We start from the raw sequence: 69,131 nt of genomic DNA, 5'->3' as shown, positions 1-69,131 counted from the left end.
CAATTCCCCTCCACCATGCTGTTACCGTTCGTCTGACGAAGACCAACTATTTGATTTGGCGTGGCCAGCTGCTGCCCTATCTTCACAGCACACAATTGTTGGGATTTCTTGATGGCACGATCTCGGCACCCTCCAAGCAGATCGCTTCTTCATCTGCTGATGGCGCCGAACTGGTGTCCAATCCAGAGTATGTCAAGTGGTTCAATCAACATCAACAATTGCTGAGTGGGCTTCTCTCCTCCATGTCTGAGGAAATTCTCCCTGATGTCGTCGATTCTGGTACATCCAAAGATGCCTGGGACAAGCTGCAACGTATGTTCGGCTCCGCTACACGAGCTCACGTTGTCCAGATCCGTGCTGATCTGGCCACGGCCAAGAAGACGCATCAAGGGATTGGCATCTGAACTTGCTGTTGCCACCTCACCTCTCTCTGATGATGAAGTGATCGTGTATCTACTTGCCGGCCTAGGTCCGGACTATGATTCCTTTGTCACATCTATGACAACAAAGGAGTCTCTCACCTTGGATGACATATATGCCCATATAATGACGTTTGAAGCCCGTCAACTCAGGCATCATTCTAAACAGCAGCTAAATATGGCGTCATCAGCACACTTTGCTGGTCGCGGTGGTAATTTTCGTGGCCGCAATCGTGGTCGCGGCCGTTCCAGCAGGGGTCGGTTTCCCTCTTCGTGTGGCGATGCACCTTCTCGTCCTTCTGGTGACCGTCGTCCACGTCCCTCCTGCCAAATCTGTGGCAAGGAAGGTCATACTGTTGTTCGTTGCTGGCATCGGATGGATGAGTCTTTCCGTGAAGACCCCTCTGCGATGGTTGCTATGTCCTCCTACAAGATCGACCAAAATTGGTACTCAGATACAGGAGCCACTGACTACATTACAAGCAATCTCGATCGTCTAGCTATTCGTGAGCGGTACAATGGTGGCTACAAAGTTCATGTGAGCAACGGCACAGGTTTGAATATTTTGCATACTGGTCACGCTTCTCTTAGAACTGCTTCTCATTCACTTGCACTGCGTAATGTTTTGCATGTCCCTAAAATTTCTAAAAATTTACTTTCCGTTCATAAACTTGCTCGTGACAATGACGTCTATTTTGAATATCACCCTTGTCATTTTTCCATTAAGGATCGGCAGACGGGGACAAGCCTCCGGACGGGCGGTGTGAGGCTGATCTTTATCCAATCAAGGCTTGCGATGGTGCTGTACTCAATCAAGCCCTGTTAAGCAAGTCTACTGGTCGTGTTCAGTGGCATGCCAGACTAGCACATCCTTCTTTCAAATTGTTCAGTCAATTTTGCGTTTAAATAATATTTTGTTCCCTAGAGAGTCTTGTATTCCTGTCTGTAGTGCATGCCAAGTAGCAAAGAGTCATCAACTTCCTTATAGTACTTTGGTTCATCAATCTACAGCACCTTTGCAAATGATTTTTTCTGATGTTTGGGGACCTGCTCCACAATCTGTTGGTGGTTTCAAATACTATATTAGCTTTATTGATGATTTTAGCAAATTTTGTTGGGTTTACATGATGCATGATTGTACTCAAGCCCCACACATTTTTTGTGAATTTCAACTCCATGTTGAGCGCCTATTAGATACTAAGATCAAATGCGTGCAATCCGATTGGGGTGGCAAGTATCAGAAAATGCATAACACCTTCTTTAAATCCCTTGGTATTGATCATCGTGTCTCATGTCCCCATACATATAAGCAAAATGGATCTGCTGAACGAAAACACCACCATATAGTCAAAACTGGCCTGGCCATCCTCGCTCATGCTCACATGCCCCTGAAATTTTGGGATGAGGCTTTTCTTACTGCTGCATACCTTATTAACCGCATTCCCACTCGTGTCATAGATAATACTTGTCCCCTAAAACGGTTATTCCACAAACCACCAAATTACTCTATGCTCCGTGTGTTTGATTGTGTCTGCTGGCCCAACGTCCATCCTTACCAAAAACAAAAACTTTCCTTCCGGTCCAAACAATGTGTTTTTATCGGCTATAGTGCGCTCCACAAGGGATATAAATGCCTAGACCCTAATTCCGGCCGAGTTTACATCTCTCGCGACGTCATATTTGATGAGCATGTTTTTCCTTTTGACAAGTTATCTTCTCCTGGTCCCGTAACATCATCAGATTTATCTCCAAGTAATTTCATGCACAAATTGCATTTTAATGAGAGCAGTTCCAATGTGCAGCGTGATTTTGTGCAATTATCTCCTGTGTTTGCTAACCCCTTGGACGCAGAAAATTCGGCGAATACAAGTACCGCAGCATCTTCGGGGTTGCACTCCCGGTTGCGGAGCAAACTTTGCAGGAGCAGGTGCTATCTCCCGCTGACGTGCCCATCATTGCGCCTCGGGAATCTTCATCCCCCGTTCCTGCCTCGGCTGCACCCGACCAAAGCTGTCCACTGGTACTTGCTCCGTGTATGGATGACTCCTGCGATGCGACATCTTCGCCTGCTATACCTCCTGCTGACACTCTGGCGCATGATTCTGTGGAGCCCACATCCTCCGGAATGGCTGCTACTGGTGATATTCCTGCTGCGACTCCTGTTCATCAGTACGGCACCCGTCTTCAGAACAATATCAGGCGCCCCAAAATTCGTACCGACGGTACTGTCACTTATTCTACAGTCACCGTGCAAGCTGAACCAGTGTCTCATACAGTTGCTCTTGCTCATCCACTTTGGCGCCAAGCGAGGCAAGAAGAATTCCAAGCTCTCATTCAGAACAAGACATGGCATCTCGTTCCACCACGTGATGGCCTCAATATTATTTATTGCAAATGGGTCTTCAAATTAAAGCATAAGCCAGATGGTTCTATTGATCGCTATAAGGCTCATTTAGTGGCCAAAGGATTTAAACAAAAATATGGTGTAGATTATGCTGACACGTTCAGTCCGTGGTCAAACCTACTACCATCAGGTTATTACTCTCTCTTACAGTCTCTCGTGGCTGGAGCATTTGGCAAATTGACATCAAAAATGTGTTTCTTCATGGTGTGTTGAATGAGGAAGTCTACATGCATCAACCTCCAGGATTTGTTGATGATCAATATCCTAATCATATCTTCAAGTTGGATAAGTCGTTATATGGCCTTAAACAAGCGCCATGCGCCTTGTTCTCCCGTCTTAGTACCAAGCTCATACAGTTGGGTTTCATAGTGTCCAAGGCGGATGTATCTCTGTTTATTTTTAACAGGGACCATATCCATCTCTACATGTTGGTTTATGTTGATGACATCATTATCATTAGTTCATCCTCCTCAGCGACTGATAAATTGCTACAGCAGCTTCAAGAAGATTTTGCAGTCAAGGATTTAGGGTCCCTTCATTATTTTCTCGGTATTGAGGTGTCTCATCAATCTAACGGCTTGGTTTTAACACAACACAAATATACCCGAGACCTTCTGGCCCGAACCAACATGACCGCGTCAAAAGGAGTGCCGACGCCCATGCTACCTACTGAAAAACTGTCTCTAGATGGTGGCGAGTTACTTTCTTCTGAGGATGCAACAAGATATCGAAGCGTTATGGGTGCTGCCGGTGTTTCTACCGTCGGCCTACCTAGGGATATCCTAAGGTAGGTGATTATTTGATGAGGGATCGCCGGATCTAGAACTTGAAGGTGAACGCAAGGACACAAGACACAAATTTAGACACATTCGGGCCGCTAGAGTAGCGTAATACCCTACGTCCTATTTTGGGGTGTTGTATATTGCGCCCTGCGCTTGGGTGTTGAGTTGCCTATTGGCTGCTCTCTGTTGGTTCTTTGCCTATCTAAGTATCCCTGCCCTCTTTTATATATCCCAAGGGATGGGGTTCCTAGTAGGATTACAAGGTAGGAGTCCTAGTAGGATTATAAGGTATGAGTTCTAATAGGATTACAGTGGAATCCTAATAGGAATTAGACTTTTTTTTCCTCACGGGTAGCTTCTTTGCAGTATCCAAGGGATCTATCCCTGACAAGCCCCCGAGCACTTCATAGCCGAGTACTGCAGGCATTTCGAATACTTCTAAAGTAGTCTTCGACTTCTTCTGAAACTCCGTCTTGAAGGTCTTCTTCGAGTACTTCCTTGGTTGCATCGAGGCTATGAGGTGCTCATGCCCCGAATAGCTTCAAGTCTTCTTTTGTATGGGGTGCATTGGAAAATCGCACTCCATATGGAGTAGCTCCCAAGCCTTAGGTTGAATCGAAGAATCAGGCTGAGGGTCAAATTAGTCTTGAATCTTATTTTCTTATCTTTCGAGTACATTCGAAAAATAAGTAGTCGATGACACGTATCCTGCGCCCCCGAGCCTTGAATCCAAAACACTTAGGTTCGGAAAAAGGATCCAAGAATTGTGGCATTGGTGTTACTCTGAAATCCCGAGAAAAACTCTTCGCCTTCTGCACAGTGAAATTGAGCCTCCCGCTGGTTTATTTAACCGCGCGGTGACTTAGGGTTTCTTCTGCACTCTCAGTCTTCATATGAGTCATCTTCGAGTAGTTTTGCGACGTCCAGCCCTCGAGCTTACGAGCCAGGAGAGCCGAAGGAGCCATGTCGAGTAGTGTGCATCGCCCAGCCCCCGAGCCTGGGAACTAGCAGAATTGTGATGGCACACCGTGCTGCCTAGAGGGTTGTTACCGAAGCTTGATTTAAAAAAAGACAATGCATACATTATGTAGCATAATGCGAAGATACCGAGTAGTACTCAGTAATAATGTGAAGACACCAAAATTTATTTTGTGTAAAAATTGTTGTGTCCAGCTCATTTTTAGGCCATTTAAATCTCCCGAGTAGTCCACCCTTTACGTTCACCCGGTTCCAGTTTAGCCTTCGCCCATAGCATGTACAAGTCGCTTAGGTCTCTTGCCTTCGCTCATACAGGACGGGTCGCTTAGGTCATGACTGGAGACTTGAGGTTTTACGGATTAAGGCATTTGCTACTCGAGTAGATTAGCTACCGTTAAGAGGAGACAACGAGCAAAAAGTACTCGTCATGCGACAAAGAGGATGTGCAATGCGCAAAAGTAGTCGACGAAGTGTAGCTCTGGAGGGTTTCAATGCCCATCGAGAGATGTACATGGATAGGTAGTCGGCGAAGTGTAGCTCTGGAGGGTTTCAATGCCCGTCGAGAGTCGTACACAGATAGGTAGTCGATCATGGTGTGGCCCCCGAGGGTTTCATGCCCGTCGAGAGGCGTACCAAAAAAGGTAGCCGATCTTGTGAAGAACAAGTCGGAAAAGATATAAGTCACTTAGCTTGATTCATGGATGAATATCGATGAAGCCATGGACCTCGTTGATGGAGCTGCGACGGTTTGTTGATGAAGCTCGACTAGTCCGAGTCGATTCCGACTAGTTTTCAAGTTGAGATGAGTTGTTGATGTAGTCGTTGCTGTGAGGCTCGCCCTCGACTAGTTTCTAGTTGAGACGAGTAGTCAAAGTAGTCGTCGACGGGCTGCCGATCGTCCTCGCGAAGTCGAAGTGATCGCCGGCAGGCCGCCGAGCCTTCTCGCGAAGTCGAAGTAGTCGCTAGCGGGCAGCCGAGCCTCCTCACGAAGTTGAAGTAGTCGAACTCGTCGCTGCTGCGCGCGGACATTGCGGCACAAGCCGAAGTTGAACCGGGTCATCGAGGTCGGCGGCCGCGGTGCATCGACGTTGCAGCGTGAGGTGAAGTCGAGCCGAGTAGTCAAGGTCGATGTAGCCGTTCGCTGAAGGATCCGATCTCGAACTCGATGAATCGATCCGCCGATGCATATGTATGAAGTAGCAATCCGCCACCTTGAGTGGATTGATGTTGATGAAGAGGTCCTTCAAATTCGCCCAATGATCGCGACGATCGGCCCCATGGTGGGTGCCAGCTGTCGGTGTTTTTACCGTCAGCCTACCTAGAGATACCCTAAGGTAGGTGATTATTTGGTGAGGAATCGCCGGATCTGAAACTTGAAGGTGAACGTAAGGACAGAAGACACAAATTTAGACAGGTTTGGGCCGCTAGAGTAGCGTAATACCCTACGTCCTGTTTTGGGGTGTTGTATATTGCGCCCTGCGCTTGGATGTTAAGTTGCCTATTGGCTGCTCTCTGTTGGTTCTTTGCCTATCTAGGTATCCCTGCCCTCTTTTATATATCCCAAGGGATGGGATTCCTAGTAGGATTACAAGATACGAGTTCTAGTAGGATTATAAGGTATTAGTCCTAAAAGGATTACAGTGGAATTCTAGTAGGAATCAGACTTTTTTTTCCTCACGGGTAGCTTCTTTGCGGTACCTAGGGGATCTATCCCTGACAGGTGCCCTCCAGTATCTCTTGTTGATAAGGCCTGATTTGTCCTTCTATGTTAATCAGGTCTGTCAGTATATGGCGTCACCGACCACTATTCATTGTGCTGCAGTGAAGCGTATTCTACGATATCTACATGCAACCTATGATCTTGGTCTTCGGTTTGTGAAGGCTGGTTCTCATCTTCTTAGTGCTTTTACAGATGCTGACTGGGCTGGAAATCCTGATGATCGTCGATGTACTGGGGGCTATGCTATATTTCTTGGTGATAATCTTGTGTCTTGGAGCTCAAGAAAACAGTCCACTGTTTCACGGTCAAGTACTGAGTCAAAGTACAAGGCAATAGCAGATGCGACCGCTGAACTTATTTGGATACAGGTCTTGTTATGGGAGCTTGGAATACCTCAGCTGAGATCACCAACGCTCTGGTGTGACAATCTTGGAGGCACATACTTGTCGGCTAATCCTATCTTTCACAGGCGTTCCAAGCACATTGAGGTTGATTATCATTTTGTCCGTGAGCGGGTTGCAGCTAAACAACTTGACATTCGGCCAATCTCAACAAAAGATCAACTTGATGATGTTTTCACCAAACCCTTGTCAGGACCGGCGTTCACACAATTTTGGGACAATCTGAACTTAGTTTTCACACGTCCAGATTGAGGGGGGTGTTAAAAGATAGAAATCCTTATGTTATAAATAGAAGGGCCTTTCTTTCTTGGCGTGTACTCTTCTATCTTTAGGAGCTGCGTCTTCTATTCGGTTGCGTTTGATACGCGTATAATCCTAACCAATCTGTACTCGATCATTGCTATATAAGTTAAACGCCCTGGCTCTTAAGAGGCAGGCATTGCATCCCAATTAACACTTACCATATACACAGACCCCAGATGCAGACGACGTTATGGGCTGTAATTAGGCCCGTTTGTGAGGTGGATTGTTTCCTGTTTCTGCAAATCAACGCTGTAGGTGGAGAAAGATTATGTGCATGCAAGAAGGACAGCTATGTGATGTTACGCACATGCATGTAAATTTGGAATTTAAAAAAGCAATAATTATTAAACCGAGTATCAAAATTAAATTTAGGTTGCATCATTGTCTTTCTTATGACAAGATCTTAAAAACAAAACCACACTTGCCTATGTTTGCACGAATTCTAAAAATATTTTTTTAACACTAAATAAATCTTTCCGGCAACTAAGAACAAATATTTTAACAACATGAACAAATAATTATTTTCTATAAAAAAATTAAATATGATGAATAAATAATATGTACTACGAATAAAATATTAAACATCGCGAACATTTGATTGTATAGGATAAATAATGGAAAATAAATATCGCACACAAATGAGTCAGCATCATCGAACAACTTAGTCTACAATAGGAACAAATAATTTGGCATTACGAATAAATTAGTTACACGCAGATAAATAATTTTACATGAATAATTATAAGCATATACGCGTACCAAATGAGTCGGTATGGAAAATAAATCAGTCAGCTCTTTTCACCACGGCACACACGCGTAGAGCATATGCTTCAGGAGAAAAGTTTTTAAATCACACATGGGAAAACAATAAAATTAGAACGAAACAAAATATAATAGAAAAATTACAAAATATCTACATAGTCATGAAAAGGACAAAATCTATACCTATTTCTAAAGTGCATAACGTTTCCACCAAATTTTTGGTTTGATCTACCTTGTGCCATTGACAGGTGCACCTTAGTCCATCCCATATGCGAGTTGGACCAGAGTTGGACCAGCTCTCCGTCCACGATTTGATCACATGAACCTCTATAAATTAACGCACGAGCAACTATACGTATCCGATAATTATACCAAATTGGCAACTTTATTACCAACGCACGGATATATTTGCATAGTAATAATACAAATGAATATAGAGAAAAGAAGAAAGTTATGAGGGCTAAAAAGAAAAGGAAAAGCAAGGAGAAAAAAGTCTATCAGCGAACTCAGACAAAGAAAACTAAATAAAAAAAGATAAGAAACATTAACTAAATAAAAAAGTAAAATAAGAAATAAAGGAATTAATATCAGATGGGGAACAAGGGGCGAACCTTAAGAAAACATAAGAAAAGAAACATAAAGTATCACTATATTTATAGCATTCATAGACTTAGTCCATAGAAAAAAGAAATACAGAATAATGGAGGAAAATATTAGAAGAAATAAACAATAAGTAACATAGAAAATGAAATGAAAAATAAATATCTACCAAGTATTGGAAATAAAAAGTAAAAACTTGATAGGAAGGAAATCAATACAAAAGAAAAAAATAAAAAAAGAAAGAAAGGTGCCGCTTTGCATACCATGAGGTGCTTGCTCTAACAGCTTGCATGCAGCCATGTGCAACTAGTTCCGCATCCTAGTATGGTGTGTTCATTTCCCTTTAGAGAGCTCTAAAAAACAGTCCTATAAATTAGAGGTCTAAACATTTTAGACCTCTAACATTTAGAGGCTGTTCGTTACAGCCCTCTAATATGAGTAAATTTACAGTTTTACCCCCTATCCATGCAATGTGATATAAAGTGCAAAGTCCACTAAAAACGGTAAGCAATGTGACAAATCCAAATATGGTTCGCCAAGCAATGTGATATAAAGTGCAAATGCATTAAAAATGGTAAGACACAACAAGCTAAAATGAAATTGAAGTACATGTTCATATAGCTGTGTTACTAGCAAAAGGGACAAGCCATCGCAAAGTTTTCTCCATTTCAGCTTTGATCTGAGGAGCTGTAAGCTGCATTCATTAGCAGAATCATGTTCAGGTGCATAGCATGGCATAGTGATTCATACTGTGTGATCATAGTCATAGCAATTAGCCAATTTGAGACTCCAGCCTGGCATACCTCTTCCTTGAGTTCAAAAGATTGTAGCTTAGAACAAAGAGCAGATTTGACAGTCGGTGGCAAACCATGATATAAGGTTTCCCTTGCGTTTGGAGGCATTGCACATGATCGAGAAACCTATCAATTGATCAAGCCTTGTTCAGATATTGTAACGAAAATAAAGTTGAAGCAATCGTCCCATGAAGATGAGCTTTCATGGCAGGTTCTGATGCCAATTTATAACATAAACTACAATTGATTACAGTCCTCATAAAAATACTCCTCATTTTCTGATAGTCTTGAAACATGAAATGGGAATTAACTAAAGACTTCTTGCACTGATAGATCACGATATGGTTGATGTAGGAAAGTTGACCAAAGTATATTCTAATCACGAAATAGTTCAGCAAGTCTCTAGAAGAGTATGCACACTTACAAGATTATCAATCTGATTGATGATATTTGCATAATGCAATGCAAGGCCTGCTGTGTTAGTTTGATCTCCTAGCTTATTGGACCCTAACGGGCCGATGGGCCACCTCACCCATGCGCCTTGATCGGGGGCGCCCCAACTTATCCCTAGCTGGTGGGCCCTCGTCGCGCCGCGCTATAAAGAGATGTGGGGGCCAGCGGCTCGGATCACGAGGTTCACCGGTCGCCGCCACCCCACCGACAAGTCAAACCTAGCCGATCTAGTTTGTGCGCGGTCAGCGGCGGGAAGCTTCCTCCGGCCATCCTCGACCCCCTCTGCCTCGACCCCGAGTCCTAGACGCGACCACACCTTCGGCCACCGCGAGCACGAACGCCTTCGGCCGGATCACCCCGAGCTCCTGCACTACATCACCATGGTAGGCACATCTGCGTCAGCCGCCGCCCTAGGGCACGAAGGTATACCTGTGCCCTCCCCTGTCTCTCTCTATCGCTCTCTGTTACTCGATTAAGTCAATTGTACAGAGCATCTCTAGTCTAATCAATGCAGTAGCCGATCCATATTGATGACAATGGTATCAGTCGCCTTAGCAAATTGCGTTGATTAGCATTGGAAGATTAAGTGAAAAAGAACCCCAGAAAAGATCCCAGAAAGAATCCCAGAGCAAAACCCCGAAACCCTAACCCTAACCCTAGATCCCACACAGAAGAGGGGCGACGGTCAAAGAAGAACTTACCTGGTCCTTCTTGCGCCGCCCACCGTCGGCATGTTTGGGACGCCGGCGTGCCGACCAAATCCCGCGAGGCCTTGGGCCCCGCGCGGACAGAGACCGCGCGAGCCGCCTCAGGGCTGCTCGCTGCGCCATGGATCCGAGCACCACGACGATGCCGCTCTACGGCGGTGCGCTCGCCTTGCGGTGAACGCGCGCGCCGGCGAGGGGGCTCGCCGTGGCGCCGCTTGCTCGGTCGCCGCCGGTCGCCTCTTCCTCGCTCGCGTGGGTGGAAAACAGAAGGCGCCGGGGGATCGGGGGGGAAAGAATGGAGCTAGGGTTTCGGGGGAGAACGGCTCGAGGGGTTTTGTTCCGCCGAAATCAACGCGTGACCGTTGATCTCCATCCAATGGTCGAGATCGAGTCGCACGTAGATGGGCTTCTTTCAGCCCAGGCGGGATGGCGCTTGGCGGCCCAGGCCCAGGTTGCCTAGCGCACACGCGCGGGCGCTCGCGAGGGCGAGCGGGTCGGCCGGTAACGGGCCGTGTTCCACGGGTCGACGCTCGCGCACGGGCCTGTGCGGGTTGCTAAGAAAAAATGGGCCGCCATGAGAGAAGTAGGCCGGCTGGGCTGGTTTAGAAAGATGAGCAGTGCATTGTTTTCTTATTTTACAGAAGTAATTTTCCAATAGAATCTGAATGAATTTGATGTATTTCAAATTCAAACTTGATTGAACTTTGATGCGCTGCTTATAAAAGACTATATTATACATGTTTTGATAGAATTTACAGTTTTCCGCTGCACAGATTATAGATCCATTAATTTTAATGCATTCTTGCCTTGTCATTTAAATTTGAACCAACGGGATAATTTAATTTCACAAGGCACATAGAAATTTTTCTGAGTTGTAATATTGTTATCTTTTGACCAACGTTAACAAGTGACAATATTGCAAATTTTACCACATTAACTTTAATAGATTTTTTCATGTATTATTTCTATTTATGCCCAACGGTATTCTAGATTTAATACAAAAGAGATTATGCCTTAATTTTTCATAGATAATTGTCATGTATTAACTCTAACTCTGCCCAACGGTGTTTTAGATTTAATACACAAGGTTATTGCATATTTTATTTTATGACCAACGTCGTATTTATACATATGCAATAATTTATTTAACTTTATCTTAATGTTTTCACCACTCATGAATGTTTTTCAGGAGGATTATCAATGATGATTTCCATCAACGATATTCCTATATTAAAGGGAGACAATTACAATGAATGGTATAGAAAGCTGGACCTCTACTTTATCATGGGTGAATTGGATTGGGTTCTAGCTACACCAACTCCCACAGAGCCTGTGCCTCCTGAGAGACAGGACACAGACACAGATGCTTCATGGAAGCAAACAGAGCTTGCTTATAAGAAAGCAAGAGCAGACTATGAGAGGCTTTATGCAAAATGGTTCCCTGCCAACAAGAAGTGCCTGGCAGTGGTAAAGAACACGATTGAGCCTGCAATTATGGGCTCCATCCCAGATTGTGCCACTGTCATAGAGCATCTTGAAAAATTAAAGAACCAGTACACTGGTTCTTCAAAGACTTATGCAACCCAGTTAATTAAACAACTGGTTTCAGAAAGATACACTGGCGGTGGCATTAGAGAACATATTCATTGCATGGTCAACCAGAACAACAAGCTTAAGTCATTGGACCTTGCCTTCAAGGAGGATCACATTGTCCATCTGGTTTTTGCTTCGTTGCCAAAAGAATTTGACACTTTTGTTGTCAATTACAACACCCAACCACAAACTTGGGACATAGAAAAGACTATTGCGATGTGTGGTCAGGAGGAGGAAAGGATAAGGTCCACCACTGGCGGATCATATAACTATGTGAACAAGAAGAAGCATGCCAACTTTAAAGGCAATTTTTCATCATCTTCTTCATCCTCCTCTAAAGGCAAAAGCTCTCAACAACACAGACCTCAAGAAGGACAGGTTCTAGTTGATAAGGACCAATGCCTCTACTGCAAGGAAAAGGGACACTACAAGAAGAACTGTCACAAATATCTAAAGATGATCATGGAAAAGAGAGGTGAGAACATTATTTCTTTTGTAAATGAATCCTTGTATATAGAATATTCAAAAACCACTTGGTGGATTGATTCAGGAGCAACTGTTCATGTTGCAAATTCATTGCAGGGATTCCATTCGACGAGAACCACTCAAAGAAGCGAAAAGCAAGTTAGAGTGGCAAATGGAGCTCAGGCAGACGTTGAAGCAGTGGGAGACATTCATTTGGAACTCGACACTGGCTTCATTATAGTCCTTAAGGATGTTTTATATGTACCGTCTTTACACAAAAACTTAATTAGTGTGTCTCGCCTGGACAAAGATGGTTATTCCTGTCTATTTGGAGATGGCAGGTGTTTGATCGAATGTAATGATATAGTTATTTCCATTGCATTCAGAAAGAATGATCTTTATTTGATATCGTTACGTGACAGTGTAAATTCCGTATGCGATAACAATGCGAATGTATCCTCGTCTACACTCGTGAATAGAAAACGAAAGAGAACTCAAGATGCATCGTCGAAATTATGGCACTGTCGTTTAGGCCATATTTCAAGGGGGAGAATAGAGAGATTAATTAAAAACGAAATTCTTCCTCCATTAGAGTTCTCTAACTTAGAACAATGCATTGAATGCATAAAAGGCAAATTCGTTAAGAAAATAAAGAAAATGCTAAGAGGAGCACAGGTGTATTAGAAATAATTCACACAGACATGTGTGGTCCGTTCAATGTAAAGAGTGTGGATGGATATGACTCGTTCATAACATTCACAGACGATTATTCCTGTTATGGATACATATATCCAATTAAAGAAAGATCGGAGGCTTTGGATAAATTTAAAATATTCAAGTCCGAAGTAGAAAATCAACACGATTTAAAGATTAAAATCGTAAGATCCGATCGTGGAGGGGAATACTACGGTCGACATACCCAATATGGCCAAGTCCCAGGACCTTTTGCGAAGTTCCTGATGGAGCAAGGCATAGTAGCCCAGTACTCGATGCCGGGCGAACCTCAGCAGAACGGAGTGGCTGAAAGACGCAATCGTACCCTGATGGATATGGTGCGAAGCATGATCAGTTACTCTACATTACCAGTGAGCTTATGGATGGAGGCTCTGAAAACCGCCATTCATATTCTCAACAGAGTTCCAAGTAAATCGGTGCCGAAAACGCCGTATGAAATGTGGGCAGGGAGAGTACCCTCACTGAATCACCTGCGGGTGTGGGGGAGTCCTGTTGAGGCAAAAGTGTTTAACCCGACCATTGCAAAACTAGATTCCAAAACAGTATCTTGCCATTTTATTGGCTATCCAGAAAGGTCAAAGGGTTTTCATTTCTACTGCTCAGACAGATCTACAAAATTTGTAGAAACAAGACACGCAGTCTTCCTTGAAGATCAAATGATCCGGGGGAGCGGCACAGCAAGGAAGATTGATCTTGAGGAGAAGCGGGTATATACACCCAATCCCGTGATTCAGGAATCTTTCTTCCCGCTGCCCGCGGTGTCTGCGCCGCCAGCGCAAGTCGCTGCGATGCCAACACCTGTGGTGGCTCCTCCTGTGGTAACGATGAATGAGGAAGTGGAACCTATTCATCAGGCTCCTGACGAGCCCATTGCCGCACAAGAAGAGGAGCAACAGCAGCCTCAAATAGATGAGGCACCGCAGGCTCAGGCTCATGGGAGACCTCAAAGAATAAGGAAGCGTGCTATTTCTGACGACTATGAAGTCTATAATAGCGAAGAAATTCAAATGGAGGATGATCCCACTTCATTTGAAGAAGCCATGAGAAGTGAGCACTCGTCGAAATGGCTTGATGCCATGGAAGATGAAATAAAATCGATGAGCACCAACAAAGTATGGGACTTAGAGGAAATTCTTAAAGGAGCCAAAACAGTAGGCTACAAATGGGTCTACAAAACCAAATATGACTCCCAAGGGAATATAGATAAATTTAAAGCACGACTCGTGGCAAAAGGATACACATAAAGAGAAGGAATTGATTACAACGAGACTTTTTCCCCAGTCTCTTGTAAAGATTCTTTCAGAATCATAATGGCTCTTGTAGCTCATTATGATCTAGAATTACATCAGATGGATGTGAAGACAGCATTCCTGAACGGGGATCTAGATGAAACCGTCTACATGGCACAGCCGAAAGGTTTTGTCGTGGAAGGTAAAGAAAAATTGGGATGCCGTCTGAGGAAATCGATTTATGGGCTAAAGCAAGCTTCAAGACAGTAGTACTTGAAGTTCGATAAAACAATAAACGAGTTCAGGTTTAAAGAAAATGTCGAGGACAATTGCGTTTACGCAAAGTTCAAGAATGGGAAGTACGTCTTCCTAATCTTATATGTGGACGATATTGTACTGGCAAGTAGTGATGTCAGTCTGCTACTAGAAACAAAAGGGTTTTTATCCTCGCATTTCGAGATGAAAGATCTTGGTGAAGCAAGATTCGTTCTAGGAATCGAGATTCACCGAGACAGATTGAAAGGGGTATTAGGACTGTCTCAAAAGACATACATAGAAAAGGTCCTAAAGAAATTCAACATGCATAAATGCAGTGCCTCACCTGCACCTATAGTTAAGGGCGATAGATATGGGGAATTTCAATGCCCCAAGACTCAATATGAAATCGATCAAATGAAAATGGTACCATATGCTTCTGTTGTGGGAAGCTTACAGTATGCACAAGTGTGCACACGCCCTGATATAGCTTACGTTACCGGGTTGCTTGGCAGATTCCAGAGAACACTGGAAGTTAGTAAAGAAGGTTCTGCGCTATTTGCAAGGAACCAAAGGCCTCATGTTAACGTACAGGAAAACAGAATCTCTGCGTATCGTAGGATATTCAGATTCCGATTATGCAGGAGATGACAGAAAATCCACGTCAGGATATGTGTTCACCCTAGCCGGGGGAGCAATATCGTGGAAAAGTTGCAAACAAACTATCACTACATCGTCCACAATGTATGCCGAGTTAGTTGCATGTTATGAGGCTACAGGGCAGGTGAACTGGCTAAAGAAGTTCGTACCCGGTCTGAGAATGGTTGATGATATATCTAAACCATTACGGTTGTACTGCAATAATGAGCCCGCAGTAATGTATGCTCATAACAACAAGACAAGTGGTGCTGCCAAACATATAGATATAAAATATTATGTTGTGAAAGATAAAGTCCGAGATCATATAGATATAAAATATTATGTTGTGAAAGATAAAGTCCGAGATCAGATTATAAATCTCGAGCATATAAGCACAGTGAAAATGCTTGCGGATCCGCTAACGAAAGGCTTACCACCCAGCGTGTTCAAGGAACACGTAGCCGGCATGGGGCTAAGGGATAGCCTGTGATCTTCGGACTACAAGGGTCCAAAAGGTTAAACAATCCGTCTCTGAATGGAAGCGTGAATTGTAGTTGCTGAATCTATCGACAGATGATCGTGACGATGAGACATGCTCTGTACACAAATCCATGATGAAACGCGAAAAGGTAAAAGTAAAAGAAAAGTACAGGGTGAGATCAAGGGGGAGACTGTTAGTTTGATCTTCTAGCTTATCGGACCCTAACGGGCCGATGGGCCACCTCACCCATGCGCCCTGATCGGGGGCGCCCCAACTTATCCGTAGCTGGTGGGCCCCCGTCGCGCCGTGCTATAAAGAGAGGTGGGGGCCAGCGGCTCGGATCACGAGGTTCACCGGTCGCCGCCACCCCACCGACAAGTCAAACCTAGCCGATCTAGTTTGTGCGCGGTCAGCGGCGGGAAGCTTCCTCCGGCCATCCTCGACCCCCTCTGCCTCGACCCCGAGTCCCAGACGCGACCACACCTTCGGCCACCACGAGCACGAACGCCTTCGGCCGGATCACCCCGAGCTCCTGCACTACATCACCATGGCGGGCACATCTGCGTCAGCTGCCGCCCTAGGGCACGAAGGTATACCTGTGCCCTCCCCTGTCTCTCTCTATCCCTCTCTGTTACTTGATTAAGTCAATTGTACAGAGCATCTCTAATCTAATCAATGCAGTAGCCGATCCATATTGATGACATGCTGGTCCCAATCTATTGTAGTGTTTGATAGTAGGTTCTTGTGGCTCTTCACTGTCTACAGTCAGATAGATGCAAGAAACTCTAGATCATTGTCACAACTCACAAAGGTGGTCCACAATAAGAATCATGCAGTTCTTTGAGAAGAATCAATGTTGACTTCAGTAACATACCGAGACAAACTGAAAGAATAATAAAGGTTGCAGACATGCGCACAGCGTGGTGGTTGAGCTACCATATGTGGCGCTCCCAACCAGGGCTGAAGAATGCATACTAAAAAAAAGGCACCTTGCTGTGCAGGGAGCGCCGCCTGCGCAGGCAGCCTTCGGGACCTTTTCTAGACCTAGCTGTGGTTTAGATTCTTCTTAAATCAATGCCATGGGGGCGGTCTTTCCTCTGGGGTCTAGTTTTTTTTTAGAATAGTTAAGGTTGTCCTAGCATGCGTGCAGCTAAGACATCTTTTATCCAGGGGGGGGGGGGGATCCTTGCATGAGTCACCGCAAAATTAGATAATAAATGCACTGTGCAGTTCATATGGCTGAAACAATACAATTATAGTGACAGGACAAAACCTTGAAAGTTCTATGCATATGATAATGGCATGGGTGCACATTTTTCGCCCTCCCAAATTGCAAATTTAAATCAACAATTTGCTAACAGGACAAATAATATATGTGCACTTGGTGCACTGCCTTACTGTGAGTCTAAGAGTGTTTTTAGATCATTATTCCATGAACAATAAGAAAATATTAACTACCCAAAAGATTCGAAAATATCTAAAAACCATAAGAAGTATCTAGGTAAAAGAGTCATCCATTTATGATTTTTGAATCGGCCAATTGAAAAGAACTTGCAGACATAATAGACTTAACCAAATACATCAGAATTCAATCTCAGTTCTCAACTTCTCATAATAAATATACCCCCAGACAAAGCAAAAATGTTCCTTTGAAGAACCAAAATCAAGAAACACTAGCTGTCAAAAGTAGTTCAAACTGTGCTACGAAAATAAGTAGGATTCATAAAGATTATACCAGCACGACCGAAGGTGTTATGTATCTCCAAATGTAAGAACTGGACAATGTCTACGAGCTTTTCCATCACCTGGGAAGAAAAAGTACTATTCAAACCTTGGAATAAGATGGTAGACAAGGATGATAGTAGTATGCGCAGTGCCCTAAAATTTTTAGTGCTAATCAATATCCTAAAAATACCTTCCCTTGCCAGCATAATATGGTAGATTTTTAACAAAGGCACCTCATACCAACCTCTTCCAAATTTTTGGACCAAAGTGACCTCTTTTGCAAACTTTTAACATGCTTACTCTGACCCTTCACTTCCTGCTTCAGTATATCCAGACTGTCTCCTGCAAATTAAACACAAGTTATTTTCTAATTTGTTAAAAGTTAAAACTATGCCTGGGAATCATATTATCCATTCTTATCGACTGGTTAATCAAATGAGATACGTGCTGCCCAACAAATCCTTGAGATGCATCATTAGTTTTATTTGTTACCTACTTGTACTCAGGGTAGGGTAGACAATTTGTTCATACTGCAGGCTATATTTAATACAGCATTACAGGCCACAAACGAAACTGACCTCTTGAACTCAAGCCATCCTGTTATTTCTGTTTATGACGGTAATCCTGTTCAAATCTATCCAAAGCATGAAATTCATGATATAATTCCTGAGGGCAAAAAAGTAGAAACAGCAGAGAAGTCAGTAATACGACAGGCAAACTCCAAATAGACCATCCTGTTGTATATCCCATATGGAGCAAAAATATACGACACACAACTTCATCAATGATGCTAAGGATTCCTCTATTCAAATAATACAATTAGACTACCTATAGCCCATAGGAATCGACAACAACATTTCATTTTTACTACTACTTTGTGTTCTAATACATTACAAAAGTTGTATATTATGAAAGTTTCACAATGAATATAAAAGTTTCATCTGGCAGAACTAGATAAATCTTCATCTATTGACGATCAAAACTTAAATGTCTAACTCCACATTATAGGTTGACCAACATTTTGAAACTGCAAGAAAATAGAGCATAGAGTCCATAGATACTGCAATTGGCAGCAAATGCCATGCTGGCTAAAAGCTTTCAAGGAACCAAACAAATTCAGCCAGATGTAACAAAATTGAAGTGTTGACAACTATAACAGCCAAAGAGAATGCAGCATTTTATTGACTATCTAGCTATTTATTGGTTCGAGCAGCAATAAAGAAGCAGCAAAAATTACATTGTATGTAAAGCAAATAAGTCATTGACTACAACAAGAATAAAAGAATCATTTTAGTCCCAAGCAAGTTCAGGTCGGCTAGCAAGTAAGTCACTGAAGCTAAATAAATCCGGGCATCCTTACAGCTGTACATTGAACGCAGGTGACCAATTTCTGCATTACTGATTCTGCATCTTCTTTCAGGTGATTTTGTGGTGTTCGTTCTGATGCCAACCTAGAGGAATTCAAACAGAAATACAAGTTACACTACCGGAATCAGGGGCTTTGCCGAGGACACTCGGCAAAGCCCCGATTACACTCGGCAAAAGCTTTGCCGAGTGTAACACTCGGCAAAGGGCACTCGGCAGCGATTTCGTCGGCAAAGACGTCTTTGCCGAGTGCCAAAAAACACTCGGCAAATAGAAACACTCGGTAAAATATAAATCGAAAAAAATCTAAAAAAATGAAACAGAAAAAAAAAGAATTTATTGGGGGAGGCATGCACATCCAACTAGTCACCCATCTAATAGGTTGCACATTTTTTCAGCAATTTTTCATAATTCATCGATGATAGGTTTCGAACTCACGACCTCCTGCACACAAACAACTCCCTTTACCACTGCACCATTGGACCACATGTGTCAACATTACGTTTTTATTCTCCACATATTATAATTAACCGAGTGTAAATTATTTGTTTGAGATAGTAAATAAATTCAAATGAAAAAGTTGTGAAATACAAGGCATAACTTTTCGAGATCTACAACTTTTATTTTGGTAGTTTCTTCATCCGAGATCGTTTACAAAATTTGAATTTCAAATTTGAAAACTTCAAACATATTTTAATATGACACAATGATTTCAAATCAAAAAGTTGTCAACTACAAACTTTCATAACTTTTTGAGATCTACAACTTTAATTTTGATGGTTTTTCCATTCGAGGTCATTTGCAAAATTCGAATTTTAAATTTTCTATATTCAGATGTAGTTTTGTTGACAAGATGACTTCAAATTAAAATGTTGCCAACTGTAAAATCTTATAACTTCTCAAGATCTACAAAGTTTATTTTGGTTGTTTTGTCATTTCTTCATCTGACATGATAATTCTAATATTGTTCACAAATCTTATATATCTCTCTTCTAGTTTCATAAACTACGAGAGAGATATATATATTTTATGAACAAATGTACATTTATTTTGTCAAATGAAGAAATGTCCAAAATAAGAATTGTGCATCTTGATGAGTTATACAACTTTGTAGTTGAAAATATTTTTATTTGAATTAATTTACTACTTCAAAATATGATTTGAAAATTATCTTTGCCGAGTGTCTTGAAAAAGGCACTCGGCAAAGAGCTTCTTTGCCGAGTGTCTAAAAAAGGCGCTCGGCAAAGACCGGCACTCGGCAAAGCCTAAAGCTCTTTGCCGAGTGTCCGGAAAAAAAAACTCAGCAAAATATTTGACACTTGGCAAAGATCTTTTTTCCGGTAGTGTTAGTAGCCTAAAGTAACACTTACAGAGATGTAGGCGCTTGTGTGTGGGTGGGGGGGGGATCTGTACTTTTCAAAGAAGCGGCCCAAGTTGTGCCACTGGGGATCCTTGCAAAGGTTTCCAAAGCGAACAACCTCTTTTGTGAATACTTCTAATTCTTCCCTGTAGGAATTAACAAATTAAGGAATAAGGACTTGAATTAAAGATATAAGGGAAACATGCAGTGCAATTTTTTTTCAATATATATCTGACAGGGTAGTGCATGACAAGCATGAAGAAATTAGATTAGATGATATGAAGTGCAGACAAGCACAAACCTTTTGTCAGCAGCTGCCATCTTGAGTAATTCATCGATATCTTTGGATATAAGATGTTGAACACCTTCTGAATGAAACACTACTTCTTTGAGATGCTTTATGCTAGGCTCCGACAGAGAACGCATCAGATTGGAGCCTCTAACTATAGTATTTGCCACCTCAAAAGCCAACATAGATATTTTGTTTCCCTTCGCTGCATTACTTGACACAAAACCACTACTAGAATTTAAACTTGTCATGCTACTGCCAAGTGTGTCTAGAACCTCCACTGCTTTCTCAAGCCCAACAGTGCTAGCTCTACCTAAAATTGAGCTCACTTCAGAAACCTGTTTTTAGTGTTGTTGTATAGAGCTGCTGCTATCCGATCACGAAAACCATTCATGGTCTCGTCACTAGGCGGCTCTTCATCTTGACCATCCGTAAAATTATTTGAGTCGTCGGAGATATGGCCCTGTGGGATGTACTCATCGAGCTCCGCTTGGTCGAAGTCCTCATCGTCGTCATCATGTTCTCTAATGAAATTGTGAAGTGCCATGCAAGCTACGATAATTTTGGTTTGTTTTGCAACTGGAAAACTTGGAATGCCATACATCATCCTCCACTTCTGCTTGAATACTCCAAAAGACCTCTCTACTACATTCCGAAGCGAAGAATGAGCACAGTTAAAAGTCTCTTTCATACCTCTTGCCATTGTTCCAAGTCGAAACTCTTGTAGATGGTACTTGGTTCCCTTGTATGGTGCCAGATAACCCAGTTGATTGGGGTAGCCCGAGTCCACTAGATAGTACTTATCTGCATCTACAGAGTTATTTCTCCATCCATGTCATAAAAGAAAAGGTAGAATACTTAAGGATAAATCTAGGATACATTTGTGCAACATGCTTACCTTGAGGTGGATGTGGAAATTTGTCACCATACTTTGTCATGGCATCATTGAATACTCTCATGTCATGAACTGATCCAGGCCAACCAGCAAGAACGAAGGTGAATCGCATGTCGAAGTCGCATACGGCCATGACATTTTGTGATGTCTTACCCTTCCGGTTAAGGTACTGAACCACGTTGTGTGTTGGAACAACAACATCTATATGAGTGCCATCTATTGCCCCTATGCAATTGTTGAATAGTCCCTTGAACCTTGTTTGTAGCAGCCGAGGGTGTATGGTACTGAATTCTGGGTCCCTAGGCTTTATAATTTCTGCAGCTAGCTTCACAAGTGCATCCAAAACTTTAGCAAAATTTCTGTGAATCGTGTCTAGGGACCTACCAAATATGGTCATAGCGTGCCTAACTGGCTGCGGTGTTCCAACCATCCAAAGAAACATCCCTAACGCCTCTCGGCTGGTACTCTTTGTGCTGGACTGTAGACCGTATGAGCCAACCAAAACAGCATGTAGTTGTTCAAACAATTCAGGATTCATTCTAAACATGGTGTGGCAATAATGTGGGTCGACAAGCATCCTATTCACAAAGTCAAGACCACTCTCCTCACTTCTAAGTCTCTTGGTTTTTGAGTAGTGTTGCATGCCATGAAACATACCATACATGAGCAGAGGTAGCTGTTCATTGAACTCCTCTTCGTCGTCCTTAATCCACTCATCCAGTGAATCCTGAAACCCAAGAAACAAAGGATCAGTTGCTGAAACACTATAGCAAAGAATAGAATTTCCAGTCATTGATATTGTACACCCATAGCTGAAATGAAATTGGTCTGAAGCAACACATCATTGATAGTCAACAACCATAGCCGAAATTAAATTGTTCTCACACAACAACCATAGCTGAAATGAAATTGTTCTCACACAACAAAGCACGGAAATAAATTAGTCTGAAACCAAATCTTGCCTACAGTAGTGCACAACAGATTGAAAGACAACTAGTCCAAATTTTCAGCCTTCATGTATCTCCTGATGAAGGCTATCCTTTGTTCATGTGTTTGGCACTTCAAGAACAAGCGTGTCATGATGGCACTTCCACAAAGGTAGCCCAGGGCCAAGTACTCTGGACTGCCAGGCTCAATCCCAGCTTCCAGGGTGCACTGGATCACAGCTTCATGCTGGGTGCTTTCCTGCTGTTCCTTCATCTTCTTCTCTGCCTGCCTCTCCTTCATCATTTGAAGCTTCGTCCCACTAACTTCTGAGTTCTGCTTCACCATGGATCTGAACATGTTGAAGTACGCGCTCTTGCTCTTCTTTGAAGGACTGGCCCCAGTTGTGCTTGTGCTTGTGCTGCTGGCCCTCTTGTTGCTACTTGTGCTCCTAGGGCTTTCTTCCGCTGGGACCTCAAAACAAGGAGGAACATCTTCCTCCTCTGCGTCATGCTCCTCTGGTTGGCCAGGAACATAAGAAGTTGTTCCGTCTACAGCAACCCCCTCAAAAATGTCCTGCAAGTGCTCCAAGTACGAGGGAGGGTCATACCTCAACTGCTTCCAGTCACTAGCCACATCCTGCAAATTGCACGAGTACAGGAATCAATGCATGAGGACCCCGAGCAGCACAAACTGTTAAGGAAACACATGAACAGAACTTGGGCAACCCGAGTAGCACGCATTGGAGGATAGACAAGTACCTTCAAGTGGCCGTCCCACCATGAGTCGGTCGCCGTTGGCCAGCCATCAGGTCGCCTACCGAGCCCAGACTTCTTTTTGTATCAGTCTGATGAATCCGAACATGTTTTTCAACTGTGTAAGCCTGTTGCGGAACTGATCCATATGATGCCGCAAGCCTGTTCTCTGGAAATATGCGTCCGCTATGATGGGGTAAGCGCGATTGACCATGTGGCCGTTGACGTAGTTACCCTTGTTCTTTTGGTCCACAATGATTTCACAAAGGATATGAGTATTGCGGGGGGTCCAACTAGCTTTATGGAATTGCTACAATGGGCAATGCGCGAACATGTTCAGAGAAACACAGGAAAAAAACACGCAGAGAAGAGTATGATTTGAAGATGTGGCGTAGTATACCTCAGATCCTCCGTCCTCGTCGACACCGTCGTCGTCGACGAGCACTGCTTTGCCTCTGGAAGAGCCCGCACCACGGCTCCTTCCAGCAGCGGAACGTCCACCACCTCCGCGACGTCCCTCACACTTGCCGGCCCTGCCCCCACCTCTTCGTCGGGCCATCAACCGGCCACCTCCAGATCCCTTGCGCGATGGATGCGGAGGACGCCCACCGCTTCCTCCGGAGCCTCCATCTTCCAGGTTACCGCCGTCTTCGAGGTACCCTTGGTACGCATCAAGATGGGGGAACCTGGCGGACCCCGAGTTCAGGTCAAGCCCGTCGAAGTTGAGGCGGGTTGAGCTGCTCCTCTGTAGATCTAGCCGGCCCCCTTGCTGGGGGGGCAACGAATGTGCAGGGGAAAACGGTTCCGGGCTCGAGAAGAAGTCCCGGGTACCGTCTCCCCCGTAGCAGTCAGCCCCGAAGCGGCCGGCCCCGTACCTGCCGCCTGGGTAGCCGCCGCCCCCGTAGCCGCCGGATCGAGAGTTGCCGCCATTGAAGCCATCCATGGTGGACGAGGCGACGCTTTCAACTTCTTCCGACGGGGGGCGACAGATCCTGCAGCGCCGGCGACCTCTTGTACGGAGACGGACTCCCAGGACGACTCTTGACCTTGCCGAAACGGGAAGCAGATGGGGTGCGCGCGGCAGGTGGCGGCGGCGGCGGCGGCTCGGCCCAGCCAGTGCTCCTTCTGCTTCCTTCCTATATGATTGACAACTGAATCATTGACAACTGAATTCACTAACCAGCCACTAATGAGCACCCCCAGTAAGCTGTGACTAGATTTACAATGCAGCAAAGCACATAGAAATTGAACGGTACCGGATCAGGCACGCCTCCCAAGGCCTCAAGGGCCTGCACGGCGCTCTCCACCTCCTGCACACACGCGGACCACAGAGAAATCCATCAGTAGCACGCCTACGCGCGCTTCATCAAGCAGGTGGCACGCGCCTGGCATGTGGGGGAGGCTGTCATCAGCTTAAGTCAACCGAGAAGGTTCCTTGCCTGGAGCTGGCGAGGTGTGACGGCGCGGCCGCAGCCTTGGACGCCGAGGAGGGCCTCGAGGAGCGCTGCCTCGGGCTTCGCGTACGCCGCCTCCCCAACCGCGACCGACCGCGCGGCCCCGTGGCGGCGAGGCCGGTGCTGGCCCGGCCTTCGCGACCGTAGCGGCGGCGGCGCGGGGGGGGGGGGGGTGGGGGGAGAGAGGGGGCGGCTACGCGCGGGGGGGGGGGGGGAGCAGGGTCGGCGGCGTGCGGGGAGGAGCAGGGGGCGGCGGCGCGGGGGTGGGGGGAGAGGGGGGGCGGCTGCGCGCGGGGGGTAGCAGGGGCGACGGCGCGCGGGGAGGAGCAGGGGGCGGCGGCGTGGGGAGGAGCAGGGGGCGGCGGCGCGGGGGGGGGGTGGGGGGAGCAGGGGGCCACGACGGGGATGGGGGTAGCTGGGAATCGCGAGCCGAGGCGATTAGAGTGCTTGCTCCCTCTAAAGAATCGCGGCCTCTAAAGGAAGGAGACTCGCGCGATTAGAGGCCGGTTCGGTGCCGGGCCTCTAAACTTTAGATGTTTCGGGCTTTAGACCCCGGAAACGAACGGACCCTATAGCATGATGACAGCACTGGTCTAGGGAGTCAGGGAATCACACGGCACCGCAGTCCTAGCAAGCCCACTAGTGTGCGACAAATCAATACAGTAGACCTTCAGATATTTATTAAGTTGATTGACTAGTGGGACATGCACGCGTCCTTTAGGTGATGGATCGCGATTTCATAGCATAGACGATATATAGTCGTGGTGCTTCGACACAGCCACATAGGACAGGCAGGGCACACCACGATCACTGCAAGCGCTGGCTCAAAAATAAAACGGGGCTATGATGGCTCCACCATTTTTCATTAAGAGGAAGCAACCGGTTTTCTGATCGAGAACCTCCGAACCTGGTCGTGCCAGCGAGAGGGATCTTTTTAACCTCTATCTGAAATTCACTCCATAAGAATTTGAACTCAGAACCTGAAAAATGCTACCGGCCTCACCAAGTCAACTGGAGGCCCATTCGCAGCGCTGATACTACGAACGCGAGTTTCGAGTTGCCCATTGCCATTGTCACATCTCCGTGTATCGCTGAGTATGTAATCGTACCCCTGTGGCTGGGGTCATCCCTTGTTGCTATCAGTCTCTCGTCTAATTTCTAATTTCTCAATTAAAGTGGAAGCCGGTGCGAAAATATATCCATGGATGCCTAGACTTCGATTTAATTAACCCCTGTACCATCATATTTTGTATTAGTTTGACTAAAAGCAAATTCCCTCATTTTCTATATGAAGGTTTCTTCTTTTTACTCTTTAGCGTCACTGCTTATGTTACTTCATAGTATTACTATTATGTTATATAATAAAATTCAAATATATTTTTGGTATTTTGTTTCTAAATATAGGGTTACATTTTTCATTTCGCACTAGGAGCCTAATTGGTTGGATTCCAAAATTTACCCTACCAAATCATGGACATGCCAAAATATAGGTATGCCAAAATTATTTGCCAAAACGTGGACAATAATAGTAATTGGTTGGGTGCCAAAAATGTGATAGCTAAAATTTTAACCGTGGATTGGTATGGTGCCAAAATAGAAGTACGACAAGAGGGAATTTGCACAGACACATAGAATATAGGCAAGCTGAACGTAGCTAACTTTGAGTCATGCCAATTTTTTAAAAACTTAACTACACCAATGATAAAATTTATGGGTTTACCTGTATTTTGGTAGGGCTCATTTTGACACTCAACCAATTAGGCTAGGATGCAAGTTATATATATTTTGGGTCATTGGATCATCCAAAATATTGATAAAATGAACTAGAATGATATTTTATATAAATAATTTAGAAGGATAAATAAACTATAGTGGTATATCATTATAATTAGTTAGCTGATAAAATAAATATTATTAGATACTCACTGCATCCTCCTTACGCCGCCATCCACTCGCCCGTTGACCCCTCCCCCTCTCTCGCGCGCTGTCTCCCCCGCGCCGCTGCCCCCGCTCGCCTCCCGCGCGCCACGGCATCGCAGCGGGCGTGGGCGTGGCGTCGTCTCGGATCTGCGGCCTGCAAGCCTGGGCCGTGACAGCGTGGCAAGCCTCTGCCTCTGGCCCTCTACGGGCACCCACCTGGCGAGGACGCCGCCGGCGTGCATACATGACGCATACGTGTGGGCGCAGGTCACAGCGCGCGTTCGCCACGCGGCCACCCCCGTGCATCAGCGGTGCATCCGCATGCGCGCCACCTGCTCGTGGACCGGCCGGCCGGCCGATCAAGCCGGCCTCCGGGCTGCCTGGGGGTGGCCGCGGCAGCGAGCCACCTGGTCGCTGCACTGCGCCCGCAGCCGCGGCCGATGATGTCTGCATGGCCTCCTTCTCGACTAGCACTGTACCACATGCACGAGCACTGTTTTTTCGAGCGGCTTCTTCGGACGAGGCGGAGGCGAAGCCTTGACCTCCTCGATCCGCAACTGCCGGGGTCAACCCGTCGGCACAGTATCACGACCCAAAGTTGATAAAACATGGCTAACAATTAAAACAACATCACCATAAGCATCATCCAAACATAATAAAGCATCATGTGCATGTGATTGGCTTGAATTAATTAATGCTGTTGCCTTGCTTAAGTAAATATTGTGAAGCAAGTTTAGATTTTGCTAAGTAGATCTGCTCCCAAAAATTTTACTCAAATACTAAATTTCAAATGGTGAATTTTCAATATTTTTTCTCAATTTTGTGATGTTTATCCCGAGCCATAAAATTCATAGAAACTTTGAAAACTGCGGTTTTGTTTGAATTTCTATGAGCAAACCTTAATAGCTTTTCGAGTTCTTGTTGCTCAATTGTGTTCTTGGTAGTTTGAACTTGCTCCAGTAAATTTTTGGCAATTTTTGGAGCTCGGGAAGTACTAGTTTTTGAATTTGGAAGTTGATTCATCGCTTTCCTCTTTTCCACTCGCCTCGGGCCACCCGTCAGCCTCCGCCTCCACCTACCCCGCGCCTTCGGCTCCGCCCATTGGCCCGCCCGCGCGGCGGCGCCGCACCGTCGGCCGCTGGCTGGGCCAATGTGGCCGCGGATGGAAAGCCACCCGCGGCCGCTCGCCTTCCTTCCCCTCTCGCATTCAAACGCCGCTTATTCTTTCCCCCAAAACCCTAGCCCTTTCGCCTACCGCCGCCTCCTACTTCCTCCTCCCCACCGGCCGCCGTGATTCGCTGCCTCTGGTGAGCCTCCTCCCAATTCCCCGTGTGCACGACACCACCTCAACCCCCTCGTTCGATTCGAACCCTCACCGGCCATCTTCCTTCTCCGCAGAGCTCCTCGACATCGGCCTCCATCCGCCGCCACCGCTCCTCGCCATGCCGCTGCTCGCTGCCCTGCTCCACCCGTTGGTTCTGCGGGTGAGCATCCCCACCACGCCAAGCCCCTCGTGCGCTCGCCGCCCTCACCCCGCTAGCGCTCCTGGCCGCATTCCCCCGCCGGCCGCCACCACGCCGCGTCGCGCACGCACCGGCACAGCGAGTCAAGGCCAGCGGCCGGCCTTGACTCGGCTCGGGCCTGCCTGGCCTCCTGGGCCCACTTTTCGCCACCCGGATCGTTCAAAACGTTTATTTGTTTCCTTTGAACTGTTAACTTGTACATTCCTTGGAAATTTGTGTGGGCCTCCAAAAATTATGAAACTTGTTTTGTTTAGTTCCTATGTGGTAGTCCACATGGCAAAAATGTTGTTGTGCATGTTAATGTTCTGTAAAATTTGTTATGCTTTATCTTTGTCAAAGTAAGTTAATTGCTTAACCAATAATGGGATGCTCTAAAAATACAAAATTAAATCTTGTTGGAATCTTGTGAAATGTGCTATTTAATGGTGCAACTTGTTCTAATGGATCTATGTTGTTTGATAGGGTTTTAGTATGTTTTATTATTCTCTGCCTGCAAGTTTGTTTAATTAATACCTTTTGTTTGAGAGGTGATAAAATGGCAAAACCACTTCTGTTATCTTTGGTTTCATGTCTATATCCTCTGGTAATTTTCTAGGAATTTGTGGGAATGTTTTGCATGCTTTTACGATTTAACTTGTTTAGAGTAGCTGAAAATTATAAATTGTATAAGTAATTCAATAAAAATGATTTTTCTGCAAATACAACTCCCATGAGTTTCTTATGATGTCCCCTGTATGTAAAAATTATATCTTGATTTATACTTACTAGATGAATTATTTTGAGCAATTCTCGCTTTCGGTCTTTATGTTTAAGAGCGTAGTAAGCGAGATCCTTTTTCTAGCGTCCGTGATGCTTTTCTTGTTTAAGTGTGCTATTCATTTCTCATTTCATATCATATCATTTTTATATTATCGGTGTCATGCTAATGCATGCATTTCATTCATGCATTATAGTGACCGAAACGCTGTAGAATGAGCTCGTTGAGCCCGCCGAGACCGTTGAACCCGAGCCCGGAGTTGAGTTCATTGTCGAGCCGGACAAAAACCAAGGCAAGCAGCTAAGCATGATTCCTTGACCCGCTTAACTTGTTTTGCTTTAGTTATCTTGGGTATATATGGTTATGCTATATGTTTATCTATTGCATCGCGGATCCTACTTTCGTACATTTACCTTCCTTGCTTTTATATATCCATGTCCTTGATAATTGTAGTTAGTAACTAATTAATTGAATAAATGCTTAGCCATGCTTAGAGTTGGTCTATAACTTGTAAGGAAATTTCGGGAATAGGATCACTTTGCTCTCTGCACGACTTATTACCTTGATCGCGCTTGTCCGATTTTGGAATGTTGGAAGTTCGGCACGGTCTAGTTGGAAAATGGTTTCGTGGTTTGGGCGGAATGCAGGGTCTAGAAAAAGGAGTCTCGGAGGCATAGTCCGCTTGAATCGGTTAAGGACCGTCCGTGGATGACCTCAGTTTTGAACATTTTATCATACTATCACTTATCCAATCGTGGTATGGATAAGCCGATTACCTTCCAAGTTTTAATTTTTGATGCACGGTCCTAGATACGTGGCCATAGGATTTTGTAGAGAGGCTTAGGGGTGTTCCCGGTGGATCTAAGTGACTCTCCGCACAAGTTAGGCGTGATGTTCAACGGTTGAAACTTGTTGGGAAAGGTTGATACGAGTATCTCCTTGCCCAACGTGATCGGTTGGGTGAGTCGCATGGTTCTTGTATCGTGTGGGTAAAGAAGTACACCCTTGCAAGGTTATTTTAATCAATTTGAATTGCTGCGCTCTCAGTGGATCCAATGAATTCTTTGTAGAAGTATCGTTTATACTTGGTTATAACTCATGTTACCCTATGTTACTTTATTGGTTTAGGAATTCAATCAACTAAAATTGTGAGGTGGTTTGAGCAATATAATTAAATTGCTAGAAACCTAAGGTGTTAGATTAGAGAGCTCATGCTTATGCAAATTTACTTAACCCTAAAGCCTTATCTTCCTTGGTTATTTTTTGCGTAAGTCTTGCAAGTAGCTCACGTTGCTTTTAAACTAAGTTGCAGATGAGCTGAAAGTTGTGTTTGGCCACTTCTACCTCGCCGATTCCGGTGTGTGTGAGGAGTGGTCGATGCAGTCTTGATGGTGTTCTTAAGCAAGACCCCATTATTTTTATCAAGTTTATCAAGTTATCCGTTGCGCTAACGTTTTTTTGGATATTATATTAAATATTAAACTTTATGATTCATATCTCTTTTAAATATTAAATTCTGAGTTCGAGACTTGTATTTTGTTGTTGAACCTTTAATTTCAAATTTGAACCCTCCTACGTTTAATTTGTAATGTTTATTTATCGAACCTTCTAATGCTTAAAATTGATCTTTTTATTTCATCGGCAATATATGTGATTGTAACGTTATATGTGTATACGTGATCTTGGGTACATGGTGGAGCACGTAGCGAAACTATCGGATTTGATATTATTTTTGGCGAATGACGTGCCGATTGTTTATGATTTAGAGGTGGGTTAACAGGTGGCACACTCTTGGTGCGAGCGCGTGTTAGCTCTCATATTAATGATAATAACCGGCGGTTCACTTGAAATGATGTAAAAAATAGTATCAAATTAGCCGGTTCTTACACACGGTGAACTCGGCGCTTCGTTTCGCGGGAGAATCTCTTCCTCGGAACGCCGGAGTAGTGCCTGCCGCGGCTCTGTTGCCACACTTGCGTCGTCGACCAACTCGGGTCTCAAGTCTCATCTTGCAACTTGCAAGTGGTCACCAATTTGCGCGCAGAAAAAGCATCTTGCTTATCTGCTCCAGGACTGAACGAACCATACGGAAAAGGCTTTGGTGATGCATCAGAGACTGCATCTCTGCAAGCAAGCTCCTCCTCCACGCGCTGCAGATCGCAGTTGACCCCGATCTGATTGAAACTCGCAAACAACCTTCGCTTTATGCAGTTATGCATCGCTTCTGCTGTTCAGGCTTTTTGTCGCCACTTGCGTCGCTGCCGGCGACGAGTTCAGTCTCATGACTCTCATCTAGTGACCGATGCACATAAAAAGCATTCTATCTTTATCTTCTTTTGGACTGAACAATACAAGAACGGAGAAGGAAGGAGATTGGTGATGCAATAATGCAACAGGTGAAGAAACTCTGCATTTCTGCAGGCAAGCTTTTCTCCGGCCACTGCAAAGTGCAGTCGACCCCAATCTGATTGAAATTTGCAAGCAACCTTACTTATGCACACACAGTTACTTACACAAAAGCAGAGTCCACGAGTAACAAGCTGTACAGGAGGGAGTATATTATATATGTAGGCAAATCCATCACCTTTTTATGCATTCAGGCAGCCTTCTTTGGCTGCTGCAGGGTACACACATCAGATGGATGGATGGATAGTCATCGTCTGATGATCCTGCAAGTGCAACGCCTGCAACTACTAGTACAGGGAGGAGGAGGAGGAGGAGGACAGGAACTGAACACTTTTCTTTCTTCTCAACAGACGTGGGGAATAATCTCAGTGTGGACTCTGAAGAACTCGGAAGATGCAAACTGCAAAGGCCAAAGAGGAAGGCCACAGCTTTCGTTGTCGACGGGCCCGGCACGATCCCTGCAAAGGATGATCCAAACGGAGTTGTTAGACCGGCAGCTAGCAGCCTGATTTGATCGATCAAAAATGCAAGCATGAAACGAATGGAAAGATCAGACGGGGCTAGTCAAATGAGACTTCAATTGGGATATCGCTGTCAAATCTAGGACGCGTCCGTGCATGAGCTCATTAGCCAACCAAGAGTGCGTGGTTTTGCAGGACGAGGATTTCCATTTGCACTAATCAAGGGGTCGCTTTCGTCAGAATCTCGTGAAGCAAAGCAACACAGGAGTGGGTTCTTATGGCTTTAAATTGGGGCCGTACTATTTTGCAGTGTCAAATTAAGAGCTATGCTGACAGAACCAAGCATTTTTCGTTTCAACTATAACAATTTACCATACCTTAATTTAGTTTGCAGAGTGGAACTACACTACAAAATTCACTATAATTTAGGATCAATTTAGCTTTGTTCGCAGCTACACAAAGGTTCACGAGCAAGATCAAGAAGTACTGAAATTCAAGCAGGTCTGAAGGTTGCAGTTCAGACAGGTGGGTAGCTCAGGTTCAGATCATACCTCGGTCGTGCAGAGCAGCGCCTCCATCAGTCCTTGAAGATGACGGTGTCGGCGATGGCGAGGAGCGGGCCGAGGCAGTCGGGCGCGAACTTTCGCACGAACATGTGCGGGAGGGTGTTGTTGGATGCGCGGAGCTCGGCGATGAGCCGCGGCGTGACCTCCGGCGCGGTGTACGTGCACGGGTGGCCTGCGACGCTGCCGGTCCAGTTGACGCGGGTGAGCGTGTAGCGCGCGACACCGGCGGGGTCGGCCATGTCGAGCAGCGTTGGGAAGTAATTCTCCTCCGGGTAGCACGAGTCCTGGGCCATCTCCGGGAGGCAGGGCACCCGGAACTTGCGCCAGAGGCGGCGCTCCCGGACGATGAACACGGCGTGGCGGCAGGCCAGCGTGAAGAACTGGGAGCCGATGCGGAACCGGTCGTAGGGGACCTCGGGGAGCATGGCGCCCTCCCCGCGCGCCGCGTAGCGCGCCGGCATCTTCGGCTCGCCCGTGAGCACCTCGATGTAGCTGGGGAGCCTGAAGGCCGCGGCGCGCGCTGGGACGGCGAGGCGGGGTCCGGCGCAGGGGCCGGCGCGGGAGACAGAGCGCCAGAGGGGGAGGGGGGTGGAGGGTCAACGGGCGAGCGGCCGGCGGCATAAGGCAGGGCCGTGGCGCGAGGGCCTGCCACGTCGGCATCCAGTCAGCGTCCACGTCCAATACCTCGGCGCCATGCGGCGCCCAGACGTGTTACTTGTCACGGTGCCTCACTGCTGACCCTCCGGATTCAAAAATAGGTTTAAGTTACTTAGAGATCTAAATGCGAATTTTTACTACGAAAAGAGCCAACACGCAAAAAATGCGGACCACCACGGTCATCCGTCGGTGCTGACCGAAAGCGCTCTCCACGGCCGACCTCCTCACCACCGCAGCCTCCGCCACCACTTCTCCTCGCCGAACTTGCTGCTGCGTACGTCTGTATGCCCTCAACTGCTGTACACTTTGCTACTGCATCTTGATTCAGCTGCCGCTGATTTACTGGTAAATTCCTGATCATTTGTTTCTTCCGGGACCTTAATTTCGTGCCTAGTGTTGGAATTATGGGCTTGGCCCATTTATTCTCATCAATACAATAAAAGAATTTAAAACCCACTATTAAATGCTAGGGAATCAATTGCTTAATTCCGTACCGGGATTTGAGAAGGATCTCAACCGACTTAAAGGGTGGACTTCGTGTGCACCATTTGTGAAGCCGGTAAGAGGAGGTCGGTGAACCACACGCGCATGCGCTCGCTCGCCTCGCCGAGGCCGTGAGTTCAACTCATCAACTACTTCGTAACGGCGCAACCGGTGCCTCCGACACAGGTTCCGCCTTGGGGTACATTCTAAATCTATTCTAGTTTAAATTTTTGTTCATGCCTACTAGTAAGAATAACATGAACACATGCACATATTTTATTCACACATTATCACTCATTTATGCCATGAAATTGCTAGTAATATTTAGAATTAAAATATACCAAAAATTGCCTAGTTATCTAACAATCCAAAAACCTAATTTTGTTAATAGGCTTTCGGTATCTAGCTTCGCTGCATCAATCAAACCACCACCTTTTGATGGTTCAAATTACAAACGTTGGCAAGAGCGGCTTATACTATGGTTAACACTATTGAGAGTGATCCATGTAAAATAGAGTAAGCCTGAACAGTTCACTCCAGAGGAAGGGAGTGCGTTCGATGAGGCTGATATCCTCTTTCGAGGCTTGGTCATTAGTGTTCTCGGTGAAAACCTGGTGGATTCCTATATCCGGCTGCCAACTGGCAAAGCGTTGTGGGATGCTCTTGAGGCTCAATATAGAGTGTCTGACGCTGGCAGTGAGTTGTATATGATGGAGCAGTTCCTTGAATATAGGATGGTCGAAGACCGTTCTGTGGTGGATCAGGCTCATGAAATACATACTCTGGCAAAAGATCTCAAAAATTGTAGCAAAGAGTCCCCATGTGTGTTACCCAATAAGTTTGTGGCCGGAGGTATTATCTCTAAGCTGCCACCTTCTTGGAGGGACTTTGCTACTTCTCTAAAACACAAGAGACAGGAGTTCACCATAGATGGACTCATAGGGACTCTTGATGTTGAGGAGAAGGCGAGAGAAAAGAACATACGTGGGCAAAGAGTTGTTGGTGCTTCTAGCGCCAATCTTGTTCAGAAGAACAACTCCCATAAGAACAAAAAAAGCCACCGCAGAACCAACCAAAGACTAAGCAGACAACCACCTTCAAGAAGAAGAAGAAGAAGAAGGGAGCTTGCTATGCGTGCGCTAGTACGGAACACTTTGCTGCAAAGTGTCTGAACTGCAAAGGCAACGACTCCGCCAACATGGTCATTAGCGAGCCTGGAGGAACATCGGGGTACGGTAATTTATTACCTACAGTTCTTTCAGTTTTATGTTCACCCGAATGGTGGGTTGACACTGGTGCTAATATTCATATTTGTGCTGATGCTTCTTTGTTTTCTTCTTACCAGAACGGCGGGACTTCCTCCTTGCTGATGGGGAACGGATCGCATGCGCGTGTTCTTGGTGTTGGTACGGTAAATCTAAAGTTTACTTCGGGGAAGACCGTGCAGCTGAAGAACGTGCAGCATATCCCCACCATCAAGAAGAATCTGGTCAGCAGCTCTCTACTGTGTAGAGATAGTTTTAAATTAGTCTTTGAGTCTAATAAATGTATCTTGTCTAAGTATGGTACTTTTGTTGAAAAAGGTTATGAAAGCGGAGGTTTGTTCCGTCTTTCTTTGTCAGATGTTTGTAATAAAGTTGCATACAATGTTATTAACGTTGATGAAACAAATGTTTGGCATTCGAGGCTTTGTCACATTAATTTTGGTTGTATGATGCGCTTAGCTAATTTGAGCTTAATTCTAAAGTTTAATTTTGTCAAAAATTCTAAGTGTCATGTATGTGTTGAATCAAAACAAACTCGCAAGCCGCGGAGGCAAGGAGCTTGGCACCCTTAGAATTAATTCATTCCGATTTGTGCGAAATGAATGGAGTGTTGACAAAAGGTGGTAAAAAATATTTCATGACTTTGATTGATGACAATACTAGATTTTGTTACATCTATTTGTTGAAGTCAAAAGATGAAGCTTTACACTACTTTAAAATCTATAAAGCTGAAGTAGAAAATCAACTTGAGAGAAAGATCAAAAGAGTTAGGTCAGATCGTGGTGGCGAGTATTTCTCAAATTTATTTACTTTATTCTGCGAGGAACATGGTATTATTCATGAGAGGACGCCTCCCTATTCACCTCAGTCAAATGGGGTTGCCGAAAGAAAGAACCGCACTCTAACGGATTTGGTTAACGCCATGTTAGATACAATGAGACTTTCCAAGGAATGGTGGGGTGAGGCTATATTGACTGCATGTCATGTCCTAAACCGTGTTCCTACAAAGAATAAAGAGATAACACTATTCGAGGAATGGGAGAAGAAAAGGCCAACACTTTCATACTTGGGGTTATTTGGCAAAAATGAGTGTGCCAATAACCAAGAAACGTAAGCTTGAACCTAAAACTGTGGATTGTATCTTTCTAGGTTATGCTATTCACAGCTTGGGTATAGATTTTTAATATTTTTTGAAAATATTTTTTCCATGAGAGATGAAACAAGTTCATCTAGCCAAGAGTTCATCGAGGATGATGGCTCTGCTGAGCCGATAGAACACAATGAATATACACTTGTGGAAAATCCTGAGGAGGATAACAATGATGCTCCGAGAAAGAGTAAGAGACAAAGGACTGTAAAGTCTTTTGGTGATGATTTCATTGTATACCTCATAAATGATACACCCAGAACCATTGAAGAGGCATATTCATCTCCTGATACTGACTATTGGAAGGAAGCAGTGAGGAGTGAGATGGATTCTTTATATCTAATGGAACCTGGGAGGTCGTTGAACGTCCTTATGGATGTAAACCGGTTGGATGCAAGTGGGTGTTCAAGAAAAATCTTAGGTCAGATTGTACTATTGAAAAGTTCAAGGCTAGGCTTGTGGCCAAGGGTTATACCCAAAAAGAAGGAGAATATTTATTTGATACTTATTCACCAGTTAATTTCCCTGACAACAATTCGAGTGTTACTTTCCCTAACAGCCTCTTATGGTCTTCTCGTTCATCAGATGGACGTTAAGACGGCTTTCCTCAATGGAGAGGTAGAAGAGGAGATCTATATGGATCGGCCGGATGGGTTCGTATCAAAGGGTCAAGAAGGAATGGTTTGTAAGTTGTTGAAATCTTTATATGGTCTCAAGTAAGCGTCTAAGCAGTGGCATGAAAAGTTCGACAGAACTTTAACCTCTGCTGGCTTTGTTGTGAACGAAACTGACAAATGTGTGTACTATCGCTATGGTGGGGCTGAAGGAGTGATTTTGTGCCTGTATGTGGATGACATACTGATCTTTGGCACTAGCCTTAATGTGATTAAGGAAGTCAAAGAGTTTTTATCTCAAAGTTTTGAGATGAAGGATCTGGGAGAAGCTGATGTTATTCTTAATATAAAGCTGGTAAAAGAGAGCAATGGTGGGGTGATTCTTACGCAGTCTCACTATGTGGAGAAGGTGTTAAGTTGCTTTGGTTATAGCAATTATAAACCTGTCTCAACACCATATGATGCCAGTTTAATTCTTAGGAAGAACAAAAGGATAATGCGAGATCAACTGAGATATTCTCAGATCATTGGTTCATTGATGTATTTAGCTAGTGCTACAAGACCTGACATCTCATTTGCTGTAAGTAAACTGAGCCGGTTTGTTTCAAACCCGGAAGATGATCATTGGAAGGCTCTTGAAAGAGTAATGCGCTATCTAAAGGGGACAATGAACTATGAAATTCACTACACCGGGTACCCAAGGGTACTAGAAGGATATAGTGATTCAAACTGGATTTCTGATGCTGATGAGATAAAGGTCACAAGTGGATATGTGTTTACACTTGGTGGTGGAGCTGTTTCCTGAAAATCTTGCAGACAGACCATCTTAACGAGGTCAACTATGGAAGCAGAACTCACAACATTAGATACCGCCACTGTTGAGGCTGAGTGGCTTCATGAGCTCCTTATGGACTTGCCGATAGTTGAAAAACCGATACCGGCAATTCTAATGAACTGTGACAATCAAACGGTGATTGTCAAGGTGAACAGTTCAAAGGATAACATGAAGTCATCTAGACATGTGAAAAGGCGGTTGAAATCTGTCAGAAAATTGAGAAACTCCGGAGTTATAGCCTTGGACTATGTTCAAACGGCTAAAAATCTGGCAGATCAGTTTACAAAGGGTCTTTCACAAAATGTGATAGACAATGCATCTATGGAATTGGGCTTGAGACCCACGTGAGTCATTCTATAGTGGAAACCTGTCCTATGTGATCGGAGATCCCGTGAATTAGGATGGTGAAACAAACTAAAGTCTGACTGTGAGAAGAGAACCTTTGTGAAAAGGGCTCATTCCGTGTATAAGGTGCATTTCTCTTCTAATCTGTATGGCAGGTTGATCTATACCTTAATGTGTTCCAGGTGATTTCTTTAAAATAAATGAGTTGTTTTCTTAAAACAAAGATGTTGTCCTACAGAACATCTGAAAAGAACACACCTATATGAGTCTGACTACTAGTCATGGTCTATGAGAACTGGGTATTCTCTAGAAACTTATGAAGGGCATAGAGTATGACTTATAAGCTCCAAACCGCGGGGATGCTTTTGCAGCCTAGTACCAGTGTAGGGCTCTGGTCAAACTTGTTTGCACAAGACTGGCAATTCAAGGCATAGTCTATTGTACATCACTCCGGGCATAAAAACCGAACCCGAAGCCCAAACTCGAGAAAACCTGAACCCGAAACCGAAAAACCCGAATCCCGAAGCCCGAACAACATTTTCGGGTGGCATATGCGAAAACCCAAATTAATTTCGGGTATTTCGGGTTTCAACCCGCAGTACCCAAAATACCCGAAATACCCAAACAGGCCACTTCCACTTCATTCCCCCGCAGTGGGCGGGCCCATTACCAAGCAGGCAACCCGCAAGGCCGCAACCCTAGCAAGCACCAAGCACTCAAGCAATCAACTAGTCAAGCACTGAAGGCAGGCCGGCACCCACAGCCGCAGTCCCGCATAGGCACAGGGCCACAGGCACAGCAGTAACCATCAGCCGCCGCACTGCCCGGTGCCTCGGTGCCCGTAGGGCCGCAGGCGGCCGGCCGCAGCCCCGCAGCGGCCAGCGGCGCAGCCCCCGAGCCCCGCACAGGTGCCCGTGCGGCCGTGCGCCCGTGCGGGTGCGGCCGTGCCCGGTGCGGGCGTGCGGCGGTGCCCCTCAGGCCCTCACGCCGCCACCGCCCAGCCGCCTAGTACCTCGCGTGGGTGCCTTCGTGGCTTCGTCTTCGCATGCGCCCAGGCCCAGCCGCCCAGGACCTCGCGGCTCGCGCGGTCGCGCCGCCACCGGCCACCATGCCGCCCCACCCCACGTCGGCACCACCCCTCCCAGCTCAAGCACAGCCGCCCGGCGACCAGGACCAGGCAAGAATCCCCTTTCCCTATTCTTCCCGTGCTAGATATGTAGAAAGCAGATGCAGAACCTCGAGCCCTCAATCTAGCGTTGTTCCTTTTCAATTTTTTCATATAGATGGCAGAAGCAGAACCTGATTCGCGGATAGATATGGCGGTTGAGTCCGTGGCAGTAGGAACTCAGGCATTGCAGGTTGAGTCGGTAGAAACAGTTGTTGAGTTGGATGGAAGGAAACCGATGGCATCAAGATCAGAGATGTGGAAGCACTTTGTTCAGATTAAAGATGATAAGGGTATTGTGAGAACTGCTAGGTGTAAATATTGCAACCGTACCATGAAGGCAGACACAAAGTCAAATGGTACATCTTCTTTGAAGAGACATTTCAATGTTTGTAAGCGCAATCCACACAAGTTTAACAAAGATACAACGCAAGGTATTCTGCAAGCAACCCAAGGTGAAGTTATTGGCACTTGGAGGTTTGATCAAGATGAACTTAGGGCTGCATTTGCTGAGATGGTAATAGAAGATGAGCAACCATTTTGCTTTGGTGAGAAATCAGGATTGAGAAAGTTTATGGAGAAAGCATGCCCACGTTTTCAGCTTCCATCTAGAAGAACATGTACTAGAGATACAGTTCGATGCTACTTCCAAGAGAAAGCCAAGCTGAAGAAATTCTTCAAAGACTCTTGTCAAAGGGTATGCTTAACAACAGATTGCTGGACTTCTCAGCAGCAAGATGGCTACATGACCGTGGCTGCTAGTTTTATTGATGATAATTGGAAAATGCATAAGAAAGTGATTGGTTTCTTCATGGTGAAGGGGCACAAAGGTGATGACATTGGTAAAAATGTGATCAGATGCATGACTGAATGGGGATTAGAGAGAGTAATGACTATAACAGTTGACAATGCAAGTGCCAATGACACTGGTATTGGTTATTTGAGGAGGCAACTAAGCGGAACAAATATTGCTAATGGCAAGTACTTGCACATGAGGTGTGCAGCACACATTGTTAACCTCATCGTGCAAGATGGCCTAAAAGAAGTGGACCTCTCTGTGAAGCGTGTTAGAGCTGCTGTTAGGTATATTCGAAATGGAGGTTCAAGAATAGCTAACTTTAAGGAACTTAGAGGAAGAGAAGTTGACCAATAAGCCATTTTTGAAGCTTGACGTCCCAACAAGATGGAACTCCACTTGTATCATGCTTAAAGCTGCAATTGTTTATGAGAAAGTGTTCACTAGGTTAGTTGATGAAGATATGAGTTATGTTATTGACCTATCTGAAGCAAGGGATGGATTTGGTCACCCAGATGAAACTGATTGGGAAAATGTGAAGAAGATGGCTGATTTTCTAGAACATTTCTATGATCTTACTGTCCGTATCTCTGCTACACTCCATGTTACTTCACATACATTCTTTCATGAGATTGGAGAAGTGCACTTGTTGATTCAATCTTCGTTGAATAGTACAGATGTTGTGCAATCAGCTATGGGCAGGAGAATGAAAGATAAATTTGACAAATATTGGGGACTTTGGCACACCAGCAATAGCAATACAATTGTGAATGACAAGGGGAGGGGAAAGGGAAAGGAGAAGGAGAACATAAATTTATTGATTTTTGTTGCTGGTTGTCTTGATCCAAGATACAAGTTATCTATGTACACAAAGATAACTGTTGAAGAGATATTTGGTGAGGAAAGGGGACAACTAGTTTGGGAAGCAATTGACACTTGTGTTCATGAGTTATTTGAAAAATACAAGAAAATGTATGGTCCAGCTGAAGAGACATCTGATGCAATTGATCCAGTAGCATCAAAGGGAGGTAGAGGGGGCAAACTGAAGGAAGTCATCGCTAAGAGGATGAGACTAGGCAATGCTTCAAGCAACAATACCAAGTCTGAACTTGACAAATATCTTGCTGAAGAAACTGAAGACACCGAAATGAAGATTGACCTTTTAGTGTGGTGGAAGGCATCTGAGCAGAGGTTTCCAATTTTGTCTCGCTTGGCCCGCGATGTTCTTGCTATACCTATCTCATCAGTAGCTTCAAAGTCGGCATTTAGCACAAGTGAACGCATTCTAGATGACTTCCGAAGCTCCCTTACTCCATTCATGCTTGAAGCACTAGTATGTACACAAGATTGGCTAAGATGGTCGGTACCCGTTGACATTGAAGAGAATATCGAGGAATTAACCATGATGGAACAAGGTAAAACATTCCTTCATTTATTTGTTGCAATTTGGTAAATTGGTCAATCCTTTTTATTCCACTATTGACTGGACATTGGTTCCTTGCAGAATTAATTGAGGAATTTGGTGCAAAAGAAAAAGGTAAACAACAAGCTTCCACTTCAAGGACACATGCAACGGCAACGGGAAGCAACTCCATTGCTGCTGCTGGGACATGTACATCTTAAATTATGTGTTGCTGCTGCAATGTTTTGCTATAAAGTATTGTTGCTGCCTTACTAGAATGTATTGCTAGTTTGCTACTATAAAGTATCACTGCTGAAATGTAATGCTTCTAAATTATGTGTCATATTTCAACTATAATGTTGTTTCTGCTACTATAAAGTTGTTGCTTGAATGTATGGGTGCTGGAGAGTTGTTTATGCTGTTGCTTTTTGTTGATTTTTTGCTATATAAACTTTGTGCTGATTTCGGGTAGTATGGGTATTCCCGAACCCGAACCCAAAATATTGGGTACCCAAAATTTCGGGTATTAAAATATTGGGTACAATTTCGGGTAGCAGATCTCAAAACCCGAATTTATTATAACCCGAATTAACCGACCCGAAATTTCGGGTAATCCCGAATGCCCAGAGCTGATTGTACAGTTGTGAATAAGTGTAGCTTTTGTCCTAGATGGAAGTTCAACTTAATAGTCTCTGTCAAATACTGGTATATCAATGAGGGAATGAGGGTATTTCTAGTGTGGCTTGAATTTCTTGGTAGGGATTGTTGGAATTATGGGCTTGGCCCATTTATTCTAATCAATACAATAAAAGAATTTAAAACCCACTATTAAATGTTAGGGAATCAATTGCTTAATTCCGTACCGGGATTTGAGAAGGATCTCAACCGACTTAAAGGGTGGACTTCGTGTACACCACTTGTGAAGTCGGTAAGAGGAGGTCGGTGAACCACACGCGCGCGCGCTCGCTCGCCTCGCCGAGCCGGGCTGAGGCCGTGGCCGTGGCCGTGGCCGTGGCCGTGGGCGAGGCGCGGCGCGGCGCGGCCGGCCAGACGGGCGGTGCGCGTGCGCATGCGCGGCCGGACGTGACGTGCAGGTGCGGTGCGACGGGATGTGCTGAGATGAGAAGAACGTTTTGCTGTTAAGAGCATTAAAACAGAGAATAAACATTGACAGTAATGACACTAGTAACTGCCGCTCATCAAAACTCTTTACGATGTCCAGGTTTGTTGAACCTGAGGCACCTCCACGCCTATATAAACCACCCCTTCCTGCTCTCATCAACACACACTTCAGTACTTGATCCAGGTACTCCTGCTTAGGAGACCTCTCCGTTCTCCCTCTGCGGCTTTCTGTCGTTCCCATCGCTAGTGCTGCGCGCACAGCTCTAGTGAGAGCAGGCCTCCGGAATCTCTGCTCGCTGAAGGTCCTTCACGGGACGCGGGCAATCAGATTTTTGGGGAGCGTCTTGACGCGACTGCTCGCTCCCTGATCAACTACTTCGTCTACTTCCCGGCGTGAACAAAGGACTACTTCGTCTACTTCCCGGCGTGAACGAACAACTACTTCGTCTGCTTCCTGGTGACCGTTCGTGGGACTGCACTGCGAACCTCTTCTTGCATCGATATCGTTCGGCTACTTCATGCAAGGCCAGTCGAATAGCATGTCTATTCCAGCTGGTAACGGCGCAACCGGTGCCTCCGGCACTGGTCCCGCCTTGGGGTACATTCTAAATCTATTCTGGTTTAACTTTTTGTTCATGCTTACTAGTAAGAATAACATGAACACATGCACATATTTTATTCATACATTATCACTCATTTATGCCATAAAATTGCTAGTAATATTTGCAATTAAAATATACCGAAAATTGCCTAGTTATCTAACACCTAGTTGTGAGTTAAGATACCATTACTGAAGCAGAGTAGATCTGCCGGGGTTAGTGTTATTAGAGTGATCTTTATTCACAGTTCATGTTCACCCCCCCCCCCTCGTTTCTTCTTAAAATGGCTTTAAAGTTTGCACTTCACGTTCTTACCATTCACCCATTCAGGAAAAAGCCAACTTGTACTCAGTTGTCTGCAATTGGGAGTTCGATAGAATTTGATTAGGTTCAATTTATGTGCTCCATTCATCAGTAATGTTGAATCTTGTCACTATGCATCTTTGACGAGTTATCAGAACTTCACTAAATTATGTAGTACATCAGTATACCAACGGATTTAGCCTGTGTTGACTATTGACAGTGCGGCACTTGGTCCTTCCACCATGGAACGCCGTGTGTTCTAAGCTGTTTTTTTTTCCAATCGCAAGTAATTTTTCCAGTGGCGAATTAACTGTTTGTGCGGCTATATCTATGTGCAGCTAGCTGATGTGGTGGGAACATGTAGATGATCCTTGCCATTCTCGGTAACTAGAACAACAACAAGGCTGGTGAAAGTAGGCAATGAGTTTCAGTAGTGGATATGAGATGGGAATGCTTATTTTAGATTGATCCCCTTGCGGTTTTAGCAATCAATTGTTGCATTGTAATAGATCATGCGTACATTGATTTCTACTGTAACTTGTGGTAGAGGGGAAATGTTAGGATATTGTTGTTGTGATATATGTTGGTTGATGTTGTGCATTGTGATAATGTTAAGATTTTCCATTCTTAGGCATAGATCCTTTTAAATAGAATGAGCATTGAATTATACTATTTTGGATCTTCAGTTTCAACCTAGTAGACTCTGGTGCATATGTTGTAAATTAAGCATCATATTTTTATTAGGTTGGAAGCCTAAAATTTGTAAGCATAAAAGTTTACTATTCAGTAGTCAATAGAGAGGACATTGTTAGCAAACCAGTGTTTTATTAGCAGAATTGTTTATCCTGCAACTAACATGGACTGATGGAACCTAGCAGACTACCAAGGAGGCAAGCCCTAATTTGCCTGGACATGTTGGGCAGCACATAGGGTGTATTTGGATGGGTGGCTAAGGTCCAGCCAGGTTTAGCTAATGCAGGATGAGCCCGTTTGGTTGCCTGCATAGACGGGCTAGCCCAGGCTTAACTTATGCAAAATAGGCCTCCAATCCTGGCTCCGATAGCACGCAAAAATTGGTAGACCGGTGTGCCGTCCGCTAATTTCAGCCGCTGATCAAGCGCCGTCCAGCGATCGCACGCCCCGCTCCCGGCGGCAAAACCCGCGTCGTCCTGCCGCGGGGAATTACTGGCCGTCCGCTGCCCGCCCGTCTGCTGAAAAAAAAGAAATCTGGTGCCGTCGATTAGTATTAGGTTTCAACGCAAGGCGTCCCTTCCTTTCCTCCCTCCCGATCCCCCACGCGCGGCGCGCTCAGCCACCGTCCCCGTCGCCCTCCTCGCCGCGCCCGACCCGCCGCCCGTCGCGGATTCCCCACGCGCGGCCGCCGTCCCCGTCGCCGTCCTCGCCGCCAATGGGACACCCCTCTGCGCTCCAGCAGGCTACGTGAGATTTGATGCCGGGAGGTCTTGATTTGACGGGTTCAGATTTGTTTTCCTCCTTGTTTGCGTGTGTAGGTCGAGGCTTGCCGGCGATGGTGCAGCTGGTGCAGTTCAGTAAGCTGCTATCCGTCGATGAGATTCAGATAAGATGGTGCGATTTTTCCAGAAATGCTGTAAGGACCATCCGTCATTTGTTTTGCATGAATATTCGAATTGCAAATCCTGCTGATAGTAGAGGCAGGTGGATCTTTTGTTGCATTCAAGTGATCAATTAGCTTGGCATTAGGCCTGTTATTATTTTTCTGAAAAATGCTATAACAGTATTAAATTATGAAACAGTTGGCTCATAGCAGTTAAATACGTTTTCTGCACCATGAGCATGACTGGGAACATGGAGCCTTGGTTTTTGGCAATGCAGGTCTTAGAATTCAGATAGTTGACTTCCATCATTTGATTTGTCAGACTATTTTTGGAATGCAAGTCCTGCTCATAGTAAAGATAACTTGATCTTTGTTGCATTCAGTCAGCAATCAATTAGCTTTGCATTAGGCCTGTTATTATTTTGCTAAAAAAAAATGCTATAACACGGTTTTCAAAATCTGAAGGTGTTGGCTTGGTAGCAAGTTTTGGGTCTTTTTTCAGGATGGTACAAACGTGTAGTGGTCCTGGTGGTATAGCTATAGACTGATAACACCTACTTTTGTCAGCAAGTTTTTTTAATTGGTTAAGATAGTTTGATGGTACAGTATTTAATTTGTTTGTTTGTCTGGCAAACATTCAATTGCAGATTTCCTTGTCCATCACCCTTTTTTCATGCTAGCTAGACACACTACTTTTTAGATTATACAGTGAGTTCAGCTGTGTCCATGATTGCCAAATAAATTTATTTCTTGTGTAATACAAACTAGCTTTATCTCTCTTAGATATGAAGATGGTTGAACTGGGCAAGTGCAATAGGTATAATTTGAGCTTATTAACTTCTAATTTATGCTAGCATCATGTGAAAAAGTCTCACCTATGGTTTATTTGTTTTCTGCTGTTGAAGTGGACTTTTGGATGGTACATGGGTTTTGTTTTTGGACATGTATAGTAGTTTTGACAACGGAGGTACAATGGACAGTTTACTAAGATTGCTTGCTGAATGCTGTAAATAACAGAAAATGGTCCCGATAATCTGGCATATACAGCTGTACATAAATATATAGCATTACACATACTGAAATCACTCATTTTCTTTATTGGTATGGTTGCGAAGTAAATATCCACTGTCCCTAACACATATACAGGTCTATGTGCAGTAAAATCACCAACATGCTTATGTTGACAACTCTAATATGGTATGGAGCTTGCATCCGAATGGAGAGCAATTTTCTAGAGGTCAGAAGGTTCCAATCAGAAAATGGGCACCTTGTAGAGGGGCGACAAGCAAGGAAATAATACTGCTATTTGTTTTGCCACAGAGCTTGCTCTGAAACCTTGCAGGTACAAATGTTTGGCCGTTGAATTGTTTGCAAAAAAGTGTACTGTGACTACAGATAACATGTTGGGAGATATTGTGGTTATGTCTGCCCAGTTTGCTCAAATTTTTATCAGAATATGCACTCTCTGGTGGGCCTTTTGTGGAATTGTTAGAAGAGCTGTGGGCAAATTATTGTTGTAGTCCTGGTTCTTTTCAGACAATAGAATAACAGTATATTCCATACTGTAAAGTGTAATTAGCTCATTTTGCATATCCTCCATTCTTTTACATACAGATCTAGAGGATTTTAAAATCCCTCTGTTTATTTGTCATCAGATGATAAAAGAGTTCTCTAACTTATGGTTACTTTTTAGTTTCGAGATGTTCAACTCTTCCATTCTCTTGTGATAAGCATCAAAATTACTTCGTTGATATAATTCCTTTGTTGTTCAGTTTACAGGGTCTGAATTTGAAGCATCCCAACTTTCATAAATGGTTCGTATTCATCATCAATTCCTGTCAAGTAAATATCTATTGTTGCCAACACAGACAAGTTTGTATGCATTAACATCTACAGGTGTATGTTGCCATCTCTGATATGGAGTGGAGTCTGGATCTGATTCGACTGGCATGTTCAGAAAGTTCCAATTAGAAAACGAGCACTTTGAAGAGCCGGAGCAGCGCACAGTGGCGCTGTTTGTGCTGGCACAGAGCACCCTCTGAAGCTTGCAGCTACTGATGTTTGAATTATTTTTAGGAAAGAGCATATTGTTTGGCATATGAATCATATATCAGGTTGACTGTTGCAAAATGTGCTACACTTGTGAGGGCTGCTCAGTTAGCTCAATTTGGGATCAGTCTCTGCGTTCTGTGCTGGCCCCTTTTGGGAATATCGGAAGACAAAGTTGGTACAGAAAGTCAGATTCTGTGCTAATCACTGTAGTTGTTCTTGTCACAGTTCGTCAATAGATTAAGTGTACATACATACTGTGAACTGTAATTATTTCCTTGTATATATCCTCTTGATAAAGGAACAGTAGAAGAATTGTCAGATGATAAAGAGTTATCTGTGTTACTTTTATTGTTAGTGTGCCAATTAATTTTCCATATCTGCAACCTTTTCAGTTTTCATGTGATGGGCATCAACTCCTTTAGAAAAGAGTTTTCAGCAGCCTCCTGCATTTTCATGGGGTCCATTCAAGTATTTTTGTGAGTATTTACTAAACAACCTATAATTTGGAACAGTGGAAGTATTACTCGTCTGTATATCTTTGCACCCGTCTCAAAACTATGTGTTGAAATAATGAAATTGTAAACTGATGGTGTGCTCTCTTCATATATTTTGGAACTTCATTTTGCAACTCACTAGGAATAAAATACGTAGCATGATTTTAAAAAAAATCTGAAAAACTACACGTTATTCTTTCTTTGCTTTGGAAACATCTCTTTTCCGTCTAAGGTGATGAGGGTTGACAGAATGACCATATGATACTTTTGTTAGGTACTTGATGAGTTCTTTTTATCTTAAGATCTACACTTGTGTGAATATATTTGATATTTTTATCACCCATAGCACGCACGGGCACGAACCTAGTTACTATATAATATTCAAACTTAAGTTTTAGACTCATAATTTGTTTAATGTAGCCATTTGTACTTCATATACAAAAATGGTTTTGCACCACAAGAATTATACAAATTGTTTATTTCACTTATTAGTCTCAGGTCCCCATCAGTTTGTTAAGTGCACTGACTATAGCACTGCCGTTATGTTGAAACTTTTACAATGTATTCTTATTTACTTTCCGGCATATAATTGTTTCCTTCGGGTCCATGCTTCATTCTGCAGGTCGTGAGTTGAAAAATTTCAAGGAGGTGGAGCCTTCAATGTGATCCCTAATTCGGTAACAATAGGTGGCACCTTCAGAGCCTTTTTTTTAAAGAGAGTATTAATCAATTGAAGCAGCACATTGAAGAGGTAATGGCATTTTGGCTTGGATACTTTGTGTTACTATTTAAGTAGCCTAGTGGAGGGCCAGATTTGACTCCCCATGGGAGCGGCTTTTCGGGGCTGGGTTAAAAAAATCCCCTTAAACAGGACGAAATTGTTGGCTTAAATAAGTAGCTGCTTGAACTTGCTGTTAATATGACTAGTCACTATACCTAACTAGAATGATTAATTATCAAATAGATCAATTTGCACATCTTATGGATAACTTTAAGAAGTGGCTACTTATTGCAAGTGGCATCTCATGCTCTGGCTGTCAGCTAATTTAAATATATACTACAACCAATGATATGGTAAAGAAATAAGCTGGTGCACATCTAAAATTTGATACATTCCCTTTTTCCCCATCGTTGTTAGATTGTACTGCTGGCAATTTGAGCACAAGACTTATTTTCTCATGTAGAAACTTTAATTTTTGGGAAAGTAACACATACTGCCCTGCCAATACTGGAACACTCGTTGCATGGATACATGCTCATGTGTAATTTGTTGTTTCAGTACTCGTAATGGAATTTTTTCTTACACATTTAATGTAAATGAAAAATACAGCTGTAGGTTTGTAGCTTTCATCTCAGTAATAGCTTACTGCACTTAGAAAACAAGTTTTCATAGTTTTTACGGGTTGGTAGGTTAGTAGATGGAAGTGTCTAGGTCACAATGGTCAGTTCATCTGTTCTGAGTCCTCAGATATTCCCCTCCTTCTGTAACATATTTACTTCAAGAAAATTTCACTGTGGATTGTCCTCCATATAGGATCCTCAGCTACTCTCTGTTTTTCATGTCCCAGGTGACCGTGTCTCAAGCATCCGTGCAGCGATGCAGTGTTACCGTGGACTTCCTCACCAGGGACCTCCCTTTATTTCCCCCAGCCAGCAACAGCCCTCAGCTCCCTCTCAGTTTATTTGTGGATGTGGCCAGCGAGATGGTTGAAGACTATGGAGCACTTAAATTCAGGATAATAGGAGCTTTTGGTTTAGTGTGATGGTACAGCCGTACAGCCAACAAATAATCTAGAAAATGCTGTCATACTTCTTTTCGTCTGTGATTGCCAGCTTTTTGCTATTTTCATGAAGACTATGGAGCAATTAAATTCAGGATAACAGAGCTTTTGGTTTTCATGGTAACGAATGGCCTGGTGGTTTTCCAAACTTTGCCAGCTAGTATGGTGGAATGAGCTAGGTGGGAATTTGCACCAGCCCTCTACTTCTCCTGTTTCTTGCCATCCAGAGAGTCCACATTCCACAAAGAATGTCAGTTCCTTGGTCTGAATCCAGAACAGACGTGCCACAGGCAATCTACCAGTGCATGTTTGATAGTTTCTTCAGCAGCACCACATACCTGACAACTGGATCTATATGGCACTTGTGTGAAATTTGGCGTGCAGGTTAAAATTCATCAATGACTCACACCTTTCGAGGTACCTATCCAATTTGCAAGCATGTTTCTAGTCATGCTGTTGGTGTTCAGAGTCCAGTACTCCAGTAACCGGTATGCTGATTTCATCGAGTTGGGAGTATTTGCCATGCTTTTCCATCGACCACGCCCAAAAATCATTAAAAATACATCACGGATTACTACTCATTCCACTGGCCGCACGTTATGCGTTTACACGATTTCACAGCTTGCCGTTTTCTTCACTTGCCATGAACTAACATAATTATTTTGGGTTGGCAGGCATCTTAACCGCTGTAAGGCATTCAATTTTAGGCGCTGTTGATTCAAATTTCAGTATTTTCTAATTCTCAAGCACTGCCATCCAGATTTCGATGTTATAATTCTCAGTTATACAAGCATAACTACAGTTGTTTCTGAGAAAAATCAGTTTTTGCAACAGTCTGAATCTGGAAATTAGCAATTCCTAGAGGTAACCACACCTCTTCAACGACTTATGCGACATTGCAGCAAAGAACACAAACATTTCGCATTTTAACGTTGCAAACCAAACACCAGCTAAATGCAAACCTGAAAGATCAAGTTTACACTCAAAAGACAGAATATGCAAACCTGTACAGATTGAACCTTTCTCAGACAAAGAGCACAAGTTTAAAGTGTCAGGTAGGATGAGTATCAAAACACAAGTAGTTGTAGACGCCACATACAATCCAAGTAAACTGAAAACTTTTTTTGGATGTAGCATACAAGGCATCAGATCAAACGTGTAAAGGAAATCAATGATAATGACAAAAATATCCAGAGGGAAACAGCAACATAAGAAAACAAATTGTTACTTATAGCAATACAAAGAGTTAAAGACTCAGATTCATCATGGTTGATAATGGCACTAATCAGTCCAAGCATTCCAGTTTTCCCTAAGCCGAAATAACAAAAACAGCGATAGAACGATTGACCAAAGGCGCAATTCACAGGCAAACTAACAGTTCACATGATAACAGAAATGGCCATGGACAAAAAGTAAGTCATGATAATAGATCATCTAGGTATCCCAAAAAAAGACACGGAATCAACCACCAGACACATCATTTCTTCTTGGCAGCAGCCTTGGTCACCTTGGCGCCGGTTGGGTCCTTCTTCTCCACGCTCTTGATGACTCCAACAGCAACCGTTTGCCTCATGTCACGGACAGCAAAACGACCAAGAGGAGGGTACTCAGAGAAGGTCTCCACCACCATGGGCTTGGTGGGAACCATCTTAACCATACCAGCATCACCGTTCTTGAGGAACTTGGGCTCCTTCTCAAGCTCCTTACCAGATCGCCTGTCAATCTTGGTAACGAGCTCAGCAAACTTGACAGCGATGTGGGAGGTGTGGCAGTCCAGCACTGGGGCGTAGCCGTTGCCGATCTGTCCAGGGTGGTTCATGATGATGACCTGGGAGGTGAAGCTGGCAGCCTCCTTAGCAGGGTCATCCTTGGAGTTGGAGGCCACATACCCACGCTTCAGATCCTTCACGGCAACGTTCTTCACGTTGAAGCCAACATTGTCACCAGGAAGGGCCTCCTGGAGAGCCTCGTGGTGCATCTCAACGGACTTCACCTCAGTAGTCAGGCCGCTGGGACCAAAGGTAACAACCATACCAGGCTTGATGATACCGGTCTCAACACGGCCAACGGGGACAGTTCCAATACCACCAATCTTGTACACATCCTGAAGGGGGAGACGCAGGGGCTTGTCCGAAGGCCTCTTGGGCTCGTTGATCTGGTCAAGAGCCTCAAGCAGGGTTGGGCCCTTGTACCAGTCAAGGTTGGTGGACCTCTCAATCATGTTGTCACCCTCAAAACCAGAGATGGGGACGAAGGCGATCTTGTCAGGGTTGTAGCCAACCTTCTTCAGGTAGGAGGAGACTTCCTTAACAATCTCATCATAACGGGCCTTGGAGTACTTGGGAGTGGTGGCATCCATCTACAAAGAGAAAAGCAGCAAATCATAACTATTAGTTCATGAGACTAGTGATCTCAACAGCAAGAATTCACATTTTACATGAGAGAATAGAGAAAACATCATCAAAAAATTCACTAGCCAACCAAAACTGTTTCAGGGAATCAACTTTTTAAAATGGCATCTGAACAGCTATAAGCAAATGTATACAGGTAGATAAGCATGGACAAACCTAGTAGCAAACATCTAGTATTTATACAGACATCATGAGGTACATGACCATATCCCAGATTTCTCAGCATATACGACAAAACATTCAAGTAAAAGAAAAACAGCATATGTACAATAGCAGGCATTTTATAAGAGAACTAAGTGATGAGCAGCTTGTGCTCGCATTTGTATGACAACTTATGTATCCACTTGGATCAGAACATTACTCGAATAGGTGAGCAGGAATTTATAACTAAATTACTGAACGTGGCAAATCATTTAAGACTAAACTACTATCATGCCTAAATGTACAGGAAACAGATGGTTTGTACTGCAGTCAATATGCATGCATTTAAACCGTCTATCAAATTCAGTAAACAACTCGCATGCTCACATTTTTTCCTGGAAACATGAAGCACCAAACTTAAGGAACAGACAGAATTATACAAATGCTGGACCCTCAAGAACTGACATGCATATCCAATGCATCCCACAACATAACTGGCATAGGGATTTTTGGGATTATACCTTGTTGCAGCAGCAGATCATCTGCTTCACTCCAAGAGTGAAAGCAAGGAGAGCATGCTCACGGGTCTGGCCATCCTTGGAGATACCAGCCTCAAAACCACCAGTGGTGGAGTCAATGATAAGGACAGCACAGTCAGCCTGGGAGGTACCCGTGATCATGTTCTTGATGAAGTCACGGTGTCCAGGGGCATCAATGACAGTGCAGTAGTACTTGGTGGTCTCGAACTTCCACAGGGCGATATCAATGGTGATACCTCTCTCACGCTCGGCCTTGAGTTTGTCAAGCACCCACGCGTACTTGAAGGACCTCTTGTTCATCTCAGCGGCCTCCTTCTCGAACCTCTCGATCACACGCTTGTCGATGCCTCCAAGCTTGTAGATCAGGTGGCCGGTGGTGGTCGACTTGCCGGAGTCGACGTGGCCAATGACCACGATGTTGATGTGGGACTTCTCCTTACCCATGGCTGCGTGTGAAGCTTAAACTGCTGCATATGACAGTCCACAGATGAATCAATAATCAGAAACAATATATGGGGCGAACGAGTAATCAAACAATACAACTCGACGGTCAGTATCAAAACAACTAATAATTTGAAGCAGCGTACCAGAAAGTATTGCAGACATAAACATCAGTAATGATCTATGGCTCGAAAATCAGTTGCAATGAGACTATGCACATACTAGAGGAGGCCATAACAACACTTTATCGGTGCTCCACAAACAAAATAGTAGATCTAGGCATCCAACGAAAAGGCTCACAGCACAGAGAAACGAGAAGGAAGAGAGGTGCGCGCGTGCGTACGGCGGAGTACCTCGACGGACAGCAGCAGAGGCACGGCTCGCCGAGGATCTGAAGGAGCGTCGGCGACTAGCCGCTTGCGTGCTCGCTCCGGGTCGGTCTGCGGCGGCTGGCTGTGTGTGGGATTTGGGGACGGGATGGTGCTAGGTTTTAAGGAAGCGCATTAGGGCACAAGGAATGGGCTATTGGGCCAGGAAGTATCTGATGGGCCAACAATGAGCAAACTAAGCGTACTACAGCTGAAAATCTGAATGGCTCGCTTCTGATTTCCAGCGGCTGCCGTTCGGCTGCACTCTCATTCGGCGGAGTTAGGCCTAGGACCACTAGGGCCGTGGTCCTAGATGTGGCCCAAAAAGAGTGCTTATACCTTGTTTAAGTTTTTCTTGCCCGATTCCTATTTCAATGGACCGGCCCTAGTCGTATCCGATGCCTCGTCGGCCCAGCAAACGTGTAGGCAGGTTCATCGCGTGGGTGCAGCCCACCTTCGTGCCTAGTCGTTAGATGACAGGGGAGTTAGTAGTTAGTTCTAGGCATTTGAATTTGAATTAGGTTCAAATTCAAACCTCAAACAAAGATCCAAATAAAACGCACTAACGATAAACCAACCTTAATTCAAACTTAAATTTAAAATACTAAGAATTCAAAAAAGAGAGAAGATAATCTTATATTACTTCTAGACTATTATCATATGCACAGAAAAATTTAGAAACACCAAAAATTCAAGCACATTACATTCCGTAAAAATACTGGTATTTTTCCCCTCCCCATTTCGCAGTCCCCGAAGTGGACAAGTGGTCATTTCACTACCAATTAGAATACGAATGCACTCTTGATTAACTCCTGTTAATCACATCCACCTCATGTGGTCACCAGTAGATCTTGACCCAATTAGTAGTTGAGATGTTTCTTTTTTGCGAGACATAGTTGAGATCCTTTTTAACGATAAAAGTGTAAGAGGTCAATCCCTCCAAGGATACCATTGCCTTTTTCTTCACCATGATTCTTGAGTTTATCAAGGTCAACCCACTGTTGTTTGTCTGTCTCGAATCCCCAGCATCTAGACTAGCACTGCAGATCACCTATGCGATCTAATCCGCTACGCCTAGGAATGCATGGCATGTCAACTCTCCATCCACCAACCAGATTTTTACCCAAACACGCCATGGGAACATTTCCAAAACTACCCCTGCCATCTAAAACACGCTAACACAACTTACAGTACTCGGAAAGAATGAGAAGTGGGACCCGGGATCTAGATGGGCAGTGGCGATAGCCCCCGCGGACACAGCTACCTGTGCGCAGGCCTTTTCCCGACTAAGGCTGTTCCCAGCAGCTATCCGATCTGGCCCCTTATCCCGATTATGGGATCAAATTGCTACTGTTGTAGCACCCAGCGGGTCTCGCATACGCGATCCCAAAATCCGAGCGCTCTCTTCCGACTCCCATTTTCGCACGTTCTCTCTCCTCTTCGGATCTCAACGGCCGGTCGCCTCCAGATCGCGCTCGTCCGCCGCTCCGCTCCCCCTTCCCGCTCGTCCGGCGCTCTACTCCCCCTCCCCCGGCCGTCGTCCTCGCTCTGCTCCGCCTCCCCCGCTCGTCCGCCGTTCTGCTCCCCCTCCCCTGGCCGTCGTCCGCCGCTCTGCTCTGCCTCCCCTGGCCATCGTCGTCGCTCTGGTCCCCCTCCCCTGGCCACGTCCTCGTCGTCTGCCGCTGCAATCCGCCTCTCCGGTGAACGTCCCTGTCATGTGCCGCTAGATCCGCCTCCCCAGCTCGTCATCCTCCCCGTCCGTTCTTGGATCCGCCTCCCCGGTCGTCTGCTGCTGCACCCTCCGGCTCGGGTCGTCCTCCTCATCGTCTGCCGCCTCCAGGCCCCGGTCGTCTTCCTCCTCCACGGTATGCAGTTCCCCTCCTCCACGGTATGCTTGTATGCCATGCACTATCCGTCCCTCCCTCCCGTTCCCGCAGTGGCAGCTGATGAGCAGGTTCATAATGGCATTAGCTTTTGTGATATATTGGTATTTATTTGGGCATGATTTCGGTTTTAGTGCGAATCAAACTGTGCAGTAATGTAATACCAACTAGTATGTTTCTCTGGCAAAAGTAGGAGCACAACATATGCATAGAGCACGGACATGTAATTATTTCTTTCAGTGTAGATAACGAGTCTCACTAAATCGGTTTTGTGTGGAAGCAGGTGCTTCTTTCCTGAATGGAAGATGCACAAGATTCCTCCTATGTTTTTACCCCATGATATTTAAGTTTGCAGCAGACGGGGTTTACTTGCTAGGTTTGTCTCTTGGTGGCTAGGTTTCTTGCGATTGATAATTTTCTTATTGCATTAATTTAGAATTGAATATGGTTATGGAAACAAAGGAAAACGCAGTTTAAACGTTTGTGATGGTGGCATGTTATCAAAGCATCCTTTCACATTTACAGGAGCCAAATTTAACAACTTGCAGCCAAATTTGTTCTATAGAAGTTATTGTAGCATTGCAAAAAGTGTTCTGCACCTAATGCCATAGGTCAGTTATTGAGTTATCAGTCAACTTGGTCCACATAGATCATGCTGGTGCATTTCTTTATGATTACTGACTACTAAAGGCATTGCCCTCGCTCATATATGCACGTGGAGCACAATATGTCATTACTCTTCAGTGCCCCAAACATCGAGCAGATGCATGTACCTGCTATACATTGTGTGTCTTCATTAATTATGTATGTCTTGCCATGTTTTTAAGATGGCGAACATGTGGAATGACGCTGGTGCTGAAGGAAGCCAGGCATATGCAGATGTAACATACACCCAAGGCTTCGAAATCAATGCCTGTGATTTTTCTGTTGCCTATGACCATGAGCATGAGCAGCAGCCCAACAGTTTGGTAACGTGTAATGTTAACATTGAGTTATAGATAAGTGCCAATGAGTTACAACTTGTGCATTTGATCCATTCATGTTTTCACTGTTTTATATCATAGGAACCCGACAACACAACTGAAGCTGAGAACTCTTCACAAAGGAAGACAAAGAGAGTGGCCAAGCGACACCAGAATTATTCTGGTACTGAGGATGAGACTTTAATTTCAGCGTACCTAAATGTTTCAAAGGATCAAGTGGTTGGCATAAATCAGCCAGCCAAGTCGTATTGGCAAAGGATACTAGATTACTACAACGAGTTCAGGACGACTACAACCACTAGGACACGGTCCTCTCTTCAACATAGATGGGGTGAGATACAGAGAGACACTACCAAGTTTTGTGGATTTTATGAGGAGATTGAAAGGAAAAATCAGAGTGGGAAGAGTGAGGATGATAAGGTATTTGTGTTGCTTTTAAATAATACATGCATAATAAAATATTGTGTGCTGAATACTTGCCTAATGTTGTTCAAATTGTAGGTGAAAGATGCACTCCAGATGTTTGAAGGATTGGAAAAGTCTCAATTTAAGTTTCTCCATTGCTGGATACTTCTTCGGAAGGAGCACAGGTGGCTTTGTTGGCTTGCAGAGAAGAGAGCTGAGCTAGCTGCCAATCCTACTGATGCTGGAGATGGTACAAATATGGATCCAATCAAAGTGATCAGCGAGGCACCAAAGTTTTCAAGGCCAATGGGTCGTGACAGGGGCAAGAGACTCCGAGGCAGCCCAGGTGTTGGTAGTTCTGCTAGTTCTTCAGCTTGCCTTGAGGTGCACCAGAAAATTCAGGAAGACCGAGCCAAATATGATGAAAGGCAGGAGATTGCTAGCAAAGATGAGGCACAGGAGGTGGCTGCCCGATATGAGAAAAAATTGAGTCTTGTGCAGGAACAAGTTGATATTCAAAGGAAGATGTTAGAGCTGCATGAGAAAGAGCGGATGGACAAAATCATGTTCATGGATTTAGATAAGGTGCAGCCATGGGTGCGTGACTTCTACATTCGGGAGCAGAAAAAGATTGCAGGTTGGAACGACCAAGCTTCGGGTGCTCCTCCTAGTTAGAATGCTTCGGGTCCACCAGGGATTCTTGTACTAAAACTTAATTGTAGTGCTGTTGTATGAGCTTTGTACCTTCATCAGTGTTGGTTTGCTGTTGTATGACATTTGTATTTTTATCAGTGTTGGGTTGATGTTGTATGACATTTGTATTTTCATCAGTGTTGGTTTGATGTGGTATGACATTTGTACCTTCATCAGTGTTGGTTTGCTGTTGTATGACAGTTTTCTCGAATTCACTGCTTGTGTTGGTGGTGGTTGTGACAAGACTATACTGTTATATTTGAACAACTGCTACATTGTGTTTCTGAATGTTCCGAAACAAAGTGATTCCCACTAGAAATATAATATCTGAAGGAGTTATCTTAAAATCTAGAAGATATGATCAATAAGAGACAACTTCTCAAGATAAAAAGGGCATACATAAGGCCACAAGCACGGGACTGCCAAGGTAGAGCATGGATTACACAAAAGGCCAGAAGCAGTTGTTTATGTTAGTTCAACAATTACAGAGTACATAAACCGTTCTACTACATTCCTAGCTTCTTCCATAATGGTTCCAAACATGTTCGACCAAATCTAACTTGAGTTGTTCGTTGGCCAGACGGCTTCTTATGCGCCGGTGAGCATCGATCAGAGCTTCGACTTCTGGTACATTTCTATTAGCAGAGATGTTTGGTTGTGTAGCACCCTCATAGTCCTCAATACGCAATTGGCCAACATCTTGCTCAAATTTGATTCCCATGTTGTGCAAAATGATCACACAATCAACTATAAACTTCATGTCCTCAGGTGACCAAATCTTTGAGGGCCTTTTAATGATATGGAACTTAGCTTGAAGGATACCAAACCCGCACTCAACATCTTTTCGGTAAGCAGATTGCAAATCCGTAAATAATTTCTGTTTATTAGATTTCGGAATTGATATACCACCTATAAGAGTTGCCCATGGTGGGTATATTCCATCTGCTAAGTAGTACCCCATATTATACTCTCTACCATTGACAGCATAATGAACTTCAGGACCATTCCCACTAGAAATCCTGTCAAATACAGGGGATCGGTGCAGCACATTTATGTCGTTACAAGAACCCGGCATTCCGAAAAACGCGTGCCATATCCATAAGTCATGACTTGCCACTGCCTCTAAAATTAGTGTTGGTTTCTTGAAATGACCTCGATATTGACCTTGTAAAGCTGTAGGGCAGTTCTCCCATTCCCAATGCATACAATCTATACTTCCGAGCATTCCCGGGAATCCCCTTTGTTCTGCTACAGCAAGAAGTTTGGTAATATCATTGTCATTTGGCTGCCTCAAGAACTCTGGACCATAGATGTCGACTATTGTACGAGTGAAGTGCTGCAAGGTTTCCATGATCGTGCTCTCGCCCATGCGAATATACTCATCAAGCCGATCCGCCGACCCTCCATATGCAAGTAATCTCAAAGCAGCTGTAACTTTCTGAATTGGATGAAACCCAGCCTGACCAGCTGCATTGTGTCGAAGTCTGAAGTATACATTTCTTTCTTGGACACGAGCCAATATGTCATCAAACATTGTCCGTCTCATCCGAAACCTGCAGCAAAACATAACCAAAATTGTGAGATAAACTTGGTGATTGGCAGGCAAAAGGTTAGGTGATTGGGATCAACAAACCTGCGACGGAACAAGTTTTCCCCATACACTGGATTTGCAACGAAATAATCTTCCATCAATCGGATATAACCGCTGTACCGATCGCGTGGAATGGTCCGACGACCAGGAACAGAACCAATGTATACACGTTCTTCATTCTCGTCCTCACCCATGCTCGCTAGTGTTGCTAGGCACATTTTGTTATCCTCAGTGGCCAAGCGTTGCCGCTCAGCAGCTCGGCGACGCGCTCTGTAATGGCTCCACATCGTCGACAACAACTTGAGCGGGCCACAAATTCAAGGCTTGTCTTGCAAATTCAATACTACAATACCAACTTGTTCAGACCAAGACAACTTGCATATGAATATAAACCGCTCTAGTTGGTGGTGAGCTTCAGAAAACGTTGGTTACACAAAGAATTTCCGGATACTTGACTTACGTACAAGAAACACAACAACAAAGTTTGGTTACACATCACAAATAACCTCCGTAAATGCTCAGCTCGATTGCATCATAGAACCACGCTCCCAACTTCAAGGTATCATCCGATTTCACTTGCACCTATGTAATGTGAGAAAGAAGATATACTTTCCTTTAGCCCTTTGGAACCTAAGCATTTGCAGAAACAAAAGCAAAACTGTAAGGAGAACAAGTCTCATGTGTATGAGGTTGGCATCTACCAACTTACGTTGAATCATTCTCCTTTTCACGCATCTCCAGTATACCAACACATCTGTAGTGCCATTGCTCCTCTTCTCAGCATATCACATTCAAGAATGGCACTTGGAGGCTTCAGTAAACAATTTTTTCTCAGAGATTGCTTCTTTTATTTTAGAAGCAATCACTTCGATGTGCTGGAACAGAACAGAAGATACAGTCAATATTCAATGTGAGCTGTTCAGTAGATATAATTGACTATTTACTATCCTTAAATAGTGGCAAAAAATTAAATATCACACTAGCTTAATATCTGATGCAGCTTAAATTTCTCATAGTCAGTAACATCTTTCTCCTACCCAATCTGCTACTTCCCTATCAAATGTTTTCCTTTTCTGATTGAGCATTGTCTTTCCTCTGCACACTTGCAAAGGAGAAGGGAACACTCCTCTCCTGTGAATCTGTTATCGTCTGCACGATCCAAATTTTACCAAAATGGAACTATCAGCAAAGAAATGCAAGGTATATTATCTTTTTTGATAGGTTCGTTCCAGCACAGCAGTTCATGGATTTTAATACAGTCCTAACTCCTAAGCAAGATGAGGTGATCTATTACAATTCACAAGTCATCTTGTGAACAAAATTTTGAGAGTAATGGCAAGTTCACTGGGACCACTACGCTGGGGACTTATGGGAAGATAACAGTACTGCTAAGAAACACCATGTTTGTCCTAAGCATTGTAAACTTTTCTAGATGACTTCAACTTGTTTCAGAAGTAGGGCCTAAGCAAGAATAGAATAACAATTCATAAACTACTTTCGAAAAGACAATAGCCAGGAATCCGTAATAGTCAAGTGCTTAATCCTGACAAGATGGGAGACGTCGATAGTTACTCTTGACAAGTGCATTTCTCAAATTCTAAAAGATTGAAAGCATGACTGCCTGTTTGTTCTTTTCAGTTCCAATCAACCTAAGCCGAAGCACCTATGGCCAAATTCCAATACAACAAGAGCTAATGTTTAAAGCAATCGCTAGATCACATCGCGCCTCAGCAACCAAGAACCTGCCCATCGCTTTCTCATCCCCCATCTCCCCGCTCGCTCCATCTGAATGTGGCTGCCTGCTGCTTGAACGGAAAGCCCACCAAGCACAGATAATAAACGGCACCGACTCCCATCGCTTTCTCATCCCCCGTCTCCCCGCTCGCTAGATCTGGCTGTGGCTGGCTGCTGCTTCAACGGAACGCCCACCAGCTCCGCCCTCTCTGGCCGCTGGCTGCTGCTTCAACGGCAACTCCACCCTCTCTCTCTCTCTCTCAGGAAAGGGGGGGAAATAAAGATGGGATTGCAAGAAAAATACCTTGCAAGGAGGCTGCCGCGAGGTCGCCAGAGTGCCGATCCGGCCGCACACCGTCACCACGCCGCCGTCAGGACCACGCCGCCGGACCACGCCGGCACGGGAAGAAAACAGCCGCCTCGGTGGGGGAGCCAGCCGCAGTGCGGTTTCAGGAGCGAGCGGGTTCGGATCGGTGCTGCCTCGGCGCGTCGCGGAGAGGGAGACCACAACGCACCACGCCGACGGCAGGACCTGGCCGGCGCGGGAAGCAAACGGCCGCCTCGATGGGGAGCCACCTGCGGTGCGGTTTCGGGAAGCCGCTGGAGACACGATGCGGATACGGAAGGGGAAAAGTGGGCCTCGTACCGATTCCATCGGTATTTTACCGATCCGAACCCGCTCGCTGCTGGGAACAGCCTAAGCAGCTTGCTCCCATGCGTCGTCTCCGCTTCCACCACCTCCTCGCCGTCCGAGTGCTGCTGCTGGCTGCGGCAGTGGTGCAGGAGTGCGCGGCGCAAGGGGGCGCCAGCGCCGGCGGCGACCACGCTCCCTTGGTCTCCCCGCTAGCCAAGGACCCCGCCACCTCCCTCTACACCATCTCCATCAAGGACGGCGCGGGCCCCCTCGTCGTCGACCTCGCCGGCCCGCTCGTCTGGTCCGCGTGCGCGTCCGGCCACCCGACGTTCCCCTGCGGATCCGCCGAGTGCGACGCCGCCAACTGCTGGCACCAGCAGGGCCGACCGTGGCACCAGGATTACGGTGCCGGTGCTGAGGTCGACGGAGGAGACCGCTTCTGCGCGTGCACCGCGCGGCCCTGCGATCCGGTCACGCGCGACCGGTGCGCGCCCGGGGACCTCACGACCTTCGCGATGTCGGCCAACGCCACCGACGGCCGGAACGCGCTGCACCCGGTGGCGTTCCAGGCCGTGGGCGCGTGCGCGCCGGACCAGCTGCTGCGGTCGCGCTCGCTGCCCGCCGGCACCGAGGGCGTCGCGGGGTTCGGGCGCGCGCCGCTGTCCCTGCCGGCGCAGCTGGCCGCCCGGCGCGGGTTCGGCAGCAGGTTCGCGCTGTGCCTGCCCGGCGTCGCCATCTTCGGGGACACACCGATCTACCTCGGCTACTACCCTCCCGATCTCATGACCACCATCGCGTCGACGCCGCTGGCCGCGAGCCCCAAGAGCGGCGGCTACTACCTCCCCGTCGAGGCCATCTCCGTTTCCTGGCCCAACTGGAACGCGCCCACAGCCCGCGCGGCGCTGCCGCCGGGCGCGCTCGAGCTCGACGCCGCGACCGGGCGCGGCGGCGTGACGCTGAGCACCGTGCAGCGGTACACGGCCATGCGCTCCGACGTGTACCGCGCCTTCGTCCGGGCGTTCAACGAGACCATCGGCACGCCGGGGTACGTGAAGCCGATGCCGGCGGTTGCGCCGTTCGAGCTGTGCTACGACACGTTCTCGCTGCGGCGCGTGAGGGTGCTTGGGTGGGACGTGCCGTCGATCCGCCTGGAGCTAGGCGCGGGCGCCTCGATGAACTGGACGGTGGCCAGCGGCAACTCCATGGTGCAGGCGGCGGACCGCACGCTGTGCCTGGCCGTCGTCGAGATGGGCCCCGGAGCCGCGCACGGCGCGGCGGTGGTGATCGGCGGGTACCAGGTGGAGGACAACCTGCTGGTGTTCGATGAGGACAAGGAGGTGCTGCACTTCAGTGGCCTGCTCTGGGGCTCGGGGGCCACCTGCAGTGGCTTCAACTTCACCGCGCCTCAGTGATCCCAATTCCCAAGGCGCGTGCAGTGCAGCAGGACGTTGGCAGGTGCTGACTTTCAGCTAGCTTTCCGAGAAAGCGTCGACTTCCTTCTCATGTGCTTAGCAGAATAAAGTTTTGAAGAAACTTGTAACTGTAATAAAATTAACTAGCACATGCATTGTACTAAATATAACTTATTTTAGTTTTATCATAAATTAAACTCTCTTTTTTTTAACTCTAAGCAAGTTTATAGAAAAATACGGCAGGATGCCCACAACGGATTATCCTCAACAGCAGATACTGATCATATTGTTGCTGAGCTACCTGCACTATTTTCCTCGAGATTCACTTTCTCAGCATCTGTTACACAGAAGAGCCTAACCCGGAGGTCTTATTTCAAGTGAATGGAATAACTGTTTTTTTTTCCTTGAAAACAAGGCGTACATTCCACTAGAAATCATAGTGGTCTTTTGATCACATTTTCACATGACAGTGCAGACATTACGCCTTCTAAGAGGCCACGTTTAAATCGATGAGTAAGATCACCAAACACCATATTGTTGTCACAACCATTGCACCTTTTGCTATCAATGGATAGTCATGATCTTTGTCTTTCCAGGCTATTTCACTGTGAAGGCCAAATAAATTGACGTTTGACTTTACTTACAGAAACTTAAATAGAAGTACCAAGAGAGTAAAGTATGGTTAAGCTTTTCACACTGGTTTTTGTCCATTTATATTTCTATATTCCTCTAATCCTCTTTATAAAAAAGGTAGACTAGGTATTGCATAAGTTGTACTAACTACCGGGAGATTAAGCTGATGAGCCATACGATGAAGCTTTGGGAGAGGGTTATCGAGCATCGCCTAAGAAGATTGACAAGGGTGACCCAAAACCAGTTTGGGTTCATGCCTGGGAGGTCGACCATTGAGGCGATTTTCTTAGTACGACAGTTGATGGAGAGATATAGAGAGGAGAAGAAGGACTTACACATGGTCTTTATTGACCTAGAGAAGGCGTATGACAAAGTACCGAGAGACGTCATGTGGTGAGCCTTGGAAAAACACAAAGTCCCAACTAAATATATTACCCTCATCAAGGATATGTACAAGGATGCGATGACTTGTGTTCGAACATATGATGGCGATACAGTGACTTTCCAATTAAAATAGGGCTACATCAGAGGTCAGCATTAAGCCCTTATCTATTTGCTTTGGTGATGGATGAGGTCACAAGGGACATACATGGTGATATCCCCTGGTGTATGCTCTTTGCTGATGATGTGGTGCTAATTGACGAGAGTAGCGCAGGGGTTAATATGAAGTTAGAGCTGTGGAGACACACGCTAGAGTCGAGGGGGTTCAGACTGAGTAGGACCAAGACCGAGTATATGATGTGCGACTTTAGCCTGACTAGGCATGAGGATGGGGACGTTAGCCTCGAAGGTCAAGTGGTGGCCAAGAAAGATACTTTCCGGTATTTAGAATCAATGCTTCAGAAAGATGGAGACATTGATAAAGATGTTAGACAGAATTTCAGCCGGTTGGTTGAAGTGGCGGCAGGCTTCGGGCATCCTCTGTGATAAAAAGGTGCCACAGAGGCTAAAAGGTAAATTCTATAGGACGGCGATTCGCCCGGCGATGCTATACGGTGCTGAATGTTGGCCTACAAAAAGACGATATGTCCAGCAACTGAGTGTAGCAGAGATGCGTATGCTGCGTTGGTTTTGCGGGCATACAAGAAGAGATAGAGTCTGGAACGAAGAGATTCGAGATAGGGTAGGGGTGGCACCTATCGAGGAGAAGGTAATTCAACATCGGTTGAGATGGTTTGGACATGTACAACGGAGGTCTCCCGAGGCGCCGGTGCGTAGTGGAGTTTTAAAGCGGGGCGATAATGTAAAGAGAGGTAGAGGTAGACCTAAACTAATTTGGGACGAGACGGTTAAGAGAGAACTTAGGGAGTGGAATATCGCTAAGGAATTAGTTATGGATAGGAGCGCTTGGAGATTAGCAATTAACGTACCTGAACCGTGATCTTTGTTACTTTTGTTTAACCCCTAACTCTTCCTTTGGCTTATGCCCTTTTTGTGTTTCTTATTCTTATTTTCTGTGGGTTTCATCTCTAGCCTACCCCAACTTGCTTGGGACAAAAGTCTAAGTTGTTGTTATTGTTGTTGTAGGTACTGCATAAGTCCATAGGTTCCTTGTGGCTGCACAGAGCAATATAAGAAAAATGTTATCCACAATGCCAAACAAGTAAAATACTGGAAGTATTGTTGTGGCATTGGCACTTTACATGCATTTGCCATACTGCAGAATTAAGTTTTTCATTGCATATTTTATAAAATCCAAATAAAGTTTCATGCAGCATTTCTTATTTTGGTTATTCGGAGCATACTGCTAGTACACAAACATAAGGATGATGGCAAACTGAGCAGTTCAAAAGATTCCATCGAGCTATCTTGCTGTATCATGGACTAACCTAACCAATACAATTTATGCATAACTTACCTGGTAGCCAAATCTGTTGTACTGAGGCACATATCCCATCTGTAAAGCTCCAAACAATGAGGTCTGCTGCATGGCATTTGCATTCAACATGTTAGAAGACTGGAATTGAGCTTTTTGTGTTTTTCGACCCTGTCTTTCCTTTTCAGTGTCAGCCCATTTGACAACCAAGGGAACACTTGAACCCTAACAAAAATGAACAGGTCGTGTTAGATTCATGTAACTGGTCATGAAATTTCAGAGGCAATAATAGAAACCATCAAACATCACATAATGCCAAGGTATTAATGATTCACAGTATGCATCAATATCTCCATCAAATATAAGACAAAATGTCATGAAGGAAACATCTAAAATAATTGCACACAATAGCTACTCTAGAAGACTGGAGTCCGGTATGCATAATTTTACTTTGCTTGAATCTGTGATATTATGTTCAAGTAATGAAAGAAGTGGCATGTGGAATCCAGCATTTCTGGCTCTAAATATAGGAAACTAGCACAATAATCAACCATCAAAAGATGTAGAAATAGCATCCAATATGTGGCTGATAAGTGTGGCCTGGGGTCACATGTCAGTCACACATACGGAAATTATGAACTAAGGTGATGTTTGCATTGCGCTAAACAATTTGGCCAGGTGCATGTTGCTTTGTGCGAGCATCTTCTTTTGGTATTTTTGAAGTTCAATGACAGTGAGTGCAATATTCATCCAACACCAACACGAGATTTGGACTAACTCTGTTAATACAATTTGGATCATGCCTGTGGAGTTGCGGCAGTAGTCTAATGACTGAAGAAAACTGGCATAACCCAGTTACAAGTAGGTGGGGTTCTGTGATATGTTTTCAGGAGAAGTGGAGTAAAATATCACCAGCACAGACAAGAAAAAATTGAATCCTTTATTCTAACAAACCTCTATCTTGTGCTTTCCATTTAGAGCTTCTATCGCAGCCACAGCTTGCTCTTTTGTTTCATATTTCAGAAAGGCACAGCCAGCTGCAACATTCACAGTTGACGATGAAGTAAAATATGCAGGAAAGTGTAACAAAATTGAATAAGCCATCTTCCTTCCCTATCAACTGTCCTCACAAGATAAATGTACCTTTGCTTGCCTGTTGCGAACCTCTCAAAATCTGCAAATCCTTGATATTCCCATTTTGTGAAAATAAATCGGTCATTTCAGCATCTGTTACATTTTTCGGGAGCATTTCAACAAAAGCTTGTGCTCTGAAAGTAACAGCACAAGACATGTCACTGAAAATGATAAATAACTGAGCCAAGATCAACATACAAATTTATTATAGATGATACAAATTATGAGAGCATCATACCCAATCTTTCCAACTCTCTGTCAGCATATTTTACTTGCAATGGACTTAAGGCCTGATTTAAAATAGAGAAAAGATGATAAAAGAGAAACATTTAAAGCATCGGAGAGAAGTAAAATATGTTTCACAAGAATCAGAAGATATAATGCTTCTTAGGAATATTAATTAATTCCTAAATGATGGATTGCAATTTTATATGGAGACTCTTTGAAACTTTCTTAGAAGCATCTAAATCGCAGGAATTCAACACAATACCGCATCTTAAATTTGCACCACAGGATAAAAGCAAATGAGAAGAAGCAAAAACCATAGTACTAGTGGAAACTAGAACATCCAAAACTGGAAATTCTGATCTAGCCCTACGGCAAATAAATCAAAAGATGGACACACAGAATATTGCAACATTGTATGCCAGCTTTGGGTCAAGCCCCATTAATTCAAGAAAACAAATACCAAAGAGAGAAAGGCCCTGCGCTCAAATCCCAGTACACCACGGAGTTTCAAGGAAAAAAAGCAGCAACTTGTACATATCCACGACGGTAAGCGACCGCATGGAGTTGGCATCACGTGTCGCATCCCTCCAGCGCCCACAGAGAAGAAGATTACAAGACTACAAGAGTACCACCAATCCACTCCAGCGCAAAAGGTACCAAAATCCCCAAACGGCGCGAAATTCCCCACAGCATTGCACAGGGGCGGCAGTCAAGCAACCAATTCAAGCACGAGACCTTTCGGCCCCGCCCGAGCATCCGCGAGCAGGAGCGCGGCAGCTGGAGCTCGGCGGCGGCATTGCCCCGGACCAAGCTCAGAACCCAGCCGAGAGCCCCCCAAGAGCAACGAAACCCCTCCCGAAAACGAAAGGCGGCGTACGGATGGCGGAGCACCCCGAGCTCCGCCCCCACCCATTCCCCGCGGCCCAGATCCCGGGCCGGGAGAAGCTGCCCGGCGCGGGAGCCGCATTGGCGGCGCGGGCGAAGGGATCCCAGGGGCGGAGGCCGGGGCCCGAGAGGCGGGGGTCGGGGAGGAGGCCTACGGATCCGTCGTTACCTCGCGAGACCCAGGTGGCCCTGTCGCGGATGACGGTGACCTCGTCAACGAGCGCGACGCGGGCGAACATGGCGGCGAGCTCGGGCTCGGACATCTGCTTGGGCACCTGCCCCACGAACAGCTTCACGCTCTCCCTGCCGCGCCCCTCCGCCGCCGCCGCCCCTGCCGGCTGCTGCTGCTGCTGGTCCCTGTCGCCGCCGTCCTCCGCTGCGCGTGGGCTGCGATGGGGGGCTGGTTGGTCGCCCGCCTCTTCATCCGTATAGCAGGATTTACCAGGATGAGTTGGAAACCTGGTAAAATGATTTTCTTTAACTTCACCGGTTTTGAAACCCTCGAGACCCTAGTTTAGTTATAAATCGTCTTAAATTTAACGGAGGATATGTAAAATAAGAAAAAAAATTCTTTCCAAAATGAAGATGCAATTTGTCAAAGTTCGCGTTCAGTTTGTTCTTTGATTGTCCCAAAACGGCGACAGTAACTTGCTAACCATGTGTTGGATTTTTTTTACCAATCATGCTAGTATTATGCAAAAGCGACAGATGAGCTGCGCTGAAATTTGACAATTTAAAGCTTCACACTCTAAGCAAATGGGAGGGATACGTTGAAATTAACAAATGGTGCCAAAGAAAAGGAAAGAAAGGGGAATAATACACATGGTGCACCAAGCAATCCCACACGGCTGTGCCGTTGCTTTGGCATACGTTAACAAAGGGGGAAGATAGTGATGTGTTATAGGATACGGGGAGTTCATTGTTGTCTCAAAATGATTCAGGGCACTACTAAGCAAAAGCTATCCTCAGAGTCTGCATGCTTAGACTTCCTAAACAGCAATTTTGTTGGGACTCGACACACAATGCACTTCTCTTCACTACTTTTCGCATACGTTGTGCGAGCCCGTTTGGAGCATACTCCAAACTCTTGAAAATAAAGATCCTGGAAAACAAGTCAACTCACGGGAAAAAGTCTCCCAAGCGGAAAAAAAAACAGGCCTTAACCTATTCACCACAAGAGCAATGTTTGGCAAATGTCACTTCCATAGATGTTGCAACTTGCAAGCCCATCTCTCACATTCACAGGAACATGGCAGACTTAAACACGCTTAAACGTCCATGAAGAATCTAACGAAACTGCGACGTATTTGTTGCGCAATATCCGAGGCAGCACCAGAGATTTTTCTTCGTGTTTACTAAAATATCTGCGTTCCCAACAAAGTTTTTGCCATCTAAACAGGAATAAATTGACTTTGCAAGACGGAAGGAGCGGCTTCCGATACGAAACGAGTGGCTGAAAAAGGTCAAGAGACGCCCGGTAAACAAACAAAGAAGTCCCTACCGAATTAAACCGGGACGGCCGGCAGCAGGGTGCCGCCTCCAGCGAATTCGGGCAGTGGAAGAGGACCAAAAAGATACGAGGGAACAGAGGTGCCAGGGGTGGAGGTGCGCGAGCATGTCGCGCCGCGCGCTCGCTCGCCCGGTGATTGCGAGCTCCAGGCTAACATGCCCACGAGCTCTAGGCTGGCCTCCAGCCTAACACGCACATGCCCCGTGCCTCCCCCGGCCAGCCGGCAGCCGCTGGGCCATCATCGAGCATAGCTGCGGTCAACTCATAACCACAACCAAAGACACCCTCCTCTTTTCTTTCTTTCTTTTTTTATCATCACCAGACAAGGGGTGCAAGGCCCCAGCTAACCTATTCCACTTGTAGCTTACCAAACCTCAAAACAAGGAGAGGAAAATGAAAGCTGGGGATGATAAAGGGTGTGTTCGTTTCTTAGGGTTTAAAGTTTAGACCCGTCACATCAAAGAGAATCTTATCATTTAGAAATATTAAATAAAATCTAATTACAAAAAATTTTGCACAGATGGGGTGCTAATTCGCGAGACAAATTTAATGAGCCTAATTAATCCATAATTTGCCACAGTGATGCTACAGTAATCATCCGCTAATCATGGACTAATATACCTCATTAGATTCGTCTCGCGAATTAGTCCTGGTATTCTACAATTAGTTTTATAATTAGACTTTATTTAATACTTCTAAATGACAAGATTCTTTTTAATGTGACGGGTCTAAATTTTAGATTAAAAAACGAACGTACCCAAAGTTGGCGTGATACTTGGGGCAGAATCAGTCAGTATCGCCTGTTAGGAACTTACAGCGACGAGGAAAGCGGTAAATGGAATTCACCAGTATCTAGTGCTTGGACTAGGATCGCCAGATTCAACTGCGTTCCATGCGCCAAGCGCGACAAGGCAGGCCTTAAGCAGAGCAGAGA

At 45.1% G+C, this 69,131-nt stretch overlaps 7 protein-coding genes, 1 long non-coding RNA gene and 1 other non-coding gene across 14 annotated transcripts; 5 read left to right on the top strand and 4 right to left on the bottom strand.

Moving 5' to 3' along the window:
- Window positions 1-423: 423 nt before the first annotated feature.
- Window positions 424-560, top strand: LOC112888191. The gene has a single exon (XR_003227734.1). It is a non-coding gene; the product is annotated as a small nucleolar RNA Z247 (small nucleolar RNA).
- A 30,554-nt stretch (window positions 561-31,114) lies between these two features.
- Window positions 31,115-32,695, bottom strand: LOC112885965. The gene is made up of 2 exons (XM_025951687.1): window positions 32,106-32,695; window positions 31,115-31,551 (listed from the first exon to the last, which is right to left on the bottom strand). Exon 1 carries the CDS (start codon window positions 32,579-32,581, stop codon window positions 32,132-32,134), a length of 450 nt encoding a protein of 149 aa, XP_025807472.1. The 5' UTR covers window positions 32,582-32,695; the 3' UTR covers window positions 31,115-31,551; window positions 32,106-32,131.
- Window positions 32,696-38,574: 5,879 nt separating this feature from the next.
- On the top strand, window positions 38,575-40,937 carry LOC112885337 (zinc finger BED domain-containing protein RICESLEEPER 2-like). The gene is made up of 4 exons (XM_025950974.1): window positions 38,575-38,643; window positions 38,750-39,714; window positions 39,875-40,760; window positions 40,932-40,937. The coding sequence occupies exons 1-4, from the start codon at window positions 38,575-38,577 to the stop codon at window positions 40,935-40,937; spliced, it is 1,926 nt and encodes a 641-aa protein (XP_025806759.1).
- A 3,043-nt stretch (window positions 40,938-43,980) lies between these two features.
- Window positions 43,981-48,880, top strand: LOC112885967. Of its 4 annotated transcripts, XR_003227310.1 has the most exons (7): window positions 43,981-44,313; window positions 44,365-44,462; window positions 45,576-45,771; window positions 46,202-46,243; window positions 46,326-46,957; window positions 47,598-47,726; window positions 48,544-48,880. It is a non-coding gene; the product is annotated as an uncharacterized LOC112885967 (long non-coding RNA). The 4 variants fall into 4 exon arrangements; XR_003227312.1 differs by having other exon boundaries at window positions 43,981-44,462; window positions 45,588-45,771; XR_003227311.1 differs by having other exon boundaries at window positions 43,982-44,440.
- A 1,107-nt stretch (window positions 48,881-49,987) lies between these two features.
- On the bottom strand, window positions 49,988-52,765 carry LOC112885962 (elongation factor 1-alpha). Of its 2 annotated transcripts, none has more exons than XM_025951684.1 (3): window positions 52,642-52,765; window positions 51,830-52,314; window positions 49,988-51,115 (listed from the first exon to the last, which is right to left on the bottom strand). In XM_025951684.1, the coding sequence occupies exons 2-3, from the start codon at window positions 52,289-52,291 to the stop codon at window positions 50,234-50,236; spliced, it is 1,344 nt and encodes a 447-aa protein (XP_025807469.1). In that variant the 5' UTR covers window positions 52,292-52,314; window positions 52,642-52,765; the 3' UTR covers window positions 49,988-50,233. The 2 variants fall into 2 exon arrangements, with proteins under 2 accessions (XP_025807469.1, XP_025807470.1); XM_025951685.1 differs by having other exon boundaries at window positions 51,830-52,311; window positions 52,642-52,744.
- Window positions 52,766-55,375: 2,610 nt separating this feature from the next.
- LOC112885336 (glutathione S-transferase T3-like) lies at window positions 55,376-56,602 on the top strand. The gene is made up of 3 exons (XM_025950973.1): window positions 55,376-55,507; window positions 55,604-55,942; window positions 56,024-56,602. The coding sequence occupies exons 1-3, from the start codon at window positions 55,376-55,378 to the stop codon at window positions 56,600-56,602; spliced, it is 1,050 nt and encodes a 349-aa protein (XP_025806758.1).
- Window positions 56,603-57,036: 434 nt separating this feature from the next.
- Window positions 57,037-58,787, bottom strand: LOC112885964 (putative nuclease HARBI1). The gene is made up of 2 exons (XM_025951686.1): window positions 58,254-58,787; window positions 57,037-58,173 (listed from the first exon to the last, which is right to left on the bottom strand). Exons 1-2 carry the CDS (start codon window positions 58,496-58,498, stop codon window positions 57,135-57,137), a joined length of 1,284 nt encoding a protein of 427 aa, XP_025807471.1. The 5' UTR covers window positions 58,499-58,787; the 3' UTR covers window positions 57,037-57,134.
- Window positions 58,788-58,945: 158 nt separating this feature from the next.
- Window positions 58,946-67,112, bottom strand: LOC112885966 (RNA-binding protein BRN1-like). 2 transcript variants are annotated; one of them, XR_003227308.1, is made up of 7 exons: window positions 66,857-67,111; window positions 65,813-65,864; window positions 65,584-65,708; window positions 65,395-65,477; window positions 64,483-64,665; window positions 63,995-64,181; window positions 58,946-59,360 (listed from the first exon to the last, which is right to left on the bottom strand). XR_003227308.1 is itself a non-coding variant. In XM_025951688.1 (7 exons), the coding sequence occupies exons 3-7, from the start codon at window positions 65,687-65,689 to the stop codon at window positions 62,721-62,723; spliced, it is 432 nt and encodes a 143-aa protein (XP_025807473.1). In that variant the 5' UTR covers window positions 65,690-65,708; window positions 65,813-65,864; window positions 66,857-67,112; the 3' UTR covers window positions 62,649-62,720. The 2 variants fall into 2 exon arrangements, 1 of the variants encoding a protein (XP_025807473.1); XM_025951688.1 differs by lacking the exon at window positions 58,946-59,360 and adding an exon at window positions 62,649-62,753 and having other exon boundaries at window positions 64,155-64,181; window positions 66,857-67,112.
- Window positions 60,256-62,022, top strand: LOC112885956 (basic 7S globulin 2-like). The gene has a single exon (XM_025951677.1). It carries the CDS (start codon window positions 60,510-60,512, stop codon window positions 61,989-61,991), a length of 1,482 nt encoding a protein of 493 aa, XP_025807462.1. The 5' UTR covers window positions 60,256-60,509; the 3' UTR covers window positions 61,992-62,022.
- Window positions 67,113-69,131: the final 2,019 nt, after the last annotated feature.

Source organism: Panicum hallii, chromosome 3, assembly GCF_002211085.1.
Source record: "Panicum hallii strain FIL2 chromosome 3, PHallii_v3.1, whole genome shotgun sequence".
Taxonomy (NCBI): Eukaryota; Viridiplantae; Streptophyta; class Magnoliopsida; order Poales; family Poaceae; genus Panicum; species Panicum hallii.
Note: the sequence above shows the minus strand (reverse complement) of the source record. Positions and strands in the feature narration are given on the sequence as shown.

What these genes read in the sequence shown, in the direction of transcription:
- LOC112885966 (XM_025951688.1), bottom strand. Translation starts at nt 65,689, where the DNA reads ATGCTCCCGAAAAATGTAACAGATGCTGAAATGACCGATTTATTTTCA. An exon ending in ATGGAAAGCACAAGATAGAG is followed by an intron (nt 64,666 to 65,394) that starts GTTTGTTAGAAT and finishes CATTTTTGTTAG; the next exon opens with GGTTCAAGTGTTCCCTTGGT. An exon ending in GAACCTATGGACTTATGCAG is followed by an intron (nt 62,754 to 64,154) that starts TACCTACAACAA and finishes CAACTTATGCAA; the next exon opens with TACCTAGTCTACCTTTTTTA.
- LOC112885337 (XM_025950974.1), top strand. Translation starts at nt 38,575, where the DNA reads ATGCCGCCCCACCCCACGTCGGCACCACCCCTCCCAGCTCAAGCACAG. An exon ending in CGCCCGGCGACCAGGACCAG is followed by an intron (nt 38,644 to 38,749) that starts GCAAGAATCCCC and finishes TTTTTCATATAG; the next exon opens with ATGGCAGAAGCAGAACCTGA. An exon ending in CGTGTTAGAGCTGCTGTTAG is followed by an intron (nt 39,715 to 39,874) that starts GTATATTCGAAA and finishes AGTGTTCACTAG; the next exon opens with GTTAGTTGATGAAGATATGA.
- LOC112885965 (XM_025951687.1), bottom strand. Translation starts at nt 32,581, where the DNA reads ATGCCGGCGCGCTACGCGGCGCGCGGGGAGGGCGCCATGCTCCCCGAG.
- LOC112885962 (XM_025951684.1), bottom strand. Translation starts at nt 52,291, where the DNA reads ATGGGTAAGGAGAAGTCCCACATCAACATCGTGGTCATTGGCCACGTC. An exon ending in TGATCTGCTGCTGCAACAAG is followed by an intron (nt 51,116 to 51,829) that starts GTATAATCCCAA and finishes TTCTCTTTGTAG; the next exon opens with ATGGATGCCACCACTCCCAA.
- LOC112885956 (XM_025951677.1), top strand. Translation starts at nt 60,510, where the DNA reads ATGGGGAGCCACCTGCGGTGCGGTTTCGGGAAGCCGCTGGAGACACGA.
- LOC112885964 (XM_025951686.1), bottom strand. Translation starts at nt 58,498, where the DNA reads ATGTGGAGCCATTACAGAGCGCGTCGCCGAGCTGCTGAGCGGCAACGC. An exon ending in GAAAACTTGTTCCGTCGCAG is followed by an intron (nt 58,174 to 58,253) that starts GTTTGTTGATCC and finishes GTTTTGCTGCAG; the next exon opens with GTTTCGGATGAGACGGACAA.
- LOC112885336 (XM_025950973.1), top strand. Translation starts at nt 55,376, where the DNA reads ATGTGGAATGACGCTGGTGCTGAAGGAAGCCAGGCATATGCAGATGTA. An exon ending in AGCAGCAGCCCAACAGTTTG is followed by an intron (nt 55,508 to 55,603) that starts GTAACGTGTAAT and finishes TTTATATCATAG; the next exon opens with GAACCCGACAACACAACTGA. An exon ending in GGAAGAGTGAGGATGATAAG is followed by an intron (nt 55,943 to 56,023) that starts GTATTTGTGTTG and finishes TTCAAATTGTAG; the next exon opens with GTGAAAGATGCACTCCAGAT.